This window comes from Macrobrachium nipponense, chromosome 46 (genome assembly GCF_015104395.2).
Source record: "Macrobrachium nipponense isolate FS-2020 chromosome 46, ASM1510439v2, whole genome shotgun sequence".
NCBI lineage: Eukaryota > Metazoa > Arthropoda > Malacostraca > Decapoda > Palaemonidae > Macrobrachium > Macrobrachium nipponense.
The window spans coordinates 41,372,543-41,444,631 of NC_061106.1; the positions used below are offsets into that span (position 1 = coordinate 41,372,543).

Consider the following 72,089-nt stretch of genomic DNA (forward strand, 5'->3'; position numbering starts at 1 on the left):
GGAAGATGGTGAAGATGATGATGGTCCTCCATACGATCCACCATAGTGGGAATCGTACGATCCACTTGCAGAAGCTCCTGATGATTTGCCATGAGATGACTCTGATACTGTCCTTAGGCTACTTCCAGACATCATGTCGTGTAGAGCATCATGATAGCCTGTTGATCCTCTTGATTCTTTCTCATCCAGTTCAGTCCTGTTTTCATAGACCAGAGAACCATCCTGAGTAGAATGAAAAAGAATATATGTAAGTGAACAGTTAATTCTTGAATGAACAATTCAGTTCTGCTTTTTGCACTTGATTGAGGAGCAATTTTCATCGCTCACCAGAATTAATAGTTCCTTTCCAAAGAAATTTAATTGCAAATGTATACATAAACCTTATTATATTGATTGTAAAATTCTTACTTGACTTCAGTATCTGTATCTTATATTACCAAGATCATCTGTTGAAGCAAATGTAAAGTTTTCTTTTAGAAAAGAAGCAACGACTGGCTGAAGTATTTGTTGTGCTTTCAAAAATACACATAATTTCTATACAAAATAAAAAAAAATTATTTTCACACACCTCACTATGACAAGAGGCAGCTGGTATGATGCTAAAGAAAGTTTTCAAAAGCTCTAATGAGGCGTTTCTGTTTATCATACCTGGTAACGGCGTTCATGATGAAGATCATAAACAGGTTGGCCATTGATGTATTCCTGTTGTCGTCGAGTTTCTTGGCGACGAGTCGTGTACACAGGTTTAGTGACAACTCTTGAAGTATCAGCCACCTAATTACAAAGACAGACAAAAAATGAGAAATTTAACATAACAAGGTCTGAGGAATATCTCTCTAAAGCAACTTTTGTTTTTCAAAGCTCATCAGTATAATGTAGTTGACATGAATAGCCTTGAATAATTATTGAGGAATGTTCACTGCTTTTTTCATCTACTTTTATAAGATTATAATAATGTTTCAGTATATATTCTTCAGTATGGTAGGAACAGTTGCAACAAGAATTAAAAAAATGGTCTGTTAGTAGTCTTTTGATGAACTTAAATACTCACACGTCGTGTTTCGGATGATTGCCCGACACTTCCTGGCCTGCTTTCTGAAGTGACATGTTGTTGCATATGCTGTGATTGCCTGACTTCATGTCGATTTGCAGTTTCTGAATAACCTCCGGCATACCCGACACCAAGCTGAGCCCCACCCTCAGCTGACACCCCAAGATCATCTTCATCTTTCTCAGTTCTGTTTTCATGGACAAGTTGGCCATCTTCAAATCGCCTTTCATGATGTAAATCATATATCTGCTGCCCATTCACAAACTTTTTCTCTTGTCTCACCTCATGGCGCTGTGAATAGCTTTCAGGTTCATAGCTGCCTTGTGCAAGGCTTAATTGGTGTATTCCATATTTCTGAAGTTCTGCTGGGGTTAGTTCATCGACACCTTGTTCTGTAACATTTTCATGAACTAGATTCCCATTTTCATAAATGCGCTCATAATGAGTAATGCCAACCAATTGGCCATTAATGTACCTTTTGCTGGTGCGGATTTCTGAGCGTCTGGATGAAGTCTGAGAGGAACCAGCAACACAACCACTAATTTGTGTGCAATCTGATGTCAGTGATGAGCCTGAAGTAACTGCAGGTTGTTGTCCACCAATTAACGTAGAATGTCTCCTGGTTTCATTGTATCGATAATGATGAGATCCTGAGGTTGCAGGATAGACTCTGCGTGAATCATCAACTGTGGAAGTACGGGAATAATCACGACGAGTGTGATCGATGGGAGACGCAGGCTGAGAAACAGGGGTTCCATAGATGGTGTGAGTTCTGTTGTAAAGATATGATGAATGGGAATACCCGGAAGCTCTATCTGAGCTCCTTGCAGCAGAGTCACCACTACCATCACCAGAGTAGGGGGAACCAGAATCTTTAGGTTCATCAAGATCTTGACCAACTGAGTCACCTGAATAATCTTCATGGAGGTCACTGCTATCAGTTCCATCATCAGCTGGTTGTGGTACAGGGTAAGAAGTTTCTATTTCATTTTCTACAAGAGGTATTTGAGGCGATTCATCATCTAAGGGGCTTATATCATAACGCTCTTTGTCATAATAATCTCCTTCTCCATGACTTGAGTATGGCCCACTGATAACTCCAGGAATGCCTACTGGTCTATGTCCAGTACTGGATGAAGTATCTCTGCTGGCATGTTGCGCTCTAGAGTGAGAAGAAACATGATCTTCATGTTGAGGTGCATATCCTCCTCGTCCATAAGCAGAAGAATGCTCCTCTGTACTGTGTACTCGAGAGTCTTGACTATAACGGGTATGTCCACCTGAGGGGGCGCCAGACTGGGGGGATGAAGAAAGATCTATTGTAACTGTTCGAGCTCCCCCCCCAGTTCTTGGTACTGATGAATCTCTATCAGCATGACTAGTATATTGGGTTTCAGAGTGACCTCTTTGACTGTATGAATGATCAGATGTTCCTGGTCTAGATGGTTGATCATAATCTCTAGAGGATTCTCTACCTATTGTGTTCGTGTCCACATGTCCAGTATACGTATCATCTCGTTCAGAAGATGAGTCAACAGCACTTTGCAACAGGTGTCTTTCTTCCAAATCCTCAGAAGAGGACTCACTTTGACCACCTGTATAAGATCTGCCAGCAGAATGTGAAGATGATGAGTGTCTCTCCTCCGAATAACCTCTTGATCCTGATGACCTGTCTTCATATGATGTGTAGGATGGATGAGAGGATGGATGGCTAGCAGGTGATGGTCTGTAGGATGGTGACCTGTAAGAATCTCCTGAGATTTGTGTTACTGATTCCCCTGCAGATGGCCTATGACCCTGATAGGAAGAGGAAGTATGATAGTTTGCCTCAGAATGTGTTCGGGTAGAACTACCACTCGCTGGTCTATGTGAAGGGTAGGATGATGATGCACTTTCATGAGTTTCCCCATCATAGGTACCATATGAGGTTCCATGACCTGGTGTATAAGGAGATGAGTAGGTAGGAGTTCTGCCCGATGAGTCTTGTACTCGGTGAGATGAGCCTGAAGTTGAAGTGCCAGCTGGATAAAAAGATGAAAAACCATCTGAATCCTGTCTATACTGTACAGAAGAGTCATGAGATGGTCGGTAAGGTGAAGATGCCCTACTTTCATGAGAGTCTTGTTTGGAGTAAGTAGAAGTGCTTGCATATGGTCTGTATGCAGGATAAGTAGAAGAATGATCTCTAGAATCAGGTGTAGCAGGTCTTTGGGGGAAAGATGCACCACTGTCCCTTGAGTAATGGGAGTCTGCTGAGTGTTCCTCGTGGTCTGTCCGGGCTGAACTTCCATAGCTTGGTCTGTAGCGAGAATGAGTTGATTCACTTGATGATCCATATTGTGTGTCAGATGAATCCCAGCTTGACCTCTGACCACTTCCATAATATGGAGATGAAGCAGGATACCAAGGGTTACCACCACTGTAGCTTTCTTGGTAATGATGCCTTCTCTCATGATATCCACCCACAGGCACTCCAGAGAGAGCACCCGTAGAGTCGTACTGATGCTGAAGATCTGAGGTACCAAGTTCATCAGCATCCTTTTCTTCTGTGCTGTTATGTACCAGTCTTCCATCTGCATACTTCCTTTCTTCCTTTTTTACATACACTGGTTTCCCATTAATATAACGAGTCTGTGTGTGAAATTCTGAGCGATGGCTGCTACCACTTGTAGGGAGAAGTGGTTGAGATCCATAAGTGCCCACTTGCCTGTGCAAATCCTCTCGCAGTCTAGCAACTTCAGCATCAAAACTACTAGAAAAGCCATCTGACCCAAGACTTCCAGTACTGTAACCACTTCCATAACCTTGGGACCCATAAGTACGGTTTTCTTGTCTAACTTCCTCAGCCCTCCTTGAAATACCTGGCTGAACACCCCAGTCATAAGTAATACCAGAGGCTTGTCCCCCAGAGATCATCCCAGGTGTCTGGACTACACCAAAATCATCTTCATCTTTTTCTCTTTTTTCCTCGTGGACGAGTTGGCCATCTTGAAATTTACGCTCATGGTGCAGTTCATAGATTGGTTGACCATTGACAAATTTCTGCTCGCTTCTAAATTCCTGGCGAGACGATGTTGAATGAGGAGCCCCATAGGTCGGGTATCCAACAGCTCCAGGCGCAAAAGAACCCCCACTGCTGTGGCTGCTGCTGCTGCTACCACTGCTGCTCCAGTCAGAGGAGCCATAGGTGCCAGTGCTACAGGAGAAGCAATCTCTCCCATATGCTGGGAAGTTAGCATTTCTTTTTCTTGACTCCCGGAAAGAAGTGGAAGCGCCCAATGGCTGGAAAGAAAATTCCGCTGTTGATTACTCTTCTTTTGTGTTACGATATTTATGTGATAGATTCAGTTGTTTATATTAGTACTGATGTGTATCAAAATTCTGTATGGGACTAGACGACGTCATAAGAAAGGCATGTAGGTCAATGATGTTTTTGTTAAAATGATAAATGACGTGTTCATATGAGCGCAATCTTTGATGAGCAAATGTGCTCTTGAGCACACACAGTTATGTATGTAAGTGCACATAATTCTTTTTACCTGACGTCGAAGAACTTCCATAGATGGTCCCAGAGGGTGCTTCACGACGAAAGGAGACTGAACTTGCATGACGTCGTGGTCCGCACCTGTTTGGGAATGTAAGTTTAGTGGCATGTCTTGATTGATTAGTAATCGTTAAAAGACTTTTAATCTCACTTAAACTATATACTTGTTTGGAAGCCTGTTTAATAAACAGGAAAAGCATATGAGTGAAAGACAAATCCATAAATTTTGAAGTCCATAAATTTTGAAGTGTATTCCATAAGGCCTGTCCACACTAGCGGGTATGCCTGTCGGGCACTTTCAGCTGTTTATATTTTTTCCGGTTTCTGAAGCAGTGTTACCAGACAGTCGCATCGTTCTGGCTCCATACTGTCGGTCAGTATGGTGGAAACGGGTTATGGGAACTGTTTGCCCGTCGGGCAGTGCCCGCTAGTGTGGGCAAGTCCTTAGAATGAAGAAAATTCGAGGTGTTAAGCTGAATAGAGCGACAATAACTTTATTTCGCTGTCATCTACGGCTAATACCAATTCACGTCAGATATTTTTTTTGTTTTGTTTTTAGTTGTTGCTTTCAGCATTGATGAAATCACGTGAGAAGGAAAGGCGAAGGATAGTTATAAAAGAACCAGGTACAATATATCAGATGAAAATGATTAGTGATTGCAAAACGAAATTGTTTATATTATGTAGTCGCAATGAAATCACGTACTATTTATGCGTTAGTTAAAGGGGGAGGGGATTGACTGAGCTGTAACAAAAGCCTGCCATAATTAGAAAAATGGAATAAAGAAAACAGCACCACTGCAGCAGAGCTGTGTTGACTATTAAAAAGCATTAGGGCAAGAATAATTAGGAATTAAGTCGGGTAAGCGAGACGAAAGTACAGGGTGTCCATAAAGTCGCAGTACCATTACAAGCAATAAGTACTTTTAATCGTACTGGGAGTTTATGAACACCCTGGTACAATTGCCCTGGAATAACCAAAGTGAGGGGGCCTACGCAGACGTATATAGATTTTATGTGAACACTGTACAATTGCCCTGGAATAACCAACGCAGACGTACATAGATTTTATGTTTCGATTCTGATATTTTGATGTCGGTGTATGTACAACAACTCCCTTGAAACTCTCGGTGTGAAATATGTATCTGAAACCAAGTTTGGGAATATTTAACAGCGATGTGACTTAAATAGTTAAACTGCCCACCAGAAAACACACAAAGGCGCCTCGTAAGAAAACAGACACACTCCTTGAGGGGGTGACACATGGGTCTGAACAAAGAGCGCCTGTTACTAAGTCGTACCTCCCCTTCCCCTCCAAACCGGTTCCCCTCCCTTCCCCATTTGCCCCAAACTCCTGCAAGACTTGCGCATGCTGTCTTGTGATATATTTAACTGCCCGTTTGCGTTTATTTTGTTAAATCTCTCTCTCTCTCTCTCTCCTCTCTTTCCCTCCTCCTCTCCTCTCTCTCTCTCTCTCTCTCTCTCTCTCTCCTGCTCCTAGAGATAAGTGAACACGATGTCTCCTCGGATGGGCTAACAAGTCTTTGCGACGTCCTAATCCTTGTAACTCTCTCTCTCTCTCTCTCTCTCTCTCTCTCTCTTTATCTCTCAAGTACCGTAGAGGGGTGTCTGCATAGTGACAAGCTTATAGCAATTGGTAATACAGAATTAGTGTTACTGCATAAGCTGTTTATGTAAAGTAAGGTTGTTGTTTCAACTAAAGAGCGGATAGATGAAACCATAATGTTGAATAAAGGAAAAATTTTAAATTAAATTTTTTATTATACAAAATAATTCTTTTATTGCAAAATATAAAAAGGACGGGATATAACTGCGAGGAAAATAACGGGATAACTTATTGAAAGTATAAGAGTAACTTATCTACAATTATCAACTCAAAAAATTGTCAGCTACCGATCCTCGAGATGTTAACCTCACAATTATTATATATATATATATATATATATATATATATATATATATAATATATATATATATATATATATATATATATACTGCGACCGATCCTCGAGATGTAACCGAACAATTATTATAGAATATAAAAAAAAAAACTGTCAGCGACCGATCCTCGAGATGTTAACCTCAAAAAGTCTGCTTCCAAAGAACAAATATTGCCAATAAATTGAATAAATTCACACCAAAGGAAGAGCATAGCAGATAGGTTGATTAAATTATTTATTTTTGTCAACTGCATCAGCAATGAGCATGGCCCTCAAAGCCGTTTGCAAGGAGAAATTAATGAAGTTTCTTTGGAAAATGAACAAATATTAGAAACAGTCGAAAGATCGTTAATGGGGATAAAAGTTTGTGAAATTAGGTACGAGTCAAACCAAGACATTGATTTGCCGCGTCTGAAGTAGCATTCTGATTGTTAAGTAGCACTTATGAAGCAGCTTGGCAAAACCAGTAATTTAAAAGTATTTCGATTAAGTAGCAACTGGATCTTATCGTAAAGTAGCGCTTTAAAGTTGCAGTGAAAAGTAGGATTTGAGGGTATCAGTTTAAAGGAACACATTGGAGTAGCGTTGTAAAGCCAGCAATTTAAAAGTATTACGACAAAGTAGCAACAGGACTGTATCGTAAAGTAAAGTTTTAAAGTAACAGCTAAAAGCAGAATTTCATAATAGCAATGCAAAGTTGCACTTTGAAGTAACGTTATAACAGCTAAAAGTAGAATTTCAGAATAGCAATGCAAAGTTGCACTTTGAAGTAGCGTTATAAACCAGCATTTAAAGTATTACGACAAAGTAGCAACAGGACTGTATCGTAAGTAAACGTTTTAAAGTAGCGGTTAAAAGCAAGATTTTACGGTGGCAATTTACAGATGCTTTAAGTAGCATAACAGTGTCTTTGAAATCCACGAGCCATGACGGTCCTAACACAGAAGCTTTTAGAGTTCGAGAATTCAGAACTCCTCCTCCTCCTCCTCCTCCTCCTCCTCCTCCTCCTACCGTTCATATGGAATATGGTTATGGAAAATCAAATATTATCAATCGTCCAAAATTATAGTAAATTGTTAAAATATTTGTTTATGGTCTTGGTTACTTTAATAATAATAATAATAATAATAATAATAATAATAGATATACGAAGAAAGAATAAGGGTAGTAAATACCACAAAACTAACACAAAAATCATATGAATACTAGTGATAAGAGACTGAAAGCTAATATTAATGGTAATGATAGTAATAACAGTGATACCAAGGGGACAAAGATCATTATGAAGACATAAATATGTTGCACAAAAAATATTGCATAGAATATAATTTTCGTAGTTTCGTTTGACAACAAAATACTTTTCCTTACCCAGACTCGATGTTGCCAGGAGAGCCATGAACAAAGTCCCCACGTAAGTCGTCCTCATCTTGGCACTTTTCTCTTGACACTGACAACTTAAAACAATTTATCTCTTCTTTTTAAAAAGTCTCTTTTCTCTCTCCCCCTCTCCCTCTCTCTCGGATGTTAGCAACACAGCTGTGGCGACAGCAACTCGTGAATCTCGGATTCGACGTCCCCTAGAGCATCGCCATGATAATTCGCCTGGCTAGCCAGAGCTTGCGATGGGGTGTGTGGCACTGTCAAAGGTCGAGCGAGAGTGCCTATATATGCCCGACGGCCAGTGCCCGGGCAGCGTAGGAGCTCGAGTAGGAGTAAAGGATAGAGGTCACCTTGTCTGGTATTTATATGTGTCCCTCGGGCTGCTTCGACGACTGTGCTGCGTAGGATAGTAAGCCTGAAAGGGTAGGAGGTCCCCGAGTTTCTGGATCAGCTTTTTAAACAGTAGAATATCGTACGTTCGGAATGTTTGTCCTCGGCATAACGCAACGAAGATCATTGAGAAATACGATGTAGAGAAGATAGAGGGCTGTTTTGATCTCTTCGGTAAATGGAAGACCAGCAAAGGAAAGTGAATTTGCACCCCGCCACTAAGGCAAAGCGTCGAACAGGCCAGTTACGAGGGCTCTAATGTTACGAGTTGTGTCATCCACTTTCTGAGAACACGCCCAGCTTTGTTGAATCGTCTCCCCGAATTCTTAGGATGGACCTGCCTGCTGCTGTGTTATCGCTTGCGTCACACAGGGCTGCCGAACTTTTTTTAAATTTTTTTTTCTTGATTTCCCCTCCCTTATGGATGTGTTTACAAGGCTGCTGCATCCTATCCGGTTTGTCAGAGAGAGCTGTGCAAATGAATTAATACAGAATGGAGATGACTCAGGCGTCCCTCTTGTGGGAAACTCGTCAGGGAATTTAACCTTATTTTTGTTAAATTGTTCTTTCGTTAAATCCAGTAAGTTAATGGTAGTATTGATTAGACCACTGGCGTTGATGAGTGTTCAACGCCACATGAGATTTGATATGTAATACTACCAGTAAACTGCACAATTCTCCAGCGACGAAAATACTGAAGGAAATTGGCACAAGGTTGACAACATACCACTCATTCGCTCGACACAATAAGCTTAAAGAAGTGTCCTAACCGAATCGTTACATAGTATGTTACCGAATCGTTACACAGTATGTTACTAGGGACAAGAGTAACGAATACGCAAAATGATGGCCACTTATCGTAAAACCAAAATGATTGTTGTTGACATCGGGCAAAGAATAGTTGAATTACCATCACCTCCGAAAGCAACAGGAGGGTATTTTACAAGCATCTGGGCGCAGGGTATCATTATTCATGTCGTGAATTGCTAGAGTGTTTGGCGACACTCCTTGTGTCCTTGGTGTGTTTGTGAATTTATTCACAATTTCCCTAAAATGTCATCAGATTCGTACAGCATCTACAGCGATTCTCCTGACCCCTATTTTGAGCTATTACCAACGTCCACGTTTCCTTACTTGCACAGTTTTCAACAAGAGCATGTAAGGCTTCATCTTTGCATGGTTGCATTAAGTGATCTAAGATATTGCAAAATTTTAGCTTCATGTATCCACGCCTTCGTTTTACTGAACTTGTGGCGTTGTTGTGTTTATGTGCGTCAGTGTCTGTTTGATGGTTCGTATTTAGCTTTATTCCTTTATTTTTCTCTCGTTTCATCTTTTTAACATGTATCCGTCTCATTTTGTAAAAGCTTGCTCGGCAAGTCAGTGGCCATTTAGACTTGATCTGAATGATTTGTCAATCATTTTGAATTATTATTATTGCGATTATTATTATTGGTGTTTATTGTTATATTTTGCATATACAATGTTTCTCTCTCTCTCTCTCTCTCTCTCTCTCTCTCTCTCTCTCTCTTCACGACGTTTCGTCCAGATCCACAGGACATTTTCCAGCGATGACTGCTGAGGGACTGAATTCCATTGCTGAGTCCTTGTTATTATTATTATTATTATTATTATTATTATTATTATTATTATTATTATTATTATGAGTAGTAGTAGTTGTAAACCTGAATGGTATGTTTCTCAGCCAAAAAATAAGCAAATTGAGTCTCAGTAGAAGCACAACCAACTTACCTCAACAAATATAACAGCCTATGTTGGCGTCTTTAGAGCAGAAACCCACACATACTTTAAACCGATTCCGAGGATGGCGTAATTGTCTCTTGCAAATAGGGATGCATTTCTTCAGTGCCTTTATGTCTCTCGGCTATTTTCCAGTTTAAAGAAAGTGATATAAAAGGAATTGATGGCTTTGAAAAGTCTATTTTTTTTTTTTTTTTGCTCTATAATAACGCACGATATCTATTAATGGACTGTTCTAGGAGCAAGAGCCCGTACTAGCGCCTCAGTAGCGTGTTTGGTTTGGTCTTGGCCTGCCACCTCGGTGGCCGCGAATTCGATTCTCGGGGGCATTCCACTGAGGGTTGAGAGATGTGTATTTTCTGGTGATATAAGTTCTCTCTCGACGTGGTTCGGAAGTCAAGTAAAGCCGTTGGTCCCGTTGCTGAATAACCTCTGGTTCCATGCAACGTAAAAAAACCATGTAAACAAACAAAACCTACAGCATTGTATGCTGTAGGGAAAGCTCGATTGATTTTTTACTTGTTATAATAGTATATATGTCTTTGTCCCGATAGTAAGCTCCAATTATCCGCTTATACAACAGTGGATATGGTTCAACGGAGTCATTTCAATGTCAAGCCATATGGCCCGTCTAGATAAAAAAAAAAAAAAAAAAAAAAAAAAAAAACTTCAATGGTTTGTCGGTCTCAAGGATGAGCCTTCCTCAGAAGAGGAGCTTTCACAGTGAAACTCCCCAAGGAGATCTCACGGGTCTTGCTAAACACACAAGGTTGACGCCAGCTGTTTTTAACTGAATTTGCATAAGTAGTGATTCGGAATTCTGTGAAGCAAAATGATGAGGGTATGGCTTTAATTAACTAAATGATTGTGTCGTGACCTTATTAAGGTTAATGATATATTACGACCTCAGTTATTATTATTATTATTATTATTATTATTATTATTATTATTATTATTATTATTATTATTATTATTATTATTAATTATTATTATTATTATTATAATAATAATAATAATAATAATAATAATAATAATAATAATATTAATTTATTATTATTATTACTTTATTATTATTATTATTATTGAAAATTAATATGGACATTTCAGCCGCGTTTATTTTGTATAGAAGTTTCTCTGTTCTTAAAACTGACTTTTCTTTTGTGCTCAAAGAAAAGTTAATAATAAGAATAGAGGAACTCCTATACAAAATAAACGCGGCTGAAATAACCATTATTTTCCTTAAACCTTAAATAAGGAAGGTCTTCTTCCAGCATATTATTATTATTATTATTATTATTATTATTATTATTATTATTATTATTATTATTATAAATGTGCAAATGTTTAAATGGATCAGGACATTCTCTTAGAAATAAAAGTAACAGATTACGAAAGGTCCCAATTTTAGAACGGCGAAAAAGTGAGAAAAAACGGTGAAAAATAGAGCGAATTTTGAAACGGTGAAAACAGTGAAAAGGTAAAAAAAAAAGTGAAAAATAGAGTGAATTTTGAAACGGTGAAAACAGTGAAAATGTAAAAAAAAAAAAAACGGTGAAAAATACAGTGAATTTTGAACCAGTGAAAAGGTAAAAAAACGGTGAAAAAATAGAGCAGTGAAAGAGTAAAAAAAACGGTGAAATTAAAGCGAATTTTGAAACAGTGAAAACAGTGGAAAGGTAAAAAAAAAAATGTGAAAAACAGCTAATTTTGAAGGAGTGAGAAAGTAAAAAAACGGTGAAAAACAGAGCGAATTTTAAAAGTGAAAACAGTGAAAAAACTGTGAAAAATAGAGCAGATTTTAAAACAGTGAAAAAGTAAAAAAAAAAACGAAAATTAGATCGAAAAGCATCGAAAATTTAGACCCAGTCAAAAATTTCATGCCCCTTTTTCAGCATTTTTCAATTTGAGGGTCTTCATTTGTCATGTTATTTGGGTCTTGTCTCCGGGACGATATGTGGCCAAATCGTAGAATGTGCATAAAGTAAATAATGGCGAGGCCGAAGAAATTACTGAAATGTATCGAAGAAAATTAATGTTCGAAAAGGATTTGCAGAGAAGGGGAAAACGCAACGTCATAGAGACTTTTGTAAGAAGAAGAAGAAGAAGAAGAAGAAAGACTAATATACGAATGACAGAGATGAGTGCGACAGAAGTGGAAGGTGGATTTAAGAGAACAATTTTTTTTTTATGAACAATTTACATTCACTCGTTGTAAACGCTCCGTCTACTGAAATCGACAAAGTTTACATTTTATATATATATATATATATATATATATATATTATATATATATATATATATATATATATATATATATATATATATATACAAATGGTAAAGACCTGACTGCAGAAACCATAAGAGAAAGTGAATATCTTTAAAATTAAACATAAAAAAAAGATATCTTGAAAAGTAGACGATCAGGAGGGACAATTAAAGTAAATGAAGGGAGAGAGAGAGAGAGAGAGAGAGAGAGAGAGAGAGAGAGAGATTGATCTGCTGATTTATCAATGGAAGAAGATGACACCGATGACGAATGCAGTTGGAGTTCTCGGAATCAGCACCACCCGGTTGGCGTATTGTCTTCGCGTTATCGAGGACCAATTACCCCCAGGACAAAACGAGGACCTTATCGGAATTATTGTTCCCTCTGCAGTGGGTCCTTCGAGTATCCCCCTAAGATAAGGCGCTCCTCCAATGGGTCGTCGGTCTGAAACAGAAAACTCACGTTGGAGACGAAGTTAAAAGGGGGATAGATGTTCATCTCGGGAATAACGAAAAGAACACTCTCTCTCTCTCTCTCTCTCTCTCTCTCTCTCTCTCTCTCTCTCTCCTTCATTTGCTTTAATTGTCCTCCTGATCGTCTTTCTCTTCCATTTCCAAATCGTGAGCTTAATACTGTGGGGTAAGGTATTGGAAAGCCTCTCTCTCTCTCTCTCTCTCTCTCTCTCTCTCTCTCTCTCTCTCTCTCTCTCTCTCTCTCTCTCTCTCTCTCTCCCCTTCCAAATCCAAATCAAGAGCGTAATCCTGTGGGCTCAAGTTAATGAAAAGCAAGTCTCTCTCTCTCTCTCTCTCTCTCTCTCTCTCTCTCTCTCTCTCTCTCTTCGCTTAATGATGATATACGAAAGAGAACGAACTAATGGACAGAGTTTGAAGTTTGTACACAGAGTCCTTGTTCAGACAATGAACAAAAGACATCTAATGCCACAGTTCCTATGCGTAATGGAAGAGGGAAATATGGGCATTTTATTACGGACTCTCTTCGACGAGAGGGCCATCTGTTTCTGCCATCAGATGACCCAAAGTGAAATGGGGTAGGGGGATGTGTGTGCCTGTGTCGCGGATACCGCTTCCGAGAAATAAAAGAATACTTAAAATTTTATCGGTCGGTTTTTACAGCGGGTAATGTGATACCGTATCTCTCTCTCTCTCTCTCTCTCTCTCTCTCTCTCTCTCTCTCTCTCTCTCGTTTGCATTAATTGTCCCTCCTGATCGTTTACTTTTCAAGATATCTTTTTTTATGTTTAACGTTAAAGATACTCGGTTTCTTTTATCGTTTCTGCAGTCACCGCTCTCTCTCTCTCTCTCTCTCTCTCTCTCTCTCTCTCTCTCTCTCTCTCTCTCTCTCTCTCCTCTTATTTGATTTGGACCTGTTATTACTCTTTAGTAATATCGTCTTCATTTGTCAGTTTTATTGATGAAGGTTCCAAAAAGAGCATAGGGACGATATTATTACATCAATGTTCTCATATTACTACAATACACAAGAGTATTATCCATTTTAGATTGATTTGTGCATGTGTAGGTATTCTGGGAATTTTTATTGGGTGATATCCACAAGGCTGAATTATAAATAAAAAAAAATGATAGTGCCAAGTGACATCTGTCACTCTGATAGAGGTTATCGAGTGAAAGCTGAGTGCCAAAGTGGATTAAAGACCAAATGGGTTCTGTCACCAGGTAGTTTTACTTCACGAGTTCTTTAAATATATTTTATGCCCATGTATGTCTTGCATTCGTCCCACCAATATATATATATATATATATTATATATATATATATATATATATATATATATATGTAATAATGTATAAGAGCACTCAGTGGCTATTACTTGTGTATATATTACCATACATATATAGTATGTGTTGTGTATATTGTCAAGGTAAAGCTCTAGTATATATCTTTGCCAAGCTCCCATGTGCACGGGGCAGACATGAACGGACCTAGTGTGTGTGTGTGTGTTTTTTGTTTTTTTTGTTGGAGTCAGTCTTTCAAGTCCAAAGAAATATGGGGGATATAGTTCTTATTTATCCAGCCGCCTTTTCTCTCTCCTTGTGAAATCTCCAATTACCAGGATGGTAAATACATCTGCTCTCTGAAGGGGGAAGGGGGGGGGGTGGGGGGGGGGCGTTGTGAGGAAGTAGGGAAAGGGGGTGGGGGTGTTGGGGGGAGTTGAAGGGAAGCCGTGAAGTGGGTCTCCTCAAGAAGGAAAGTTATTCTCTTGTTTATATTGTTTGTTTTGTATGGTGTTTTTACGTTGCATGGAACCAGTGGTTATTCAGCAACGACACCAACGGCTTTACGTGACTTCCGCACCACGTCGAGAGAGTGAACTTCTATCACCAGAAATACACATCTCTCACTCCTCAATGGAATGGCCGAGAATCGAACCCGCGACCACAGAGGTGAGAAGCAAACACCAAACCAACCACGCCACTGAGGCGCTTCTCTTGTTTATATTGCTCAATGGAAAATATTTGCGATGCTTTTCAGAAGTCTTTTTTGAGCATGGCTGATGCAGACACAGCCTGTGTTTTAGAAAGGGTCAGATGGGAGCTAAAGAAGAATTTTTGAAAAATCATTATCAGACTGACTTAATATCAACAGCTTTGATTCTACAAATTACGTATTTGCCTTTGGAATTATATTTTATCTTAAATACTTAGCTATATTTGTATAGAATAAGAACTCTTAATGGTTTTCAAGACAATAAAAAAGAAGACGACATTGGACGAAAAATATTAGCAGATCTGATTTACCGCCACTCCTTGTTTATTTATGATCATCAAATCCTGCAAATGACGATGTCTTAGCGCCCCAGTGGAGTGGTTGGTATGGTCTTGACCTGCCACCTCGGTGGCTGCGAGTTCGATTCTCGGACATTCCATTGAGGGGTCAGAGGTGTGTATTTCTGATGATAGAAGTTCACTCTCGACGTGGTTCGGAAGTCACGTAAAGCCGTTGGTCCCGTTGCTGAATAACCACTGGTTCCATGCAACGTAAAAACACCATACAAACAATGACGATGTCTTAATAGGAATGACTCTTTCAGTCAACGAAATATTTAAGTTCAAATTGTGTCTGGGAGTCTTCTGACAGAAGAACAAGACTCCACCATATAAAAGGAATAATCAGAACTTATGGACCCTAAGTAAAGCAATGGGCAGATAGCTAGTTATGCACAGTACAAATATAAAATTGCTATTCAAGAATGTGAATGCCAGACTCGTGATAAATGGGTCAGTTTAGATACGAGTTTTTTCAGGTTAAGGGATGAGGTTTGGATATAAGCCTAAAAAGATATAAAAGGAATCATCAGATGCTTATGACCTTGATGATGGCCAGATAACTAGTATTGCACAGAAAAAATATAAAACTGCTTTTCAAGAATATGAATCCTAGACTCGTGATAACTGGGTCAGTTTAGATACGAGTTCTTTCAGGTTAAGGGATGATGTTTGGATAAGTGCCTAAAAAAGATATAATTGTTGGTTAATTGAAGCCCGAGGCTACCGAATCGTATGTGTATACCTTTCGACAGTCACGAAACTGAAGAAGAGTATTGAATTATATTTTATTTAATTTTCAAGAAGTTTGGCAGTCCGACGCAAGGCAGTCGAAGCTGGAAGTTAGGCGAAACTTCGAAATACATTTTGCCTAGAAAACTCTGCTCATGAAGGTAAGTGACAGATTTTGAAATAGTGGTTGTAAGATATGAATACTTTCTTCTTCTCATTCATCGGATAAGTTATAATCAAATCTCTCCAGATTTTATTATAACAAATTGATGCTCTATGTTTATCATTATTTAAATCCTCAGAAAATAGCGAATTAATTTTATGAATATTGTGATGATTATTACTGCAAACAAGAGCTGTAATCCAAAATGCTTTAGCAACTGAAACTAATTCCCATTCACTAGTGTGATAACTCGCTTTGAAGATCTCTCCCCTGTCAAATCTGGGCTTATCAGCTATATATATGACCGACGTCTGAATTGTCTCTTGAGAGGTCATGATTTAGAGGGTAAGGGGTAATGAGGTCAGGGTGAGGTTGGCGCCAAGAGCTGTTTCTAGCTGTATCTAGGTCGGGGGGGGGGGGGGGGGGGGGGCGGGGGGGGGGGGGGGGGGGCGACAATGGTGTCCTTGTCAAGGCTGGAGTGGCACTCGATTAAATCCCGTCTCTTTTAGCTTCACTGTAAATGTGGCTGTTTTATCTCTCTCTCTCTCTCTCTCTCTCTCTCTCTCTCTCTCTCTCTGTTTACGCATATGTGTGTGTAAAGAGGGCGAACGTAGGGTTTTTCGTTAGTGGGAGACTGGGCCAAATTACTGAAATATAGACAAAGTCAAAATGATCTCGTGCGAGGACATTCAAGCGCGCGGGCGCGTACACATAATACATACACACACACACACACACACATATATATGTAAATTACATAAATACTCACACTTTCAAGTCAGAAATGTGTTAAAGCCAATGCTATAATCGCCCACGTGAAAATAACGTATAATAATCCATTCGCTATGAATAATTTACTAATCATTTTAAACTTTTGTCAACTTTTTTTTACATCATTTTTCGAACAGGAGAATGGTTTCATTATTGTAATTGATTTAGCCTTTAGTTGTATTAGTAAAGTAATGGTATTATGGTGGTGGTGGTGGCCGTGTTTATAGTGACGTTAGTTGATGTACATCAGATACATCAAAGTAAAGTGTGGCATTTCATCTTGCATCATGCAAGCTTTGCTTTCCCAAGGCACGCACGTGCCTGTTAAAGATGAGCTGCAAATGCTTGCTTCGTTCCGCTCGTTTCTGTTTATTTCTGAAGTGAATGAGGGCAATTCTCGCCATTATGAATTTTACACATAAATTATAATTTTCTTTTGGTTAAGATTTTTTGTCAATCTTCATCAATCTCACTAAGATTCGTTTCTATAACATCCCGCCCAGCGACGCGTAACCTTAGAAACAAGAAGGGAGAAAGGGTACGATTTAGGAACCTCACTTGTCATCATCCCCGGCAAAAAACGACCCACATCTCCAGGGACACTTGCTTTTGTTGTTTGTTTTGGCTCGGGAACTAATAATAACAACCTCCTCCTGTTGTGGCCACAGTCTAGTAGGTTGTGGCTGTATTTGGTTCATCATCTCGAGTTCCCAATCGGAACGCGTGGCAACAAGTTTCATCAAAATGCTTCGAGATTAATTCAATATTCTGTCTGGATCTCTGTGTTGCGTCACTTCGCCCCTTGAGATGGTCACTTCGTCCCTTAAGATGGCCACGTTTGCCCCTCGTCTGTGTTTCTTTACGTCGTCAGTGGAGCCAGAACATGCATTTGGTGTTATGTCACTGATTATTTTTTCGTTATTGTGCCACTTTCGAGTTTTTCCTTCTATTTCACTCCTTCCGTTGGAAAAATTGTTTTTGTTCTGTCACATCTGTATCTCTGCTACCTAACATCTTTTACCTCACTGAAATGTTACTGATACTTACGTTAGTAGCTGTTGTTGAATCGATACCTTCTATTCACCCAGTGTATAGAATTTGATCATTCAAGGTTAAATAAGGTCACTAAGTTCCCTCAGCTTATAGAATTTGATCATTCAAGGTTGAATAAGGTCACTAAGTGGTCTCAACTTAAAGAAACTGATAATTCAAGATTAAAGGTCAGTAAGTGGTATCAGTTTGCCCGCCCTTATTGATCATTCAAGGTTAAATAAGGTCACTAAGTTCCCTCAGCTTATAGAATTTGATCATTCAAGGTTGAATAAGGTCACTAAGTGGTTTCAATTTAAAGAAACTGATAATTCAAGATTAAAGGTCAGTAAGTGGTATCACTTTACAGAATTTGATCATTCAAGGTTGAATAAGGTCACTAAGTTCCCTCAGCTTATAGAATTTGATCATTCAAGGTTAAATAAGGTCACTAAGTGGTCTCAACTTAAAGAAACTGATAATTCAAGATTAAAGGTCAGTAAGTGGTATCAGTTTGCAGAATTTGATCATTCAAGGTTAAATAAGGTCACTAAGTTCCCTCAGCTTATAGAATTTGATCATTCAAGGTTGAATAAGGTCACTAAGTGGTTTCAATTTAAAGAAACTGATAATTCAAGATTAAAGGTCAGTAAGTGGTATCACTTTACAGAATTTGATCATTCAAGGTTGAATAAGGTCACTAAGTTCCCTCAGCTTATAGAATTTGATCATTCAAGGTTAAATAAGGTCACTAAGTGGTCTCAACTTAAAGAAACTGATATTCAATATTAAGGTCAGTAAGTTGTATCAGTTTGCAGAATTTGATCAATTCAAGGTTAAATAAAGGTCACTAAGTTCCCTCAGCTTATAGAATTTGAATCATTCAAGGTTGCATAAGGTCCCACTAAGTTGGTTTTCAATTTAAAGAACTTGATAATTTCCAGATTAAAGGTCAGTAAGTGGTATCACTTTACAGAATTTGATCATTCAAGGTTGAATAAGGTCACTAAGTTCCCTCAGCTTATAGAATTTGATCATTCAAGGTTAAATAAGGTCACTAAGTGGTCTCAACTTAAAGAAACTGATAATTCAAGATTAAAGGTCAGTAAGTGGTATCAGTTTTTGCAGAATTTGATCATTCAAGGTTAAATAATGGGAAGGTCACTAACGTTCCCTCAGCTTCTAGAATTTGCTCATTCAAAGGTTGAATAAGGTCACTAAGTGGTTTCAATTGAATTTAAGAAATTGATAATTTCCAAGATTAAAGGTCAGTAAGTGGTATCACTTTACCAGAATTTGATCATTCAATGGTTTGAATAAGGTCACTAAGTTCCCTCATCTTTATTAGAATTTTGATCATTCAAGGTTTAAATAACGGTCACTAAGTGGTTCTCAACTTAAAAAAGAAACTGGATAATTTCAAGATTAAAGGTCCAGTTAAGTTGGTATCCAGTTTTGCCAGAATTTGGATCATTGTCAAGGTTAACATTAAGGTCACTAAGTTCCCTCAGCTTGTAGAAACTGATAATTCAAGATTAAAGGTCAGTAAGCGGTATCAGTTTACAGAAATTGATCATTCAAGGTTAAATAAGGTCACTAAGTTCCCTCAGCTTATAGAAATTGATCATTCAAGGTTAAATAAGGTCACTGAGTGGTCTCAGTTCACAGAAACTGAGCGTGCAAGACTAAATAAAGTCATTAAGTTGCCTCTCCCGTCAAGGTTTGCATTAAACATTCTTCTTAGTCTCAAAGATTAGGTTTCGCGGTATCTATGTTTAGAAATGCATTTTTTTTGTGTGTGTTACAAAAGGCAGAGCGGATGACATTCTACTACATCACTGCTATATAACGAGACGATTCATAGTCAGATAAACAAGATGAGCAATAGTTTCCTCAGGATGTTTACTTACAAAAAGCTTCCTCTCATTACGTTTTACTTTCTTTAAGTGCTTATTGTTGTATTTTTACGTGTTATATTTATTTAATTTCGTCTTTGTGTCTCATAAATCTCGCGTTATATATATATATATATATATATATATATATATATATATATATAGATATATATATATATATATATATGTAATACAATCCAAACAAATTCTAGTGCAAGAGAGACATATATTGTTGAATGTGTAAAAATAGTTATGCAGACCAACTGAGAAAGACATAAGACTTTTTAAAGGTATTTCGATTTTTTTATTTATTATTATTATTTTTTTTAGAATCATCTCAATAACCAAAATCATTTCTCGGCGCTCCGCATAAAACTAGAGCCCCCTATGACGGCAACAGCGGATATGAATAACTGCGGTCATAATTATGCCAGTAAAAATTTATCTGAACATCCAGTTGAATATTTTACCGACATAACTGTTTCATTCTGCTTCTACAGCCAATTTTTAAGAAGAATAAACTTCATTTTATTTTTGTAAGTTATTTCAAAACTGAAAAAAAAATTGCAAGAAGAGATCTGGTCTCAAAACCGCCTTGATTATTTGATTGTGAATTAGTCGTCGCACTAGAGCATTTGATTGATAAAACCTCATTTTATTTTCATTGGACCGATAATTGTAGAAGTCACTCAACACTTGAGAAACACCATTCTATAATCATTACTTACGAGGGAATAGAGAAGTGTCTTTAGAGTGTATGAATCTCTAAATTACTAATTATATGCTGCATAAATTTAGTAAGAGCTCTGTGGTGCAATAGGATGTTTGTAGGCGTCCCCGTCATCAATTGCATCACTAATCCATGGTCTGGAGACCACGTATTCGGCGTTTGTATTTAGGTTCGTTTAACTCGTAATATTACCCGCCAACTGGATGCTATTTTTAATATTTCAGTGTTTGTGTACCCACTCATGCACGTGTCAGAATAAACTGAACCACAGGGGTCTGGTCTTATACCTACATTTACTTTCACGTTCTTGATTCTTATCAGATAATTGCAGACGTTAGCGTTGTCAATCAAGAACTGCGTTGCTGGACGATTAATTCTAATCGTGATATTGAGAGCAGACGCTCTCAATGCAGGTCTGCAGATCGGTAAAGCTATCAGCAATTGAAATTAAAAGATATCATAACTCGTCTTGTCTTCAAAGAAGCATATATGGCGACAGATCGAGAATGCTGCAATGAATGAATGATGCCCCTGTTCCCTGAACTACTTATTAGACAAGGGACTGTAACCGTCTGCAAACACAGACGATCAGAAGAGAAAACTTTGCCAGAAGTGGAGAAAGAGTTGCTATACATGCTAGAACATTTGGTCCAAATAGAAACAAGGTCATGCTTAAAAATCTTATAGATTGGCTCACCAAGTTAGCCGAGAAGGTTGTCGCCAGACTATCATCAGAGAAAACTTTACCAGAAATGGAGAAAGAGTTGCTACATGATTGAATATTTGGCCCAAATAGAAACAAGTTCATGCTTAAAAATCTTATAGATTGGCTCACCAAGTTAGCCGAGAAGGTTATCACCAGACGATCAGCAGAGAAAACCTTGCCAGAAATGGAGAGTTGCTATACATGCTTAAACATTTGGCCCAAAAACTAGAACAATTTCATCCTTAAAAATCTTATAGATTGGCTAACCAAGTTAGCCGGGAAGGTTGTCCCAGAAGACACCCTTCAGAAGAAACTAATCAAGAGCAAGGAGAAATGACAAGGATTGGTTAGCAGCCTTAGTCCCAGCAGGATACACAAAATTATGTAAGAGTAGATGAAATGATTGTATGGTAATGTGCATATCCTGCGTAAAGAATAGCTGGAGGTGACTTGATCCTTGGTCAGGATATGTGAATCATTCCAGGTGTTGAAGTTATTTCGTTTCGTTTGAATCTGAAAAGTTGAGACATTTCATCACATTTGAAACCGTAGTGGCACAGCAAAATTTTTCATTGGGTTAATTTGAATTTGATGGGATTTTTCTGTTCTTAACATAACTTGCTGTTAGAGTTTTGATTACATTGAAGTTAAATGGGAATGACATCAAACCGTCAATAGCTTTTTATATGACATTAAACCCTCATGAGGTCTTACTTGCGAACTATCAGAAATTTCACAGTTTCAAACGGACGTTGTGAAACTTCCAAATGTAAAATATACATAGTAATTTTGAAAATGCTGTCATAGATATCTAGATACAGTGACAAGAATTAGTGATGCACATTAAGCATGATCTCATATGCTGTTTAAATACCAAAACATTTTGTCAAGAGTGATATCATTTCCGTCAAACTATAATATCCGTCCCACCAAACCCGCACCTCTCTCTCTCCTCTCTCCCCCCCCCCACTCTCTCGTCTCCCTTTTTTCCTCCTCCCCCCCCCCCCCCTTCTTCTCTCTCTCTCTCTCTCTCTATCTATCTTTCTCTCTCTCTCTTATTACACATAAAGCAACCCCCATTTCAGCTTGTTGTTGTGTGTCGTTCGATGTTTTTAATTGCAGTTTTAATTGGTCATTAGTGTGAGAGATTTTAATTGATTCACGTATTCATTCATTTTATTCATTTCATTCAATCATATAATGCTGCAGCGCTGAATGACCTTTGCAGGTCCCGGCGCTTGGGCTATGCCCTAAATTTCATGATCAATCAATCAATCAGCTTGCATTTAAAGCGCACTCGTTATAGAATAACTGTGAATGTGATTACACTCGTATAGTTGTAAATGAGTTTTATGAATGAGTGACGAATTACAAGTATACAATTGCTATTCGGAACTTGCTTAACAGTCTCGCAATCCATTGGCAGCTCTGATATATATAGCTCAAAGGGAATACCAATGAATCTCTGTAAGCGCCTCAGTGGCGTGATCGGTATGGTCTTGGTCTGCCACCGCGGTGGTCGCGAGTTCGATTCTCGAGCATTCCACCGAGGGGTTAGAGATGTGTATTTCTGGTGATAGAAGTTCACTCTCGACGTGGTTCAGAGGTCACGTAAAACCGTTGGTCCCGTTGCTGAATAACCACTGGTTCCATGCAACGTCAAAACACCATACAAACAAACAAACAGACAACGAATCTCTGTGATGTGAAGTATTCAAACGTTCAATTAAAGATTGAAATGGGAAAAGTGTGGCAAGATTTAGATACTGGAATACTCTTTTACACGACCTGAAAAAGAGCACCTCCTCGATATCCTACAACCAAGTTTTAGCATGAAAAATATTAATGAAAAGGGCTTACAAGTACCGTATTTTTCCGTATTCTGAAGATTTTGCGGCTGTGTGTGTGTATATATATATATATATATATATATATATATATATATATATATATATATCAGGCAGTCCTGAATCATCATAATTATAATGGGAATAAATAGCAACAACGCCCTAAGTCCGGGTTACAACGCCGTAAAGCAGGTTACAGCGCCATGAGGCAAGCGCCTTAAGTCCAGAATGATTTAACCCGAATATATACACACACATATATATATATATACGCTTAAAAAATCACAGTAGATGCACGTGACTTCATAAATAAGCGAATCCCACAGGAAAATGATAGTCAGAAATCCAAGCGCTTTCGTCTTTACTAAGACATTGTCAAGGAGCTAAAGACGAAAGCGCTTGGATTTCTGACTATCATTTTCCTGTGGGATTCGCTTATGTATGTATATACGTATGTATCAGTTTGACAAATGTTATCAAAACAACTACGACAAAATTATCAAAATTCTTTATTCATTGTAAGTTCATTCTTGATGGGGTTTTTCTTTAAATACAATTTTGTGTGGTATTATTCGTGTTATGTATTATACATTCATACACTACTTTAGATTAGTAGTTATGTTTTGTCAAACAGGTATTCTCCTTACACTATTCCCTTAACAATGCATATTATTTTCTTAAAGAACTAGAAATGAGGGGTTCCTTCTTTTTAATTAATGATTAGTCCGCACGCAGAACCTTTCCAGTTATGTTCGCACAAGTGTGGTTATTTGTCTCGTTTACTCCCTGTTCAGTAATGACAAAATGAATATTACGAGATAACTTTGGCAGTGACAAATCCGCGCCCATCCAGGCAAGTCTAGTGTGGCAGCTTGACATATCGCAACAATAAACAACTATGGCACTTTCCACTCGACCAATTCGACATCATCAGCAACCTTGCATAGACCAATCGTCTCCTGTCTTTAGAGTCTCTAGTTAATATTACGGCTACGTTTAAAGGCAACGAGTATTATTTCTACGCTCTCTCTAACTTCTCTCATAGCTCTTGCAGCTCGTCTTGAATGCAACGATTCGTCTGGGCGTCGAAACGATACGCTTTGTTTTTGCACACAAGGTCAAGGCGGTTCAGACTGAAGGAGGTCAGGTCGATGGCTGCTCCCAAGACCTCCATGGCGCGCGTCGTCCTCTCCGATGCTATTAGGCGCTCTGCGGAGATCTGTCAGACGGGAAAGACATTACAGTATCAATACAGACAGGCCAGAATTTCTCTTGATTGTCTATTTTAGGCATTGCAATATCAAAGCTTAATCGAGCTAGAAATGGGGACTGATCAAATTCAGTAGAATAGTCAGAATCATAAGGAGACAAAGATATTTCTAAGAAGAAAGTTTTAAATTCAATTCTAATACTAAAAAGAAAAAGTGATATAGAGAGTAGCTAAAAACCATATCAAATACAGAATTGGAAAATAATGAATCACACTGAAAAACTTATGATAAAAATAATTTCTTTCTAAACATGAAGAAAAACTCTTGTAATTCTAGGCAAAAAGCAATCAGAATAAAATTAACTAGTTTAAGGTTAGGTGCATGGTCACTTCCCAAATCTGGAATTTTCGCAAATTTAACGTAAAAGAAAGTTTAACTTTCTAAAAACAAATATCTTTCAAGTTCCTCGATGGACTAGTGGTTAACATTCTCGCCTACCGGTTCGATAGTCCCGAGTTTGATTCCCCACTCTGCCAACGTCGAGTCAGAGGAATTTGTTTCTGGTGATTAGAAATATTAATTTCTCGATATAATGTGGTTCGGATCCTACAATAAGCTGCAGATCCCGTTGCTAGGTAACCAGTTGGTTCCTAGCCACATAAAAATATCTAATAAAATCCTTTGGGCCAGCCCTAGGAGAGCTGTTAATCAGCTCAGTGGTCTGGTCAATCTAAGATATACTTACGACATGGTGGCGTGATCTCTTAGGGTGAGTTTACACTAGGCTTCACCGCCCGCTGCATACGTAAGACTCATCACCAACTCTTCCCAAATTCTTGTTAGCCCCACCGACTGGACTGCTCATTAGGGTGAGTTGCTGGTGTGGCGTGAGTCTTGATGAGAACTCCAGTAGGCAGGGCTAACAAGAATTTGGGAGGAGTTGGTGATGAGTCTTACGTATGCACTGTGCGGTGAAGCCTTGAGTAAACTCACCTTTACAAGTAAAACATCTAGCAATGACTGGGGTTGAGAACACGAAATTGTCTTATATTTTCTGAGTTCTCTAATGAATAACCAAAAGATTTAGTTTTGGGTTTTTTAAAGGATATTCACCATAAGAGAATCTATGTCCGTTTCGACAACCGGCACTTGAACGTCGTCGTAATAGTAGTCCTCCAGTGGTTCAAATAGCCCACCAACTATCCAGGTCACTTTCACCACACTCTCCTCTTGACCTGGTCTGGAAAGTAAGTTTAGAAATTAGAGGTCAGATGATACTGGACAAGTTCTTGAGTCACTTTATTGGCTAAGATTTCAAGTAAATAAATTTACCATCAACTGATGTATTCTATTTATTAATGTATTGATGTGTTTTCTATCAGAAAGGGACCCAGTCAGAAATTACAGATGGATAATACTTTTTTCCATCTTGAAAATAGTAATAGCCTCGGCTACGGGTTAGGTTTTCCACGTACCTTTGTCGACATTTTGTCTTGGGAGTATGACAAGCAAGTTTCTTGCAGCTCTCAAGCATCAGCAGTAGCTCATACAGAGCTTTCTTGACTTGATCGGCATTCCTACAATCATCAACTAGAATGTTCAGCTCTATCGCAGCTTCCATGACAGCCGTCTCTGTCTCGTCAGCTTTCTCTCTTCTGGTTACATCGAAAGGGTGCTCACCCTCCGCTCTTTCCCGGCCTCTTTTCGGTTTGGATACCTGTGGAATCACCTCTCGTTCACCGGTGATTTTAGAAGACTCTCCACTCATCCCTGGAACAGAATTAGCTTTGGGCACGAGGGCTGCATGGGAATGGAATCTTCTTTTACTGCCTTCCCCTAGAGTTACAGAGGCTCGAGATACCACGGGTGACATACTAGTTGCCAGTCCCCCTTCTTCGCGTATTTGTTCCTCGGCGATACCCTGTGGTACCCTCTCTGTTGGATGCAGAACTGACTCTGGTCTAATCTCATGGGAGGCACGATCGTCACCTGACCTGTCTCCAGGCTTAGTATAATCTGCATCACCTTGACCGAAAACGTCATAATGGTAAGTTAAATCTTCTTCGCTCAAGTCTCCTTTTTGATGTTGAGGAACAAAAGAAATCTTATCTGGTTTGCGTTTCCGGTCGCCGTTAGTTTTGTGCTTCTTTCCTTTGGTTCTGAAGACGTCAGCCACTGTTTCATACTCTGTATTCTTAGGGTTCTTTGCTGATCCGCCTGCAGCGCCTTCGTCAGGTTTTTCGCTCGGAATCTCCACTGCAATTGTTGAAAAGAAAATCGTCAATTACCCATCCAGTCTTCTAGATAAAAAATAGTATAGGCAATAAAAAAAATATTGCCCATTATAACAACAACTGTCTTCAGAAGGTACATCTCAGTATTCAAGAAATATTTGGATTTTTTTGTGTAACCTGAAAAAGTTTCATTAAAACTCGTTTCCATTTGCCCAAAAATCTAGAATTTAGTAAGTGATTTGAAGAGTGTTATTAGAAATTATTTTCCATTATTTTCCTTTGCAGATGTAATGAATGAAATTCCCATCTCTCAGAGTTCACAAAATATTCTCATAATACCAATCATTATTTTCAATACAGCAAGCATGTTAAGTATTTTCACAGCAACTGTGAAAGACACTGATTGTTGTTGTGCATAATATCTTAAGAGACCGAATTTACAGTTGTGATAAGAGCTTAAGCCCGTGTCTGCCCACTCGAGACCTGTGAAAGCAAGGCGCTTGCAAATGGTGACACCGTAGGTACACCTATGCACAGGCCTCGTTTCCCCAAAATCCTTATCCATAGGCTCACAGGAGATTACAGTAAGGTCGTTTGCCACACACTTAATGAGGTTCTTGAGCAGGAATTAGACTCAGGCTCTGATACCACTGCACAACGTTTGATTCTAGAAGATTATGGCATCATTGTAACAATCGAATTCTTAAACTAAAATATTCTATTCTTGGAAATGTATCTATCAGTGGAAAGTTTTTGTTCTACCTTACCTGTTGGCCTGACTGTGATCACATATTGGCAGGTGGCTGAAGTCTGCAGATCCTGGTCAGTGGCTTTGCATTTCCTGACGAAATGCTGACCTCTCTTGATCTCTTGCATGTCGCACGTGACCTCAGCTCGATCTCCATTGACGTTGAAGAAGACTGGTAGAGGAAGGGAACTTATCTGGTCTAAGGATAAGGTCACATCATCGCAGTCGTTATCTCGAGGTACTGGGGGCTCCTGTAAGAAATAGCACAGCATTAGAGCTGCCAAGATTTTGGATAATTGAGTAAATATGCTTTATCAGATGACTTGTGTCACACGGACAAATGTCTTTTGAGGAGGTTGTGTTAAGTGCTAGCAGTAACAGGAATTTTCTTCTTTAAAAATCATCTCCTCCTCATCTGTGTAAACTTGAGATGTAAATTGAGTTATTCGTTTTTTTAACTAAAGCTCTTAAATATTAAACTTCTAACGATGAAAGACCCCTTGAAAAAGGTCTCGGTATATATTTAAAACGAAATAATTAAGGTAGAGCATTACTTTATGCCACCAACGTTACCTCAGAACCAGCCATATCGTGTTACATCTAGCAATTTGCATTTAGGTAACCAAAGACTCGAGTATTATCTCTGGTGAGCCGACATTATTCAGCGAGGGAAATATCTTAGGAACTTCTTGGTTAATAGAAGATTCGTATCCTACAAATATCTTAGGAACTTCTTGGTTAATAGAAGATTTGTATCCTACAAATATCTTAGGAACTTCTTGGTTAATGGAAGATGCGTATCCTACAACAGTCAGTAAGTCCATTTGCCAAGTGGTTCATTGTTTTAGTAGCACATCACGTCGTGGTGCCCCAGAAAATGAGTTATCCCCTTGGCAAACTAACTGTTTAGTTCAAGAGATCATAAAACGACACCTTTCCAAACCCCAGGCACCCAGAAAGCACCCAGACTTACAGTGGAATAACACCCGGAAGGACTTTTGTTCCAGGTAAGGGCTGGAGAGCAGGTGAGGAAGACCCGGTCCATCTCGGATTGCCTCAGCACCAGGCCCGGGTCACATTCCACCTTGCAGGATGTCCCCACCGGATAGAGTTCCAGCGACGAGGAGACACTGCGGGGTCGGATGACACCGTCTAAGGGTGCGTCGTCCTCGGCGACGGAAGGAGCAGGCTCGTCCTTCGGGATGAGGTCCCTACGAGGTAGGATTTCAATCGACGGGGGTTCACAGATCAGGCGTCCTCCGGGGACGTCCGGAGGCTGTGGGCAGCTACCTATGGGAGGTGACGGAGGGCGAGCTGGGTGAAGAGGTGTCGAAGGAGGTGGTGGTATCTCGGGTTTCTCTGACGTAGGCTCTGTGGAGGACGGTGACCTTAGAATTCACACATGTACAAGAAGAAGAAGAAGAAGAAGAGAGCACTGGTCAGCTGCTCTTTCTCAGGGTGTAGGGTGCGAATGTAAGTCTCTGTTTTATCCAAACAGACAGGATTTTTGGAAAACTATTATGGGTAGTTGTTTTTGATTGAGCTGGCCTTTTGCCATCACGGGCTCTTGCTCGTAGAGCAGCCCGAAAAAAATGATGGGGTTTATGAATTGTGAGCAGTTTTATCTAATCATATTAATGTACAGATGGGAAAAGTAAATTTGGATATAATTAAGTAAACCATAAAAAAAATTGACATTATTTTACAATGCTATATTAAAAGAGGGTAAATGGGACGTACAGCAAACCTAACGGTCTGATGCAATGGGCTAAAAGAAGTCCCTGAAGCAACTGAACACAACTGCTGAGTGCATTCCTCTATATCATACCATTACAACGTGGAGGCTGGTGAGTCCAACGAGGCCTGCTGTGACCTGTGCAGGTCGTGACTGAGCTGCCCTGAAGAAGGCGCCCTCCTCTGCATACCCAAGAGCATTTGGAACCCCAGGCACGCCCTGCAGTGCAAGTGACCTCGCCTCCTTCTACCTCGGGTAACGACGGGCACTTTCGAACTGTGGTGGAAGAAAGGAGAAAGTTCGCAGCCCCTAGATTAATATTCCAGGAATCAGTGCTTATTCAGAATGTTCCATTCCAGTTATTTTCGATATGAGGTCACCCTTCCCCGTGAAGAGAGAAAATATATTACAGGACTAATCGTTCAGACAGTCAATTTACCTTCGACGTCGTAACTGACGTTGCACGTGGTGACGGGCGTGGACGTACTGGAATCGGATGTCCAGACGGCGATGATCATCCTGTACCGGCCCTCTGGAAGGAGGCTTCCAGGAGCGGGTCCTTCCGTGACGACTGTCCGCAACTCGGGTATAAATCTTGAAGAGACGAAGTGTTTCGCGTAACTGATCTGACTTGAATCATGGAGTTATACTTTCAACTAGTTAACACATAACCTCTGCGCGAGACAGGTAACTTTTTCTTTGACACATGGAAGTCCCTTCACCAACTGTCAATACTTGAGTCCAGACATGCGTTCATGTCATATTTACTTAATATTTTATCTATTTAACCGATTAGATCGGCTTAGACACAAAGAAAACAAATCTGTGAAAAGGACACAAGAGTCGTTTCCAAACCAGAAAAAAAGTTTTATGTGAAGTTACTAACTGCCTCCATGGCCTTTTGAAATGTATAAGTAGCTCCATGTATACATGATATATGTATAGAATTCTCCACCTTCTTGTATACATAACCACCTTCTTGTATACATAAATGCAAACAAGAAGGCAGAGAATCGTATGAAAAGACAATCGAACCTGGTCATCACAAAGGTCAATTGTAATTGCTCCCCCATCTCGCTTTATAAAATAAAGCGAAGTGTTACTTTGTTAGAGAACTCGATAAAAGACAGAGAGAGAGAGAGAGAGAGAGAGAGAGAGAGAGAGAGAGAGAGAGAGAGAGAGAGAGAGGATTCATCATCGAAAGGAAACGTACCTTGGTGTACAAGACAGAGGCGACGGAGGGTACGCGATGACGCAATCGGACCCCCTGGGTGCTTCCACGCGAGTGTCTGGAGGGCATTTGATGCACGGAAGTTCCTCTCCTCTTCTGTCGCCTGCAAGAAAGCGTAGGATTAAACTCTCGTTAAGTCCATTGTCCCCACAGCCGACCAGCAGAAAGATCCACGAAAGTATACAGACACATCAAAGATCCAAATGCAGTTGCGCAAAATAATTTTAAATAACTTACACCACATACCATTAATATTATTAATAAAGTCCAGTTTTGACAAATTTAACCCCGCACTTCGCTATATTTTCTCTTTTAGTTTCAGCTGCTTTTCGAAAGGAAATTTCAGTTCAATGTCTATTCTATAAGTAACATTTAACAATTCAAGACATTCAATGAATGGGGTTTTAATTCACATGCATTCGTCATGAATGTTTGAAGACTAAAGTTCCTGAAATATCAGAGGTTTGATTAAACTTCCTTCCAACATTTTTTTTTAATTTTACGGGAAAGTGGAATTTCGCTTTCGCATAGTTACTGTTACTCTAACCTAGTCACAAGAACGTTGAAAAATGTGTGAAAGTCAACCTTTGATCGCACCTAAGCTTCAAGTAACATCAATTTTATTTAGCATTTTTATGATTATTATTGTTATTATTATTCAAAACACTCAGAATTGAATATCTGATCTTAGCTGGTATTGCATATCCCACAACAAATGTACAGAGAGAGAGAGAGAGAGAGAGAGAGAGAGAGAGAGAGAGAGACTGCTCCCTTTGTGTGTGTCCTTATTTAAAGAGATACGATTGACTCGACAATTATTTTGGGACATCATGATTTTAGCCCACGGACACATGGCGGTGCCCCATTTACATAATATACTCAGCTGCTTCATATGTCGCAGGCATTTCCTGTTGAATCTCAACAACGCGGATTCATGCACCCACACACATGATTGATATAGATTTACAACTTACTGTCAGTCTTTTGAATGATGACTGCGTGTCCTGAAGAGTACAGATCTACTTAGAATGATTACGATAACTTTATATGAAAATTGACATGTCAAGTCTAACCTTGAAGTCCTCTAGACGTCTGTGCATTATGAAGTTTGCAGAGGAGTTACGAAATGAAGCAATGATATACTTTCTCCTTTTAAACCCTCGCGTATTAAAACCCGTGGTATTTTTTTGGCAGTCAGTCAGGGTAAATTTTCAAATTTTGAGATTTTGTTTGTGATATTATGGATGTTTGGTTCCAAATGAAGGTCGTTTACCTTGCAGAATACAAATACCGTCACCTTGCATCTCAATTAACAAGAAACTTGAATATTATGTAGAAACGAAGCTTCCTTTCACAACAGTTGTTAAATTTCATTGCTTATCCAGTAATCAGGATGTCATGTTTGAGTTCAACGTCTGTCTATTGAATTGAGTAGAGAATTTAGGCCAAGCACTGGGGCTTATGAGGTCGTTAAACGTTGAAACGGAAGTTCACAGTAAAGGGTTTGAAAGGTGTAACAGGAAGAAAACCTTGCAGTTGCACTATAAGGCAATTGTTAGGAGAGGGTGGAAGGAAGGGAATACGAAAGGAGGTACAGTGAAAGGACGAGAGGGTCAGCAGCTACGGGCCGAATGGACGCTGCAAAGAACCTTAAATAATGCTCACAGTGCACCCTGGGAACGTTTGCATATACGTCTGGCTATATGCACGAGAGAGTGTCCTTTTAGCTGGCTAACCATTCAAATAAGAAGTTGAAATGCTCAGCTCTACCACTGACTTACAGAAGGCAAATGACCCTTTCGAATCTGATTCATAAAAGACAAATTAAATCTTCTTCGCCACTTGTCATAACATTCTCGACGATCGTAAGAGATATAATGACGACGTCTGCTGCCTCCTAACAACCCCACTAATTAGTCAATTCAACAAGAACTTAACAAGGGCAGTCTAATTGCGTGGGCGTGGGTATCAGAATTGTCAGGAGATAAATTAGCAGGATGTTGCGCCTGAAATATTTCCAGGCAGCTGTCCCGTCCCTCTTCTGAGCTGTGGTTCTTTCGTCATTCGTTTCGTTGACGTCAGAAAGTTGCTTGGATTGATAATGATAAACGTCACCTTAGCGAATGTGAAAAAGAAAAAAAAAATTGTGAATATGATTAGACTTATTTCGAAAATGCATTCTTAGTGAGTTGTTCAATATCTATCAGATCGGAGACAATCGAATAACTGCCATTTGGAATCGCCTAGATGAAGGGAAAATTACAGAGCGATTGATTTTATGAATTTCTGTAGTTCCTGATTCAATGCAGTACACGCTTAAACGATTCTCCAAAGAGTCTGCATACTTACATAAGGTTTAGTGGTCTTTGTTTGAACGTAAAACACGTTCTCAACAATGATTAAGCAGACGAGAGAATCTCTTCAGATGCTTACAATTTCCTTAAATGTCAACTCCTAGTTAGCCAAATTACAAACCGAACAGTGGTAAATCAAACTCTACGGACAGCGCCTACCATCTTTCACACACAAATGATTTCTTCATCCTCTTTTTGAATTGATCTTATTCCACTGTTTTGGTGGCTGTTAAATTTAGCGAGGCTTTCTTGTGGTACGATAAACATTCTTTGGCAGTTAGTTTTGATAAGTAATAGTCTGTATTCTGTAGAAGTATAGCTGGATCGATAACTGGTATCTTTGATATCTTCATTAGTTGTCTAGTATAGTGACAAGCTGAGCGATCTTGTTTGGCATGTTTTATGACCATCGACTGGCCTACTGAGGGCCTATTGATTTTAGTCTAGTTAGCAGCTATTTGGGTTTACTCAAATGTTTATTAAAAACAACAAAAGGGGTTTGGGGGGATGGCGATAATTCAAACCCCTAAGAGTCCCTCGGAAGGGATTTAAGGTTTGGAATGGGGTAAGAAGGCTGGTGAAAGAAAGGTATAAGGCAGAGGACTAAAGAAAGGGACAGACCCTTATGTCTTTTAGTGAACAGTTTAGTGCTTGTTGTTTCTTTCTTTTGTTTTGTTGTGTTTATCTTATCATAAGTCATTATAGTCGCTAGTTTTTTAAATAATGGATTTTAGGCTTTTCATTGTCAGTTTAGCTAACCGTATATTTCACTGGGTGTATAATCGAGTTGGTAATTTGCAAAATTTTTTTTAGCACATTTTGAGTAAAAAATCTTTATTAGATAACTTACCTTTGGTAGAGGGAAGCTTATTCAAATGCTCTTCGATACTTGGCTTCTGAGATCTCCCCGTAGACCCAATGGATACTCTGACCGACCCCAGGTGATTCTTGACAGCCGGGATAATAGCACCCGAGGGAAGCATGGAGGAGTCGTGAATCCTGGTTACTGGGTGAGAGAAGACGTTAGAATAAGCAGGAAAACCGGCTCCCAAAACCTCCCCCACAGAAAGGGGACCTTTCTCCTCACTGCCGTGGTATTTTCCGCCGCTGAAGACAGTGTGGCTACTGATGACTGAGTGGACAGGGCTGAAATTGTTCCGACTGTGAGAAATACTCGTAGATTTTATCTCCGTGTGATGGAATGGTTCTCGATCCGTCTTGGTACAATTTTTAGGGTCGGTGCCTGGGACGCTCGTGGTCCAGACACTTGGGGTAAACGAAGGACGAGTTGGTCTGACGTGAGTTCTGACCACTGTCGGTCTTCCAAACACCTCAACATCCTCAGGGACGTCCTTCACTGGGACGACGTTATTCCTGACTATCTTGTACTGGCGTTTCCCGCCGTTGTGACCCGTCACTTCCTGATGACTACGATGGTAAGGATGTCGACGATGACCTCTAGTATGATGTGAGGAGGAACGCGAAGGCTGCGCGTGACGGGAACCGTGTTGGTAATAGTTCATTCTCCCTCTCAAGTGCCCCACCCTATTGACCAGCTGCGACCTGAGCTTCTCCATCAGGTTGACCTGGTCCCTGTAGTATTTGTGGAAGGAGCTGATAGCCGGACTTCGGTAGGGGTCGAAGAACAAATTAGTACCCCCTTTTGAGGACTGGTGGAGAGCGTGGCGGAGGAGACTCTCCCATAAGGGATTGGCGTAACTATTCCGGCTTCGCCTGGGTGAAGTTTTCTTGTGATGGATCGCGCTAGACCGCCTTCCTTTCCGAGCGGCGCGGCCTCGATGATGGGACGATAATGCGCTCCGCCGGTGATGGAGGCGCTGGGAGGACCTGTCCAGGTGCGAAGCCGACGCCATTGGGGTGTCTCTGATGGGGGAAGGAGAAGGGGGAAGGATTGGAATGAGGAAAACGGATGGTGAGAGGGAGAGAGAAGAAGGGGCACTGCGACACGAATGGACACTCGTGATGATGATTTAAAACGTGTTTCTCAGCAATTATGCCTGAATGCTTTCACGAGAAACAATATTTAGAAACTCATTAACAAACCTACTGCAATTAGCCACCATCTTAAAAACAATACCCTATAACCATATATAAATTTTTTTTACATTAATATTCGATATTTAGCAACATTAACGGTACATCTTAGATTAAGGTATTTTTAAAAACGAAGTTTATTTTGACTTGTGAAGCTAGGACTAACAACTGTCTAGGATCAGTGTTAGGGAAAATACCAAGTTAGAATACGCCATCAAGGGAAAATAGAAACCATCATAGAAAAAAATTGCAAATAAAAAATCAAGATTTCATATTCCTAATCCACTGTACATTTGTTATAAAATGTATAACATTCTTGGCAAGCTTATCACAGAAGAGGCAATCAATATGTCATATGAAAAAGCAAATCATCATAGTAAAAAAATGGCAAATAAAAAAATCAAGATTTCATATTCCTAGTCCACTGTATATTTGGTTAAAAACATATAATTTTCTTAGCTAGCTTATCACAGAAGAGACACACGACGCTTTTTATACATTCAATATACAAATAAGCAAATGTAAAAATGTAAAATAAATCACTACCTACTTTTCTCTGTCACTTTTATCATGGTGTCCGTCCGCTCTCACTGCCTCCGCGTGTGCTGTGGACAAGGAGACGTGATTATTGAGACTGAAAATATTATGAAGAAATTAAGCCTTAGAATAGCCAATGCTTCCATACCTGTCTCCTTTGATTTTTTTTTTTTTTATAAATCCCCCTTTCTAGACGGTGTTGGGGTTAACGAACGGGATCAGTCACCAAAAAAAAAAAACGCTTCAGAAAAGAGAGAGAGAGAGAGAGAGAGAGAGAGAGAGAGAGAGAGAGAGAGATAAAAACACACTTTCAGATGAGGGAGAGAGAGAGAGAGAGAGAGAGAGAGAGAGAGAGAGAGAGAGAGAGAGAGAGTGTTAGTACAAGGAAAGGAGGAGTTACGTAAACAAACGGCTGGATTTGCTCACCAACCCCTCCCCTTGTGGGGGGAGCCCAACAAACCCACGCGTGTGCCACGGCGACAGAATAAGGGCATGGGGGACCCCGCTACGATAACATCGACTATACCATGTCACTGACAGACGGGCATCAGCTCCGGTGGGAGATGACGGCCCGCGATGGTGATTGCTGTGATAGTGACGAATATGGCGGCAGCGATGGTCAGATTTCTGCTATAAGAGCTGTAGTGGCGATGATTGTGACGAGCGGCCGTTACGCTGATTCCAGAGATGATGGATGAAAAAGGAAGCTACACTCATATCGGGCCATATGGGATGTGATGCTGTATATATATATATTGGGGAATCATAAAAAGGATCTTGGAAAGCCAGAAGAGGTTATATGGAGGTCTGGAGACGGGTCGACTATGGTGAAAGATAGATAGATAGATAGACAGAATTTTATTCAACTCTCTGGGGAGCAAGCGAGAGTAACGAAGACAGGACCAGGAACTCAAAATCTTTTGAGAGAGAGAGAGGAGAGAGAGAGAGAGAGAGAGAGAGAGAGAGAGAGAGAGAAGAGAGAGAGGACGAGGTCTGCTGTAGAATCTGGCACGCTTTAAAATGATGGAAGAGATCCACTTGATTACGACGAAGCTATGAAATTCTCTCCCTCTCCCTTTTTTTTTTTTTAAAGAATTCTCACCAAATCAGGATTTAATGTCATGTTGATTTTTTCTTGTTTTCTCGGGTATGTCTAATTAAGAGCGTTTTTAGCTTCTTGTCCCATTCCCCCCACATCCTTTTTTTCCAAATTTTGTTTAAAGATGGAGAGGCCATTGGAACGAGTAAATGGTGCCCTCAGCTTGCCCAGTTGCGGTGTGGGTGGGGGGTTGGGGGTCGATGGGGTGGGAAGAGTAGTATAATCTTCAAAGACGAGATAGATCTGTACCTTGTAAGGGACAATTTTTTTCACCCTGATAACATCAAAATGACTAATGAGTAAGATGCCTCAAAAAACAAAGAGACCAACATTTTTCCATATAAGTAGAGATAGTTTATTATACAAGATGTCTACTGGCATAACAAGGTTAAAAAAAATGACAGAGGGGGGGTTGGGGGGAGGTGGGAGGGTCTTGTGAAAAGTGACAGGAAAAAGTGGCCGTTTATGGATCGCTGGTCTTGTGGAAGCCGTGATTATTCTTTTATTTTCACTGTGGCATTGACAATTTACGTCAGAATCTGTACAGTTGGTTGTAAAAATTCCAGTCAATGTTAATATTAGCGACGCTGATTATCACTTCCCAGTAGATGTTAATATTAACAATAAAAAATACACTGATCACAGTAATAACTGCGCCGTAGAACTATGAGAATGACGGTGACAAACATATCAGAATCAGCTGTTCTGATTCGTCTGTCGAATCTCATTATTTTGATTGAATTCATTTTATTTAATTCGTACGAAAGTCATCGTCCCTACAACGTCCTCTTTTGCCCTAGATGAAACAAATGTCATGATGCCCGACACAAAACATCTTGGGAAGTAGGCCAAGTAGGCCTATGGAACTGAATTCTCTTCATTGTTCTGTTAAAAATCCTTATCATAAACTCGTCGTCCTTCATAACACTTTTGATGCTATTTTGTCTCTTCTTCTTCTTCTTATAAAAAAATAAAGAATAATAATCATGAATTTGAAGACAAAAGCCATTACTCAAGCTATGTTGAAATTAGTCAACGTAATATCCATATGAACTTCGCAAGATTTGTCCATTCAATTGAAGGAGTTGCAAACACAATCGCCCATGATGATATAGTTTTTGATGCTGAATTGATAACTGAAATGTTACAATTAAAAATGTTTATGCTGGAAGAAGACCTTCATTAATACAGGTATTATCGAAAATGACGGCTATTTCAGTCGCGTTTATTTTGTGTAGAAAAATAAGAGAAACTTCTATACAAAATAAACGCTGCTGGAAGAAGAAGAAGACCTTCATTAATACATGTTTTATTGTTAATGATGGCTATTTCAGGTGCGTTTAGTTTGTATAGAAGAATAGAGAAACTTCTATACAAGGTATACGTGGCTGAAATAGCCATTATTTTCAATAAAACCTGTTTTGATCATGTTGTTATAGTAGATTCATATCACCCGTGCATCTGATGCCTAGGCCAATTCCTTAGGACGCTCCTGATTGGCTGTTGATAAGCCACTCACGGGGTTGGAAACTCTCAGTCTCTCTCTCTCTCTCTCTCTCTAGAGTTCACATAGGCAGGATCACCTCTCCCGAGGGATACTTTTAAAAGACGTATCCCTAATGAGAGGTGGAACATACATCCTGCTTATGTGAACTCTCTCGAGATAGACTGAGGAGAGTTTCCAGCCTTGTGATTGGCTTATCAACAGCCAATCAGGAGAGTCTCATAAGGGACTGGCCTAGGCATCGGATGCACAGGTGACGTGAACCTACTATAAGTTTACACTGAACGTCTTGTTAATCATAGTTCCTGCCAACATTGCTACTTTATAATATTAACTGCTTTGGCTATCCAAACATTGCTACGGCTATACGAGTTACAAAAACTATAAAGTTTTGTAGTGTAATGCCTGCCAGAGTCTCTCTCGCTGTTCTTGTCATTAATACTTCACTCGCGTCTTTTTTTTTTTTTTTCAAGCTCTTTCACAGCTCGCTACCACAATACTAGTACGAGAGACAACACCAATAATTTATGGGATGGGTGTTGCCTTAGGACTGGAAAGGGGCGTTCTCTCCAAGAACAAGATCTTTGTTATCTTTCACCGGCTTTTGTTTGTGTTTTATCTCTTTTTTTTTCGTTTTCAGAATCTTTTTGCAAATTCTCTGTGAAGTATAATTAGCATTCCGGGGCAGATCTGGCGACGTTTGATAGCTGAGGAGAAGGTGAAGTTTTGTATATATATATATTATATATATATATAATATATATATATATATATATATATATATATATATATATATATATATATATATCTGCCTCTCTTTTTCCTATCTCTCTGTCTGTTTCTTTCTCATCTTTATTCCTCTCTCTGTCTGTCTTTTGACATATCTCGCTCTCTCTCTCTCTCTCTCGCTCTCTTCTTTTCCTATTCTCATCTCTCTCTCTCCTATCCTTTCTCTTTTTCTCTCTCGTCTTATGCCTCTTCACTATTTTTTTTTTACCACTCTGTCCCAGCGTTTTTTTACCCCTTCTCTCTCTCTCTCCTTTTTCCAATCTCTTTCTCTAGCTCTCATCTTGTCCTATCTCTTTCTCTTTTTCTGTCTCATCTTTATACCTATTCATTCATATTCTTTTGACCAGTCTGTCCCAGCGTTTTCCAATCACTTTTCTCTTTACCATCGTTATCCTCTCTCTCTCTCTCTCTCTCTCTCTCTCTCTTTTCTCTCTCTCTTTCTTCTTCTCTGCTTCTTCTTCTCTCTCTCTCTCTCAGTGCGCTACACGTGTAGTACCTGGCAGACATCGCGATGATTAACTTCGGATTTAATGATCTCCGCGAGGCTTTGGAGATTCTGTCTTGGCAAAACAACTGCTGTATGGCAAGGATTTATACGGTACTACTACACCTCACGAAGACACCCGCCCACACTTTCAGGAGAGAGAGAGAGAGAGAGAGAGAGAGAGAGAGAGAGAGAGAGAGAGAGAGAGAGATTATTATTATAAAGGTAAGATTTACCAGCCCAATGAGTCTAACTAGACTCTTACGGTGCTGACTCGAAAACATTTGGGAGGAAATTATTAAAAAATACGCACATAAAATGCGTGTCTACAAAGTGGAATGGGATGTAATGGTAGTTAATGATAAATGAGGATGATTGTTAAGCGATAGATGAGGTTGAAGTTAAAAATATGAATAGAGCTTATAAAAGATTTAAATATATAAAAATGACAAGAGAGAGAGAGAGAGAGAGAGAGAGAGAGAGAGAGAGAGAGAGAGAGAGAGGATTTTACAAGGTAAATAATCAGGGGCCACTTGGACGAAAAAAACAAAAAAAAACAAGAGAACTTAGTTTAAAATGCTGGTTTGTTGTAATCGGCGCTGCGATAATATTGTTTCTCTCTTAAACTCATCCGATTTAATCTTTCGCCGTTCATTTGCCCAAATCACAGAGACGTTTAAGAGTGGCCCTGTGATGTTTATAGAAGCGGGTGCGAGAGTTTTAAATTTCCCCTTATCAGACGAATTAAGCAGAAAGCCGAGAGTATTCGGGCGGGCGTATCTGTGGATCTATACCTCCCGTGATATTTATGCGTAACGCGATAACACGACAGCAAATAAAGTAAATAAAGTACGCCCAGAGGGTTTCCGTAAGGATTACATCTCATTTTTTATTGCTGTTATGAATGGCTGTTATCATTGTGGTTGCTTTTAAATGATACTGTTGATGCGACCGTCACTATCACAATGAACACGGTCGTAAATCCGCTCTGACTCGGGCGAATGTTGACGGAATGAGAGAATTTGCAATTCATCGCAGGACAAGTTATAGACACTCAAGATTCGCCAAGACAGCTGATAAGAGGGAGGGAAAAGATTTAGGTGGATAAAACAGCAGTTTCTAATGAGGCAAACTAAGCAGGATTAATGTCTTAGAGTCTCTTTTGAATTACGTTATGTTTACGTTCTTCCGACGGACACGGAAAGATAACAATCCACACCTTCTCCTGACCCTCCCACGAGATCCTAGCTAGCCTATATACCTAACCGTGTCTCATCTACTTACTTTAGCGATTACGTTACCCCAACGTTTACCTAATACTTATAAGGAAGGTGCCAGGGAATTGCTTCTCTGAATGGAGTGTCATGATTTGAGGTGCGTTTGACCTTTCGTAACTTCATACTTTACGTCAGAATGGGTGACGTTTGACGAAAAATAGAGAAATGAAATCCTCATCATTAGATTTAGTGAGCCATAAAATCGCAATGTCTTTAATTATGCAGTAATATATGTAAATAAATTCTTCTGTCAAAACAGGATACGTCTCGAGTATAAAAGGCCCATTAAAACACTCTGGTTTAAAGCTAAGGACTATATATCGGTGGACTAACTTCCACCCTTAGCGAGTACTTGATAAGGGTGGAAGTTAGTCCACCGAATATTATATAGTCCTTAGCTTTAAACCAGAGCGTTTTAATGGACCTTATATATATAATATATACTATATATATAATATATATAGTATTATATCTATATATATATATTTATATTATATATATATATAGATATATATATATATATATATATATATAATATATATATATATAATATATATATGTGTGTGTGTGTGTGTGTGTGTGTGTGTGTGTGTGTGTGTGTATACAGGGTGATTTAAAAAGAATGACCCTATTTCATGATTAAATATTTTATGAAGGAAAAACAGCAAAATATAAAACTTATAATACAAGTATTCTACTAACAGTCAAGTTTTATTTTCACATGTTACAAGTGCTCAATATGGCCACCCCTTGCAGCACGAACAACATCAGTACGATATGAGAATTCTTCCAAACACGTTGAAGCACATCAGGATCAATTGAATTGATCGCTGTTGTTATTCGATGTTTTAAGTTTTCCAGGTCAGTTGGGAATGGTGGAACAAAGACTTTATCTTTTACAAACCCCCAGAGAAAAAAAATCACAAACTGTGAGGTCAGGAGATCTAAGAGCCAAGCACAAAGAGCACTGTCTTGGGCCCCTATCCGAACAATCCATCGCTGAGGCAGTTTTTCATTTAAAAACTCTAACTTATAGGAAACTGGGAAATCTGATCTTTGAAACACCCACTCCCTCATTCTGATTCATACATTTACTTACGAAATATTTGATCATGAAATAGGGTCATTCTTTTTTAATCACCCTGCATATATATATATATATTATATATATATATATACTATATATATATATATATATATATATATAGATGTGTGTGTGTGTGTGTACATACACATATGGATTTTTATCTTCACCTACTAGTTATTTTAGGCTTAAAAAATCGAAAATAATAATAATAATAATAATAATAATAATAATAATAATAATAATAATAATAATAATAATAATAATAATAATAATAATAATTTAAGACCAAACGATAGTTGTGATTTTACAAAACGCAGGGCCACTCTTAAACGTCCTCGTGATTTGGGTAAATTAGGATGACTTTTAAGCAAGAAACAATATTATCGGACCGTCAGTTACAAGTGGTCCCATGATCATTTTGCGTGTAAGATTCTCTCCAGTTTGTGTCAGGTGAAAGTCAAGTGAGTGAGTGACCAGGGTAGTAGTAAAAGTACGAGAGGAGGAGTTTCGTCATCTTAGGAGATGACTCGTTATATCGAAGTTGACCCCGAAAAAGGAAAACGGGAGTTCGTTGGCCCCAAGAATCCATATGTGTGGTATTGTGGTTCATCAGTGATCTGAGGATCTCTCTCCACTGGGGATCACCGCAGGCCGAGATGAAGGATCCCTTTATTCATAGAGAGAGAGAGAGAGAGTTACTAGGAGTAACAAGGATTAGGATGTCTCAAAGACTTATTAGGCCATCCGAGGATACATCGTGTGCTCAATAATAGCAAACATAAAGGATCATTTTTCTTTAAAACATGACTGAGAAAAGGATCGTTTTACTGTGTAAAAGAGAGAGAGAGAGAGAGAGAGAGAGAGATGTGAATAACGATTAATTTTCCTTGTATGTGTACGTATATATGTGCGTGTGTGTGTATATATATGAGGGAAGGAGGTAAACAAAGAGGGAATCTGAATATAGGTGAATTTTCGTATAAGTATGTATGTATACATGTATATAGATATATAATACGTATAATATAAATATGTGTATATGACTGGTGAAAATGTTCTGTTATTAGATGTGTATATATATGTATGTAGTATATAGCATAATATGTCTGATAACGGATACTTATGTTAGGAGAGAGAGAGAGAGATAGTACATTCTTTGTTGGTAAACTGTACCATAGACGTGACGAACAGCAACTGTTTTGATATTAGTTTCTTTCATTCTCAAAAAAGGCTCCATACTGCCACTCCCAATTCCTCACCTTCTCTCTCTCTCTCTCTCTCTCTCTCTCTCTCTCTCTCTCTCTCTCTCTCTCTCCGCGCGCGCCGCGCTACCTGGGAGTGTTCTGAGTCTAGCTATTTAAAACTGATGTCTAAGTGAAAATTACTCAGCATTTTTTCTTTTTTTGCTCAAGAACAATGTAAACTTAGGGATTGTTATACTTTAGTTATTTATTGTTTTTTCAGTGTAATGTTTTCAGCTGTAACGAACGTACTCAATGGTTCAAAAAGAAAGCTGAACTTGAATATGCTGATTTTTCGTTAATCATCTAACCTCATGTTTCCACTGTTTCAGATAACTTACTTTTGACATCATACAATTCAAGAGCTTTCTTTTGGATGACCGAACATTCCTCAGGTGAAAAAAAAAGTTAAACTTGGATACATACGTACATACTTTTCCTTGTGAATTTATATAAATATTCCAGTCGTGCACACGTATACAATACAGAGGAAATGATAAGATTTTCAAGTACTTACATACATACACACATATTTATTATAACTTTATTACTATTCCTGACATACATATATTGTACAAAGGGAATTATAAAATCTTTCATGCATGCATACATACATACATTCATACATATTTTTTATGACTTAATAACTAATCCTGACATATATATATGTTGTTGATACATATGTTGTAAAAAGGAGCTATAAAATCTTTCATGCATACATACATACATACATACATACATACAGAGATGGAGAGAACCTATCCTCCACGAAAGGGAAATACACCTCTTCAAAATAAATGTAACGAAAATGTATCGACTGGGGAAAAGCAAAATGGATAAAAAAAAAAAATCAGAAAAAATTGAGATTAAATTATATACGGTGCGTGTGAGTGATAACTCCCGCCCAATGCAAAGGTCACGACTCGTGGATTACTCATGTGTGACTCATACTCACCAATAATGATGACGGCGATGAAGAAGGAGACGAAGAAGACGAAGGAGAAGCGAAGTGACGACAGACGCTGCTGCAGATTTGCCATTGTCCTCCTCTTCCGGAGGCCTCCCTTCCTTTCTCCTTATCTCTCTCTCTCAGCTTCGTTCCTCTCTCTCTCTCTCTCTCTCTCGCGTTTCCTGTCCTCTTCTTTCTTCCCTCGACGTCTTTTCCTTACCTGTTTTAGCGTCTTTTATTTCCTCGCCTTCCCCTCACAGTTATTTTTATATTCTTTCCTCCCTCACCTTGCAGATTTTTTTCCCGCGCGCGCGAAAATTCTTGTGTTGCCTCTCAGTCTCACCCAACCAGCCCTCTTGTAAACTTGTCCGAGAAAGAGTGGAAGAAGAAGAGGAATCTGGAGGAAGAGAAAAAGAGAGAGAGGGAAAGAGAGGAGAGGAGAGAGCAGCTGGAGGGAGAGAGGAAGAAGGCGTATATGTGTGCTTTTACGGTCCCCCTGCTACGAGGCTGCTTCTGCTTCTGCTTCTGCGGTAGTAGGTGACGGGTCTTCCGTAGCGGGGAATCTCTGCGGAGACATTTAAAAGGAGAAACATTACTCCCTCGGGATCCTGGACTGATGACGCAATAGTGGGGCTGTGCTTATTGTGTGTTCCTGGTTACGTCATTTTGCCCTCGGTAATAATAATAATAATAATAATAATAATAATAATAATAATAATAGTAGTAGTAGTAGTAGTATAAGGCTTGAAGTTGAGAAACAAATCAGCAGTATGTATGGGTACATATATTTATATACCCATACATAAATGTGGATTTACTTCTCCAGTAATAATAATAATAATAATAATAATAATAATAATAATAATAATAATAATAATAATAATAATAATAATAATATGGTACCATGAACAGCGAAATGTAGAATTACATGCACAATAATTTTGTCTTAATATTTGGGAAAATTGAAACATTCTGATATATTGGTTTTCATACTCTGCTGTGTGATAGGGAACTGAGAAAAAAAAAAACTTCCGAGAATCACGTTACTTACGGGCATTCTGAACTCTTTTGATGGGTATAATATTTCTGATGCCTCTCTTGATACAAGTGAGTGCAGATAAAGTTTATATTGTATATGCTGTTCATAGGTATACGTGTATAGCATATGTAACATAAATACAGATGAACACTCACCACACGTGTAATATATATACATATATATATATATATATATATATATATATATATATATATATATATAATATATATATATATATATGTGTGTGTGTGTGTGTGTGTGTATGTGTGTGTATGTGTGTGTTTGATTTTAAATAACGAAAACTGATAAACGTGATGAGTATACGAACAAAGTTACAGCCACGAAGGAGAATTGAAACGCTGGAGATGCCTAGTGACAATGTCATGGTGATAAGACGAAATTACATAGCATATCCAGTGCTTCGATATTTCACGTAATAGCAAACGAAAACAATGATTTCTTATAAGTATACAATGTGAATGGGAACGGGGTCACTTCATTCATGGGTACTCTCCGTTGGTATAGAATACAAATCTCCTGCAAAATCTACTGAATCTGACCTCTGTGACCCGGAATTTGACTTAATTTTAATAGTTGTCCTACTTGAAGCAGCGACAGGCACCTGACTTTTCATTCATCAGGGGCTTTGTATTATTTATATAAGTATATATATATATATATATATATTATATTATTTGTATTATTTATTATAAAGTATATATATATATATATATTATATATATATATTACATTTATCTCAATAAATCTTCTGGGTGAGTCTGCAAGCCCCATGCCCCTCCATCTTGGCCTAGTAACGCTGATGATGTAGCCAATTATATAGGTGGGTTGGACCAAGAGGGGTCAGCCACGGCGCCCAAACACGCACACGCACTACATATATATATATATATATATATATATATATATATATATATATATATATATATTATATAAAATCTTATGTATAAAGCTGATGGTCGGACTGTGTATGTATATGTGTATGTTCGCTATAGACGGCAAAACCACTGGACCAGTTTAAACCAAAGTCGGACTATAAATGTAGATATCATAGGGGATAGGCTTTTGACTGGGTGCCGTTTTGATTCGGATATCCGATCGTATCCGGCCATGCCAACTTCTTTATTATCAATCGTAAAGAAAAATAAAGCTCAATATTATATTAGACCTTTTCACGAAGATTCCCAATATATACCTTTTTTTATGATGAAAAACAATGCCGGACGCTTTTATATTATTTGTGTGTGTTTTAATCGGCCTTTCACGTCCACATCCTCCATATCTATCTCTTTCTTTGTGTATCTATTTGTATTTATTTCCTTTGCCACTCTCTTCACAGCTAACGACTAAATCTACCGTACCATTTCCTTCGAAGCAGCTCACCTCGCCTAATTTGACGCGACACGACCCAGAATTGGGCCGCCTCCCTCAGAAAATACCTACGCGCCATAAAGAAATGTATAAATCATCCGTCATATACACCAAGTATATAGAATGGTCAGGTAGAGTCATTTGTGGGGGGTTGCGGCTTATCCCCCCAAGAGCCGCATCACCTGGAGGCCAGGTCAGGGCGAGAAGTCACTCAGCTACCGTTTCATTCAAATGTATATCACAGGTCACTTCAGTCATCTCTGTATTGATTTAGTTTTACATTCTTCGAATACAACCATAGTTTTTTTGATTTTTTATAAAATCTAAATTATTATTTAAATAATGCCAACAACTGCGCCGTGTTTGGTTGTTATTCAAATAGTAGGAAAAAAAAGAGGAGGTATCCTTTTTCCGATTCCCTCGTGATGAGGAATCAAGACGGAAATGCTTTAACCCTACTGCTCATCGCATATGCAGTAAACATTTTGAAGAAAATGCATATAAAAGAGACCTGCAGCAGGAACTTCTTGGATCGCGAGCCCCAGCAATGAAATTCAGACGTATGAATGTGAGGAAAGCAGTGCAGCTTCTTTCGGAAACACTCTAAAGCTTAGATTTTTATGGAAGTCAGGGACTTTTGACGAGCATGTCCTGGGAAAGTACAAGGGACTTTATAAAGCTTGCCGACTCCTGGTTTGATGTGTTCAATTCAAGGGTACCTTATGACAGAAAAAAATCTATAAATACTTATGGGATGCAACTGACGGAACAGAATAAAATCCTTGACAATATGAAGTGTACTGCTGAAACAATACGAGTTTGCAAAAGTAATAAGATCTATCAGTTCAAAGGGACTTATTGTGTCATGCAAATCCTTGCCAAGGTTGCATATGTATAAAAGTAAATATGATGTATCATACATAATTACCTCCAGACTTAACCAAGATGGACTGGAAAACATGTTTGGCTGTCTTAGACAAATGGGTGCAACTTATGATCATCTTACGCCAGATGAAGTCAAACACAGAATAAGGTCATATTTACTTGGCAAAATAAACTCTATAACTGGAAAAAATTGTAACTCGATGAAGGAGTGCGATTCTTCAAATATGTCGGAAGGAAAGCTCAGTCAAGAGAAAAGTTGTGAAAATAATGATTCAAATGAAACCGATCTTGAAAGAGAGCTTATGATTTCTGCAATGGTGTTTGCCTCTACTGAAGATGAGAAGATCCCAGAAGAAGATTCAGAAAACTTTGAAAATGAATTTCATGAAATAACTTTAGAGAATGTTGCAGACGAAGAGGGCCTTCGATATGTTGGAGGTTATGTGGCATCTAAATTTCCAGATTATCAGTTCTTAGGATGTAACTTAAAATAGTGAAAGGTACCTGGATTAGTGCCGTAGAGCGACATGATGATAAATTAACGGAACCAAGTGCTGAGTTTTCTGAAAAATTAAAGGTAACGGAAAAAATGTTTCAAACATACTATGGAGAAAATCCACTGAGACCAGGCAATGGAGTATTATGCGACTTGGCACGCCATATTGAAAATTGTTTATCCTTGCCTTTTAAAGTAATATTGTTTTTAGTCAGATGTCGGATGTTTTTTAGGATGAGAGCTCTGAATGCCCAAATTTTATCAAGTAGGCAAAAAAAGAAAAAGATGCATAAATTAACTAAATAATGCCATGAAAATTTTAAAATTGTAGTTTTTTCACTTTTACTAAGTATTTTTCATTTCCATTATAAAGCCAGATACTGTTATGTGTTATCTATGTTAGTTTATTAAATAATGTATTGTAAAATTATACATAAGCCTTTGTAAATAAATGCCAGGTCAAATGCTAATTGAATATTTTTTTAAGTCCTGTCAAGCATATTAATTTAAGGTTTCTATTATATATTATATATGTGTAGTACAGTGACCTACATGAATTCAAAAGAACACCAAACGTATACAAGATAACAGAGTGAAAAGGACATCTTACAGGCCTAATCTCTTCGATCCAAGGTACTTAAGTTTCCCAAGGTAGTACTTGCCTTGACCGCTCCCACCCTGGCCTCCAGGCCTGTCACGGAAATACCCCACAACTACCCCAACTACCCCCGCGACCAAAGTGACTGTACCTCTCTCCCTTATTCTATATACCTTGATATACACTATCGAGAGGGAAATCAAATGAGTTTCCCCCCAACACGCCGCCGTTATCGACGTAGCCAAGAACGAAGAGGCCATCGCCGGACTCCGAGACTACAAATGAATGGAAGTGCCTCATGATGACCCACCTATGCCATATATCAACCCAGGGAGGCTTCAGTGCTTCACGCCCTCGGAATAATAAACAGCAGCGGCTTCTGCAAATCCCTAGTCATTCATGGAGATTCTCTCTCTCTCTCTCTAGAACACTGTGAATGAACAGTGGTACCTGCTCCAAGAGATGAGTGAGCACACTATGTCTACTCGGATGGACTAATAAGTCTTTGAGACATCCTAATCCTTGTAACTCCTTGTAACTCTTTCTCTCGTTCAGCAGCAGCGTGGGAGCGGCTCATCGGCATTCATAACTATAACCCAATTCTCAGACCGTGATGGCAATATAAACAGCGATAAGTGCGCTTGAGTTTCCTCTGATAACAGTGATTTTAGCGCGCGCGCGATTTCGTATCAAAGTTGGACGTCCATGTTTTCGTTCTCTTTTTATTTTATTATGCCGCCCCCCCAAGTCTACTCGTCCTCCATCAGGACCTTATATTTTCGTTCCTCCAGGAGTCTTAAGTCGACGGCCCACGTTTGCTTGTTCTGCGTTTTAAGTATTATTCCCAACCACACACGTAGACACCTCGCTACCCAGTGGCCATGCCCCGGGAGACCACACAAGTCCACCAGCAAACCCAAACCCCTTCTTCGGGGATACACTATAAGCCAGCGCAAATCACCTAACTACTTGGCAACGCTGCTCTTCATTATAATTCACCTCCCAAATAAGAGGCGACCCAGCTATTCCCAGGACCTGTTTTACATATCGATCTTATCGTCACGAGGCCCAGCTATTCTCAGGTTAACAAAGTTTCATTGACTCGAAAGTCCGGCATGAATATGGAGAGTGGTGTTAATGAGGACTTTTAGGAAGGGCTGTGGGAAGATGGGGGGAGAGGGACCGGACGAGAACGCGAGGGAGGTCCTCCTCTTGGCGTCCGAATGAAGACGTCCGCCCGCCGAAGGAAAATTCAGCCATGAAATTGAAATCAGCCGAGGTTGATAGGACTAGGCCATATTCGGCCAAACAAATGAAGGGTTACGGGAAGAAATGAGACCAACCAACGCTTCGCGCGTCACTTTTTTTTTTATTTTTATTTTTTTTACGCTCGGAGACGTCAAGAGCGGGAAAAAGATCTTTGGGAGTCATTGTCAAGGACATATCTCGCGGCGACAAGGTGTTATCCTCAGGAATGACCGAAGCTTCATCTTCAGAGAGCAAGGAGGAGTTAATTTAAGAGATGACAGGTGTTATCTTTCGTCGTGACAAAGGTGTTATCGTCCCAAATGCCAAACGCTTTTATCCTCAGAGACCACATATAGGCGTCAGTTTCCAATGAGAAAGGAGTTATCCTTCGACGTGACAAAAATGCTGTCCTCAAGAAGAACAAAAGTGCTATCCTTTGAAATGAAAAAAGGTGTTATCCTTCGATATGACATGGGTGCTATCCTCAGTAAAAACAAAGGTCATTCCTCAATAAGAACAAAGAACAAAGGTGCTATCCTCAGAAAGAACAAAGGTGCTATCTTCAATAACAAAAAGAGCAAAGGTGCTATCCTCAGTAATAACAAAGGTGCTATCCTTAGTAAGAACAAAGGTGCTATCTTCAATAACAAAAAGGAACAAAGGTGCTATCCTCAGTAAGAACAAAGGTGCTATCCTTAGTAAGAACAAAGGTGCTATCCTTAGTAAGAACGAAGGTGCTATCCTTAGTACGAACAAAGGTGCTATCCTCAACAAGAACAAAAGTGCTATCTTCAGAAAGAAGAAAGTTGCTATCCTCAGAATGAACAAAGGTGCTATCTTCAGAAAGAACAAAGGTGCTTTCCTTAGTAAGAAGAAAGTTGCTATCCTTAGTAAGAACAAAGGTGCCATCCTCAGAATGAACAAAGGTCATCCCCAGAATGAACAAAGTGCTATCTTCAGAAAGAACAAAGGTGCTATCCTTAGTAAGAAGAAAGTTGCTATCCTTAGTAAGAACAAAGGTGCCATCCTCAGAAAAAACAAAGGTGCTATCTTCAGAAAGAAGAAAGTTGCTATCCTCAGAATGAACAAAGGTGCTATCCTAAAATAAAACAAAGGTGCTATCCTCCTAAATGACAAAGGTTTCGTCTCCCAGAATGACAGAGGTGCTATCTAAGAACCTTGGTGCTATCCACATTCACGAAGAAGGTGCTATCCTTCGAAATCAATTCGTGGTGATTGGAGCGTTGGGCAACATATAACGGTATGGCTCAGATGATGATCAAGAATGAATAATGAATAAAAAAAATGTCAATTAATACAAGCAAATAGGAACCTGATCCTTGTTTTCCTTTTGAGAGATAAATATGCAAGCCGAATATTGCAAAAGAACTGAACTTGGGTGTAAATATAATTATATTGATAAAGAAGTTTTAAACTAACAAGGGAAATCGTTATACGAAGTCATTGAGAAGTGGCAGTTGCCATTGAGAAAATAGGAAACATTTAATTAAGGTAATCCTCGAAGCAATATTTACCCTAATAGTAAACTAGACGATTGGGTACTTGAGAATCAGAAGTCTTTTTAAAACTGAGAGAGAGAGAGAGGTATAAAAACTAAAGAAGAGGTAGAGAGACAGAGAGAGAAAACAATGACTGAGAGAGAGAGGAAGAGAGAGAAAAAAAAAGATGAACAGAGCAACCCCGAGATAGAGTTGGAGAGAAATAAAAGATAAACAAAAAGATGATCAAAGAATAAGAGAGAGAGAGAGAGAGAGAGACGAGAGAGAGAGAGAGAGAGAGAGGGTTGAAGGGGGTTAGGGGCTAGACCCAGTGGCAAATTGTGGGGAGGGGGGGGGGGAGGGGAGGGGGTGTTGGTCTGTCAGTCGGTGTGGTGTGGTCCAAATGATCAAAACCAGCAAGGTCGAGCAGAACAGGGACACGGGACCCCACAGCCATTAGTATTAGACGGCAATATGTCGTGGTGGGGCTTTGCTGTGGCTCCTTAACATTCATTTTTCATCTCCATAACATCTACATACATTCAACTTGGCCCATTAATGCGGCCGACGGTCGACTTTCTTTGTGGACGTCGCAGATTCAAGGTGTGACAATGAGTCGTCTGGGACAAGCGTGGGGTTAGGACTCGCTAATATATAACTTTTTTTTCTTTCTTTTTTAGAATTTTTTTATTCCTGGAACCACGTGCATACCTACATGCTACGCACGGTACATACATACTTGCATTTATTCACACTGTACAACACACACACCCATATATATATATATATATATATATATATATATATATATATATATATATATATATATATATATATATATATATATGTATATCTATTCGACGAAGAGCATTTCTGAGTACAGTGTAATCGTAGGACTCAAAAATGAAATTATTTATGGGCTAACACACACACACTCACACACACACGTGTAAGTGTGTTTGTCTGTGTCTGTTCCTGTCCTTTCCTCCCGAGGTCAAACCCTTGTTCTAATCATGACCTGTTTCATATCAAAGAAAATCATTCCTGTCACAGGCCAAAAGTGATTGCTCATCCAGTTATAATCGATGTTTAGATTCAGTACCGAGATCTAAATTGATTATGTGAGTCGAGAGCAAACACAGAGTACTCAAAAACAAGGACCCAGATCATCCTCTTTGTTTAAGAAGCGAAGTTTCTTTGTAAGGAAAATGAGAGCAGTGTCCCTGGAGTAGCGTTTGCGAATTTTTGTATGTCTTCGAAACCTGAGAATTTCCAGTGAAGTAAACAGTGTCACAGCATGCTAAATTATTTATCAAGCACACTCACAACTGCCTCAGCTTTTAATTGAAAGATAAGGATAATTATTTTTGACATTTCAGCTTGTCCGCCTCAAAAAAATAAACAAATCAGAGATAAGAACCTCAAAGTAATCATTGCACCTTCGCATACCAAACAGGCAAATGCGTAAAAAACTACGTGCGCTAAACGTTGCATTTCTGCCCCCAAACGGGCTCGCGCGTTCGCATACACACACACACACACACACACGCTCGCTAGCCTGCGAAAGCTTACTCACTCTCCTGCACGCATATGCACAAACACACACACACTGACACCCACACGCATATCTCGGGAACAAGGAACATTACAGAGCGGTTGACGCCGAGGTCCAGAAAGGTGGGTATTACTAGGTGGAGTTGATCGCTCATGCCCTGAAACACACACACACACACACAAGCTTACATGAGAATACGTATACCTCGCCTACACATCGACACACACTCACCACAGATTCCGTTGAAAAACAAGGGCATTATGGTTATAAAACAAGGGCATTATGGGTATCGATCACGCAGGCGCGTGAAGCCAAAGGTTAGGGTTACCAATGCCAAGCGCGCCCACGTCTCCGTTTCACGCACACATAAACATACGTACAATTATACAACCGCCCGATCCTTTGGCACACACTCGCTTAAGAAAAGGGGGAATGTATGAACGAAATACGCCCACCTACACAATGCCGTTGCTGTTGTTGTTGTGTATTCAGCACGGGCTCTTGCTCATACAGCGGCCCGTAGGGCACAATCACGCGCGGGAAGTTAAAGTAATGACCATAAATCCTGATCCACGATCGATCACTCCCTGTATCACCTCGTGACTGACGACTAAGAGGAGAGAGATCTGGGGTCTTCGACACATCCTTCTTCCCAAATTCCTTCCCCGAAGGGAGGGAGGTCCCTCGGAAATTTTCTTCTTCGAACCATCGCCTTCTCTTCAACTCTCTTCTCTTCTTCTTCTCCTTCTTCTTCTTCTTCGGTGGTCAGTCAATCAAGACCCTGTTGCGAGGCAATCCGATCCAACACTTTGCAACGAGGTGGTAGAAATTTCCTAGAGGTCTTCCAAATCCGTTAATGATACATTCGAGGCTTATGTTTTAAATTTCATTAGTAAGAAATTGAGGCCGTGACTTGCACAAGCTAGTATATGTATATATATATATATATATATATATATATATATATATATATATATATATATATATATATATAATATATATATATATATATATATATATATATATATATATATTGTAGATGTATGTATGTATATATCCTTAAATCCACAGTAGAAAGGTAAGTGGAACAGGGACTTGGAACAAGTACTTTCGTGGTATATTCTACATTTTTCAAGTTAATGTAGTATACACTACGAAAGTACCTGTTTGTTGCAAGTCCCCGTTTCACTTAACTTTCCACCGTGTTACATTGCTATATATATATATATATATATATATATATATATATATATATATATATATATATATATATATATATATATATATATATGTATGAAGAGCACACATGATTGTCAGCGAGCTTAAACGTTACTTAATATTATTGCGGCTCGTAAGACAGGGATGAGGTGTCAAGATTGTTGGAGGTTATTTCAAAGCTGGAAGATCAGTCGATCTGCGTTAATGAACCCGCTGAAAGGTCCATTTCTGAATCCTCGCACAGTGGAAAGTTTTTTTTTTTTTTTCTTTTAGGGGGAAAGAAAAGTATTATGTTTAAAGGTCATATCTCTGGGAAATGTAGTGACATTACTAAAAAGAGAATATTTTTTGTATACTACATAATAAAAGACGAATTTTCATAACGTTCGCGCGCAACTAATGGCTGCCCTCCTGAATAATTTATATATATATATATATATATATATATATATATATATATATATATATATATATATATATATATATATATGAAATGAATTTTATCAAAACACCTCGATTCATATACAAGCATTAAGCTACGAATGTCCTTTAACATCCAATTCGCTCTACCTCGGAATTGATATATTTTCATCTATGTTAACCGAAGGGGAATTTCGTGTTTTCATATCAAATTTTGTCTGAAACCTTATCATTGACGTCAAAAATTTTGTACATTGTCTTTTTAAAAATCATTAACGTAAACTAGCAAATAAAAAACGTATATCTGTAACGTTCTGAATCGTCTCGATTACTGTATTCCTGAGATACCACATTATACGAGCAGGAGCGTTATCTCCCCCCCCCCCCCCCCCCCCCCCCCCCCCGCATCTAGGGAGAAGGGACACTTTCACTCCCCGATATGAAGAGACGCGTTCGCAAAGCGGCATGAATAAAAAAAAACCAGAATCACAAATGCCTATAGATGTTCGAAATGTTCTTATACCAAAATTTAAGGCAGCCTTGCTAGAGCACCACCTCTCGTCTCTCCCTTAAACACAATTTAAATCGTTCAAACCTTCTTCCCCATCCCCTATAAGATCCCGTGACGCCGCGCAGGGAAATTCCCTACCTCAGGTGCAGGGAATTTCCCTATCTCAGGTCTCCCACTGTGACTTGAAGATTCTTTCACGGGAGCTTATAATCTCGTATAAGCGTCGGAATCCCGCGGCATGGCATCATACCTCAAAGGTCCTTTCCTTATACGTCCCCGCGAAATCTCCGAGGCTGATCTTTTATTTATAAGGGGGCAGACGAGGTATGCGGGGAGGCGAAACTGACTTAGACTTCAGCTTTGGCGAGGGAGCTCCCTTGGTGGTTCCGACAGTCACATATCTATATGGAATGCGCGCGCCTCCGTGTTCTTAAGTGAGAGAGAGAGAGAGAGAGAATTACATTTTCATATGGAATGTGCGCACCTCTGTGTTCGCGTGTGTGTGTGTGTGTGTATGTGTGTGAGAGAGAGAGAGAGAGTTACATTTTCATAAACGCGACGTCGCCACGTCGTTTAATGAAAATTGACATCAGCACGCTTAAACACATTCTTTCTATAATATTCACCAAAAAGGCAAGAAGCATTTGAATATATAAATGTAAAAATGTTCGTGTTTGTTTACTTGAATATGTAAAGCAAGTAGCTGCGACACAAATTGTTGACACAAAGTGCAAATGCAGCGATTGTTCATCGGTAGCGAACATACCAAAATATCATTAAAATGTAAAAGAGTTAAAGTTAAAGATTCATATGAAATCTGGGCGGACTACGAATGAAAAAGGCTGCCAGTCTCTCCAATATATGGAATGAATGAACCGGTGGTAAAATAGGCTATTAAATAATCTATCAACAAAGACGTGTAACCTACACATATACCCCTATGTATGTATGTCTATAGCTTTCTCTCTCTCTATAAATATATATCTATATATATATATTATATATATATATATATATATATATATATATATATATATATATATATATATATATATATATATATATATATAAAATGTGTGTGTGTGCATAAAAGGTTCAGTTTCCAAATGTTACACCCTCATACTTAACATTGTGTCCGGAAGGGGGCTGGGGTGGGTTGGGGGGGGGTTAGAAGAATGGTTTACTGGAGACGCCACCGCATCAAACGATAAACATATTAGAGAAGAGAGACATTATGGGGATAATTCATGCGAAAATCCGGCACGGTATAGAGGTCGCTGGCAAGCAAGGGCGTACCCAAGCGCAATAACACGCACGTATGCTTGCTCGCTCGCGCGCAGGTGAAGGCGAACTCAAAGAAGGTTCCGACAACAAATTATTCAACGAGAGGCAGAACTCATTTTTTTTTTTTTTTTGTCGTTGCACGTTTCGCAAATAAACAAAGACAGGTTCGGAAAGGAGTATTTATGCCAGACCATTTTTGGCTGCTGGTGTTTTATCAGGTAATAATATTACTTCGTTTCTTTCGAGAAAACGAATTTACTTTTATCTTTTATCTTCAATAGGGTTTTACAAACAAACTCTTCCAGTAACACTATTGTGCAACGGTAGTAAATGTTGCTCAGTAATAATACTAGGAATAATAATAATAATTATCATATTTATTTTCATCCGTAACACAGCCCATCAGCAAAAAGATACACGTCAAAAAAAAGAAGAAAAAATAGGAATAATTGACTCGTAATGAAGAAAGGAATATAAGTTTACCAAAACTATACTTTCGCTGTTAACCTTCCTTACGAATAACCTTTTTGTCTTTCGATGTGTGGTGGACCTCTGGAAAGCCAAACAAAAGAAACAGAAACAAAAATCAAAATTGAAAAAAATAATTAACGACGAAACATCAAAACAGCAAAACGAGAAAAACCGCTAACGAACGAAGAGAGGACAAACGCCCAGAAAAATTAAACAAAACAAACAATTCCACGTTTTATCGCAGGGGCTCGGAGCAACGAGCGCTTCTAACACAAATTAGGAAGCGAGAAGAGAGAGAAGGAACAATTAAAAATACTGGTTTTGCTCTTGACGAAGCAGCGCGATCGACAGATAGTGATTGAAAGCATGTTCGCTGAATCCTGACAAGACGCGCCAAGTAGTAGTAGTACACTCAAAAAAAATTTTCGTATCTTGGACCACGAGACAAAAAAAGGGGAAAAAATTTTAAAAATCGTATTGATTGTGAGTCCTCGTATGTTGAGCGTCAGTGATATAGCATTCAACAACTTAAATGAACGATACAAATGAGGAAAATCGTGCACGAACTTAAATGCAATGAATGAATAAGGAAATTAATTTGTCACCACTCAAGAAGCGTTTCGTTTTCACTTACGAAGACGGACATCACAGAAAGTTTTTGCTTTATTTCTTGTTTTACAGATACTACGGCGGACATTACAAAAGTGCCTTTTTTGTGTAACATTCTCGAAAAGCCTGCCTGCTTTCCACTTTCACTTTTTGGCAGAGGAAGAAACAAAGAGAAACGGCGGGTATTGAATGGCGCGGCAACAGAGCACAATAACATCTTACCTTGAGATGACTGAAGCTGGTGACCGTCTGGCACCTGTCTGCTGGGCAAAGCCGCTTCTTCCATTCCCCCCCCCCCCTCCCCTCAAAACCTAACCCACCCACGGGCAGGGGCGGGACTATGGGTACGGAGATTGAGTGAGGAGGCGGACGAATGGGCAAGATAGCGTACCCCAGCGGAGCTTAGGTGAGGAACAAAAACCTCTCCGTTTTGCCATGGGCATCTCTGTTATTGTCGCAAATGCAGGACGCAGAAGAAGGGCAGTCATTTGTTAACGTAGGGTACAGATGATCTAGTCTGTAAAAGGCTTCCTTTGACTCGGCTATAGTCCCGCTAAGACATGAGTTATGACGCTTGTTTTTTTTTTTTTCTTTTCTTCAGTTGCAGGAACTCAGAAATCCCAAAACAAAAACAGCAAAGGGCCCTTATGGACGCCAGTGCAGACAAGTGATGCAGTGACCAAGATAAACAGCAGAAAAGGACAGAAATAAGGATAAGGAAAGATTCCTATCTCTAGTTTGCAGGAAACTCAGAATTCCCGAAAACCAAAACAGCAAAGGTGACCGAATTTGAGCAAGTGCAGACAAGTGATGCACTGACCAAGATAAACAGCAGAAAAGGAGAGAGATAAGGATAAGGAAAGCTTCCTATCTCTAGTTGCAGGAACTTAGAATTCCCGAAACAAAAACAGCAAGGTGACCGAATTTGAGCAAGTGCAGACAAGTGATGCACTGACTAAGATAAACAGCAGAAAAGGAGAGAGATAAGGATAAGGAAAGCTTCCTATCTCTAGTTGCAGGAACTCAGAATTCCCGAAACCAAAACAGCAAGGTGACCGAATTTGAGCAAGTGCAGACAAGTGATGCAGTGACCAAGATAAACAGCAGAAAAGGACAAGAGATAAGGATAAGGAAAGCGAGTGAAGGCAGTCGGCCAGGGAATGCGAAAGGGAACAGGAGGAGGACCCGAAAAGCGACGGACGTATAGAGAGAGAGAGAGAGACAGACGAAAGGCACGAAGAGGGCGAATCCCCATTACTATACAGACGAAAGGACCCAGCGTGATGAAGCACATTCACGAGGAAAGATATAGGGGGGGATTGGTCGGTAACAGCGATGTGGACTGGGTGCTATAATATTTCACAATGGCAAACAAGACGGCCGCCTATTTTGGTGTGACAAAGACGTGGCTTGCTTTTTCTTCTTGGGTGCTCGCATATCTGAAGGGTACATGAGAGAGAGAGAGAGAGAGAGAGAGAGAGAGAGAGAGAGAGAGAGAGAATTAGTGCCCGGGACAAAGAGGACTAAAAATTAACTGGACAGAGAGATAATCCCGAATCATCTCCCCTCAGGAGAGAGAAACTGCAGGCTTCGCTGTATAGTACAGTCACCCCTGCAAGGTTCCTCGTCGTTTCTAATATTTGCATGCTACATGCATCATTATCACTGTCTAATGTCTCACGATGATTCTGGAAGGAGAGAGAGAGAGAGAGAGAGAGAGAGAGAGAGAGAGAGAGAGAATCATTTTCATCAAGAGCTGCAAAGTCAAAAGTGTACAGCGTTTGCAGTAGACTACAGGCTATCGTTTTCTATATCTCCTCAATGACTGTCGACAATTAGTAGATACACGATTCCAAAACACTTCGAACTCTCTCGTTTGAGGACATGATAGAATAATGTCTCTCACTTAATCACCGAATCGATCTAATGAAGCCGAAGATGAAACCGGCGTAATGTTTCTCACTTCCTGTTCGGCAAACGAGGTTAAATGTCTTATCTGACGTATATTCGCCACTCTCTCTCTCCAGTATTAACACAACCAGATAGACTCTTCCCCTTCCACCTCTATGAGTTGTACTGTAACGTGAGCTCGTGTCGCATTGAATGCACCTCGTCCCAAATAAGCTCCTTACAAAAGGAAGACATTCTGTAAGATTAGTGGAACTACTTCCCGACAATGAAAGACGGTCGGGAGGATTTTGCTGTGCGTCATCGTCGCTGGAAACATAATACTTATAGACACTCCTCCGTGCAGTTAATGCAGCCCGATGTCAAGAGACAAGAAAGTAAAATAGTTAGGGCACCACGAAGTTGTAAACAGGGGAAAATAGGTGAGCTTCACGAAATAGTTGAAAAGGGTGAAAAAATTAAGACGCCACGAAATACAAAACAGCAATAGAGGTCGCAAGTTAAGCATTATTTTATTGGGATGAGGTTGCTAGTCCTATGCCCATAATTAGCGGAGATTGTGTGATAGAAGGAGAGGAGGAATGGATGAATTTATTGATAAACTGAATGACAGAGAGAGAGAGAGAGATAGAAGGAGAGGAGGAATGGATGAATTTATTGATAAACTGAATGACAGAGAGAGAGAGAGAGAGAGAGAGAGAGAGAGAGAGAGAAGAGTAGTGACAATGAGGAGATTTAGAAAGAGATATAGAACTAAAACTAAGGTGAAGTTTAATAAACATGAATATAAAAGAAAGAGATATAGAACTAAAACTAAGGTGAAGTTTAATAAACATGAATATAAAAGAAATATGAAACAAAACAATTGAAAGAAGAAAACAAATTTTGAAAAAAGTAAAATAAAATAAAGCAAAAAGTGGCGAAAGTAAAGGTGAAGGAAAGAAAGTCGTGGTATAGAAAGCGAGGCCAGAAGAAGAAAGTGACGCCAGAAAAAGAGAAAGTTATAAGAAATCCATGATGTGAGAAACAAGTATGAGATAACTAATGTCGAAGGATATAAATAGATAATGCTGTAGAAGAGAAAAAAAACAAAGAAAAAGAAAATAACGAAACGAAAAGTACTGAAAAGAAAGCGAAGCAGAAGAGGTGCCAGTCTCTCCTAATTAGACCCAGGCACTGCGAGAGCAATCCCCCCCCCTCCCCCGCCCCCGCGCTTCTCCCCACGTTGAGGTTGACCTCGAAGTCCTCGTGAGTTAACCTTTGATTACTGCCCCTTCGTGCGAACCATTAATTCGGCGTGAGTTTGCTGTTAGTTGTTCGCTTCTCGTGATGAGTTATCAGCGTGTTTATGCATCGTTGCCTTTCTCTCTCTCTCGGTTCATTTTGTTATTGTGAACAACCGTAAGTAAATACCACACACACAAAATTTGCATATCCATGCACTTATATATGTATATTATATTCGCTATATATATATATATATATATATATATATATATATTATATAATATATAGTAGTATATACATGCAAATATATATGTATGTATATTGTGTATTTTTAAAATTTATTTATATGTGAGCGTGTGTATGTGTGTGTGTGTAGAGAGAGAGAGAGAGAGAGAGAGAGTGCACGTGTGTGGTATGCTGCGTTTGCGTAGTGTATATATACGAGTGTATATATGTTTTGAATTCAGACGTCTCATAACATGAACGTAAACTCTAGTATACTGCCCTCTCCAAATGCACTGACAACTTACTGTTTACCCTTCTTAGAAAACATTTGTTAGGCTCGTATCTTGCGTACACGATCTATACACTACACGCACTCCCATGTCCAGCTTTTTATATACAACAGGCAGCACTCTGCGAGTAATAATTTTTTTTTTGCATCTACTTGAACGACCCACGTTTGGAGTGTTCTGTAACATTCTGTACACTTCACACCTTGGTGCTTATTCTATATTCTTCCTCTTACTGCCTTACTTTTTCTTCTCTGCGACTTCTTTCTGTTCGTTAGAATTTACGCGCACTCCTCTACTTATCTTTTGATACCCCTCGTTTGTACCTGTGATTTATCTGGCGTCCCTAAATATTTCCGTGTACTTAAGCGGATGTCTTTTAATCTCCTACGTTCACTTCTGTGACCTTTCGAAGCCTTGTAATATTTCCTTTCTTCTCTGTTAAGAATTTGATCATGCTTCGTTACTATTTTGTAGGGCAATAATATTTCTCCTCTTACCTTTATCTACAACACATTATTCTCTGTTTTTTTTTCTTATCTCGGCGAATTACTTGTCACTGGTTTTCTAAACGCTTCTAGAAGGGGTACACAACATAAAAGTGTTAGCAAGTGTGTCTCTGAATATATAACTATTTTATTTGTTTCGACGTCTTAATTATCAGTTTTGGATGTTTTATATCCGGGTCTCTCGTTAATGATAGATAAATTTAGTAGTCTTCGGGCAAATAGAAGTTGTTATTCGTTTGAAAGTTTTCACGCATCTGTTGATGCATCGTACTTTCTTTTACTCACCTCATAATTTTTGATGATTTTAAGAAAGTGAGTGATTTGCTTATAATTAATTGTTATACGAAGGGAGTTCATATGCATAGATATGTATGTCTCATTATTTTAAAATCGTTCTTAATTTTTTTCCTAAAAAATATACGAGAATCATGAATGTGGTAATGACAGTCTCTACAGAACTAACAGGCCAAAGATTTGGTAACAAAACGAATTTAAAAGGGTACAAATAACTAACGAAATTTCACATGAACTCAAAAGAAAGAGAGAGAGAAAGAGAGAGAGAGAGAGAGAGAGAATAATAATGATAATTCCAAACTGTCATGAACTCCTTCACTTTTATCCCTTCCCCTCCTTTCCCTTTTTTGCCATCATCATGATTTATCTCGCGTTTAAACGCAGATGATAGTAAAGAGCGAGAATTTGCATATCTCGTATCTTTCCGACCCGTTCATTGTGGCCCTGTTCACGTATGGAAAATATGTCCGTAGTTCTATCTCTTGAATGAACGAACGCCTTTCACGCCTCTCGAGCGAGCATAAAAAGGGCATTTGATTAACGTTAAATTTATTTTATATCTTCAGTATATGGTAAGGTGAGCTTGTCACTGTCGACTCTGACAGGGCGGGGCTGTGCTCGCTGCACAAATAATGTTCTGTTTATCTAATACGCAGAGATACGTAGAAGCTGAATAGTAAAGACTGCATCTCAAAAGAATGAAAATACTCTCTCTCACTCTGTCGGTTTTCGTTTTTTTTTTTTTTTTTTTTTTTTTAAGGGGGCCGTTAACCCCACCTTCAATATTCAATCTTCATCCAATGCGTAATTAGAGCAGCAAGTGGGAATGGCACAAACAAGCACAGAGGACTCGTTTCGGAGAAGCCGCTGTGGGGCATCAGATCGGCTACATCCCCCAACGCTAATTTGTCCAACCGAATTGGCGACCTTCATCAGTCGTCCTTTGACACTGAATGATGGGCTTTTGCCCCTTTCAAACGCCCGTGACTCACTTCCCTGAAACCCTTCCCTTTTTTGTGTGTGTGTGACTGAACCTCGATCACTTCTGTGTCTTTTCCCGGTAATATGAATGAAGACCGTTCTCGGCAACAGCTTGGGCAGACCGGTGGTGAGATCCCATGTGAAACGCGATACTGTCTAAGTCGATTCCCACCGAAATGATGCTTTCGACTTTTTACTTCTTCACGGTTCGTTGGCTGCGGAAAAAGGCAAAGATTATGTGTGGCTCTCGGAGTACTTGGAAGGAAGGATAACGGCAGGTAGCCAGAGGTTAAAACCGAATCGCGTGGAGCGATTAAGTCACTCAAGATGGATCACTCTTGGGAATACAAGGTTCGTAGTCATATGAGGAGCCAACATGTACCTGTAATACTTGGTAAGGGATGAGTGAGATAAACTCTTTTTTTGTGCGTTTTTGAACGCGTAAAGGAGAGAGAGAGAGAGAAGAGGGTGGGGGGCGGTGGTTGGTGGCCATAAAAATCAAGTTTTAACCGATTAAAAATGTCAGTATCTTATAGGTAAGGAGCAAATGACCTCAGAATCAGTCGAAAAATAGTTAAACATCTAACACCTCGGGATTTACGGTCCCTAACGCGTCCCCTTGGAAGGCAGCCTGACGATAATTTCCCGATGAATATTTTGCTGCAAGGCGATCTCTGACAATTTGACAAAGACGGCTTCGTCTCCACGAGTGAAAGATGCCCCTTGTGGTGGGTGGAGTAACCAGAAAAGAGACGGAATGACCGGGAGAAGTAGATGCTTCTTGTTTCTTGGAATGAATCGGTGTCCTTGAGAGGAAGGAGGAGTGCCTGATAATTCAGGTGATAGCAAGACGGACACAGGGAAGGAAGGAAGGCCCTCTCGGCTTTATCTGATCTCATTTATTTGAAAAATGGCAAAGTTGGCGGTTGCTATGAATGATTTTGTCCAACAGGAGAAAGAATATTTAACAGCGAAGTAGCAAACATGAATGAAATGCTATTAAATATTTGAGTTTGGGATGTCTGATCGGGACGAACCAGGAGAAGGAACCACAAGAAGAGAAGAGGCAGAAAAAGCGTAAAAGAGGCAGCACAGGAAGTCGAGAAAAAAGGAGAAAGAGCGACTGATTGTGCGAGCCAATAATTTAGGTTGCTTCTGAAGACAAGAAGAGATTTATGCAGTTCGGCCAACCCGTCAAGCGGCCCATTATGCAAATTAAGAACTTCCTTGCTATTGCAAATTGCAGTCTGAATCTGACTGCTCAGTCTTTACAAAACTCTTTTTTCAACCTAACTTAAGCTTGTCAAGTGCCACTGATATGGATCAAGAGTACCATCTCAACATGAAACAAGTGGAACTTTTGAATTTTTAAAATTATTTTTCTATATTGGTTTCAAAAGGCAAAGCACATTAGTCATATTGAAATATTTGGAGGGTCAGTTCCAAAAAATTATTATTATGGGTTTGGAGGATCAGTTCCAAAAAATTATTACTGTGGAAATGGCCTCATTTGGCTAAAAAAAAAAAAAAAAAAAAAAAAAAAATTCTATCTAACATAAACGCCACTTTGGGTTGCTTGCAGTAAACCCTCAGCTGTCCCAACTTTACCCCAATTATCATAAATAAACATATTCTAACCTTAAAAACGCCATAGCAAGAACTAAGGAAGGCACATCAACCGCAAATGCTTTATTGTTGGGTTCCCGTAAACGTCACTTGCAGCTCATCCCCCACAACGATTTAATGACCTCTTTAATTCGTATACTTATTGAGGTACAATAGCTTCTCCTTGTGGTGGAATGTGCAGCTAGTTACTGTCCGCTTGATGACTCGTTGAGTTACAGAACTTACAACTTTTTCCCACTGATGCCCCTTAGCACTCCAAGGACCAGTATATACTCTTTGATCAGCGTCCGTTCAACCTCTTGTGGCTTATCAGCTGCTCTATGACAAATAATCCAGCCAAGCACGCTCTCTCACTCCTCCGAACCGGTCATCTCGGTAAGATAAGCTCGTCAGCTTTTTAGCATTCACTACTTTTACTTCGTTATGACTTTGCCGGTTGAGTAGACCAGTAGGGCGCCTTATTCAACTCGCGAAGCTTTAAGTTAAACCATCAAAGGGTTAACAACTTAACATCATTTAAATGTGAATTTATGATATTTTAAAAGTAACTCTTATATGGGATGAAATTTTAAGAAGTAATAAGGTTTTATCTGACGAAATAGTTTCGGATTTCTGTAGCATTACTATCTCCTCCAGTAGATCGACATACTTTATGTAGAGCAGCTCAAGCAATTAAGTGCAATACTCGACTCTCGAATTTAATTTGGTTGAAAGAAAATGTAACCTACGTAAGGACGACCGCGTCGCAACCGTCTTTGGACAACCATGTCCCCCCACACCCCCATAAAATTCAAATTGTTTCTATAATTAGACTGTCATATGGTAGTTATGTAACTTAAATTTTCTGGTTGTCAGGTAGCAAAAGTATTTAGCTGATTTACAAACATAAAGGCAGTCATTTAAAAAGATCGACAAATAAAACAAAATATTTAAATCACCGAAGAAACATATCTCAACCCGAATACTTATGACATCAAAATTTCTATCGTATGAGAACGTTGTTTTATTCATGGTTTCGTCTGTTATTCCGTTTTCAGTGAAAAGACACTATAGGTATTCATAATGAGACGCAAGAGCATTCACAAGTTATTTCACGATCCATCAATACGCAGCTTATTAATCTGAGAATCACCACTTGTAAACGTTATTACCTAATATGCATTTTTGAGCTAACGCTTGATAGATAAGATGCACAACCACCTTTCGGTTCGACTTCGGCCAGTGGCTGCATCGTCGTCGCCTTGTTCCCTGCAAGATCCTGACACATCCTGGTGGTACAGTTGACGCGATGGATCCAAGAGAAGCGGCCGCTTTTATCGCAGACAATGCCAAAGATGTCACGATAGTCGACGAGGGCGTGAAAAAGATCGCCAAGGTCATCGCCGAAGCCGTCAAAGAAGAAAAACTGTCCCTGGAATCATTCAAACAGGTGGGTGATGGTGATGATCGGGTGTGATTATAGCCTAGGCTGCCGAGCGAATATTGATGCCGTACGGTAACAAATCCGATGTGATTTGTCGTAATATTATGGAATATGCATTGCAGGAGGTATGCACATTGTGTATGCCCAGGTACGGAAAAATCTGTAGTGTATGTGGGGAATGGCATACACAAAAATAGTCCGCATTTGTCAAACTTACGTTTCGTCTCGTGTTTGCAGACCATGAAAGAAAACGTGTACGATGTTATCCGATAGAGAACAACGCCATGCGTGAAACGTTTTTTGGGGAACTAAGGTATATTTAACGCCGCCCCAGGTGATCCACGTTTATTTTAAGTATTTATTTCACATTTCATAAAGTCATGACAGTATTTTGCGATATTTTTAAAGAACTACAATAGAGTACAGGTTCAAGAGTAAGTCTGTTTCTGAGAACAAACGTAAACCAATGAAAAAGTAAGGGATCTACCTATAGTATGAATCAGAGGAAGCATACGAACACATGTATTAGATACCTGATCTAACTTATTAAGACCTTATCTAACCATTCCAGTATCCTTAGGGATTCAGACCTCTCACTTAAGTTTATATTTATGTATTCACCACAGGCTGACTAATAATGGGGTTTAATATGTATTCACCAGTGGCTGACTAATAATTCATTGCTCATGCCATTTCAAAATCACGTAGACTAACCAATGGCAGTAGAAATTAGATATCGGTGGAATAAACTCATTTGACATTAATTGATTGTGTTCCTTTTATTTTGTGTACTCGTAGCACTGCATAAGGTACACAAGTAGTAAACTATTTCCTAGTGGAAATTGCAACGCACAAAGTTAGCCGGGCACATTGTTAGATATTCATGGACTTTCAAATATCCTGTTTTCATGGCAATAAGATTTCCTAGGAAATCAATATGGCCACGGCTACTGAGAAGTCAATAATGGTCAAAATATTTTCTGTGATTTTCTCTCGCTATTGATAATTTGATTGAAAGCAATTGTTTCGTTACTTCATTATACAGCTCCCATTCTAGTGTTTACAACGTTTTTTGGGGGCTGCATTTCACATAGTATTTGTAATATGTATGTGTCCGTGTGAGGTGTGATGATATGTTCATTTCTGATGCTTCTGCTTCAGTCTATATATATATATATATATATATATATATATATATATATATATGTATATATATATATATATATATATATATATATATATGTATATATATATATATATATATATATACGTATGTATATATAATAACGTTTGAACTATAAAGAGACATAGGCCTCATTTTTTTTCATACTGCAGAACTTACTATATAAATGTTTTAATCTGGCGAAGATGCCCTTAAAATGTGAGTCGTAGTTTGGGTTGAATGTGATATGTCCGAATAACATCGTTTATTTCATATAAGTATTCGGTTATCTGGATGAAATATATATTAACCTTGATAACAATTCTATCGAGTTGAGAGACAGGAAAAAAAAAAAAGTCCTTAAGTCCCAGAGTAAACAGTATTGTTGCCGAAGTCAGCGTTGTGTAATGTGTTTAAACAGTATTGTTGCCGAAGTCAGCGTTGTATATGTTTCGGACACAGGTTTTCATGCAACACTTGTAATGTGGTTGCTATATATATTGGCGCGAAGTGGAACAAATGGCACGAAGTATTAGAAGAATCGTGTAATTATCAGCAGTTCCTAAAGGCTTATCCCTACTCAGAATGGGAATTGATGAAAATTACACAACGAAATCTTCTGGGTATCAGACATTACAGATATCTGAGGGAGAAATTTAGGATTATTATAAACTTAAATCCGAATCACAGAGTTCTTATTGTTGTGAATAGAACGATTTAATTCGGAACTAGTTACATTTAACCAATCGCCGTCAACTACTGCCCACCGTTAAGGGCTTCTTCTTCTTCTTCTTCCCAGCTTTTTCCCATTTTTATATGGGGTCGCCGTTTCGGATGAGCCGTTTCCATCTATTTCTATCTTGCGCTTCTGCCTCATCAATTCCCTTCTCATGTAAATCTCCTCTCACACAGTCCTTCCATCTCTTTCTTGGTCTCCCTCTCTTTCTTCTTCCTTGCACCTCCACTCCCATAGTATGTCTCCCAGCGTGGTCCTCATCTCTCCTCAACAGGTGTCCATACCATCTCAGCCTCCCCTCCTGCACTTTCTTTGATACTTCCACCACCTTAGTTGACCCCCTTATGTAGTCATTTCTGATCCTATCCACTCTTGTTACCCCAGACATCCACCTAAGCATTCTCATTTCTGCCACATCCATCTTCTTCTGCTCTGCTTTTCTCATGCTTGCTGTTTCCGTACCATACAGCATTGCTGTTCTTACCACCGTCTTGTGAAATTTTCCTTTTAACCTAAGCGGCACTCTTTTGTCACAAAGAACTCCGAGGCCGCTCTCCAGTTGTTCCAGCCTGCCTGTACCGATGTTTTACTTCTTCTTCCATACTTCCTCCAGCGTTAACAAAAGATCCCAAATACTTAAACTTATCAGCTCTCCTTATTTGCTCTCCACCAAGCTGAATACTTTCTCTATCATCCCCCTCAGTGGTGGTACACATATATTCTGTCTTGGATCTACTTATTCTCATTCCTCTGTCCTCCAGTACTTGTCTCCATCTTTCCAATTTCACTTCCAGATCTTCCCTGCTCTCTGCACACAGAACAATATCATCCGCATACAATATGTTCCATGGTACTGTCTCCCTTACTTCCTCTATTATAACATCCAATCACTATGTTAAAGATAAATGGGCTCAGAGCCGACCCCTGGTGCAATCCTACTCTCACCTCAAAACCTTCTGTCTCCCCAACACTGCTCCTCACTCTGGTAAATACATTCCGGTACATCTCTTGTATCAATCGCACATACTTCTCTGGCACCATCTTCTCCCTCAGGCTCCTCCATACCTCTTGTCTCGGGACTCTGTCATAAGCCTTTTCAAGGTCAATGAATACCATATGTAGGTCCCTTTGTCTTTCCCGAATTTCTCCATTATTTGCCTCAGACAAAATATACCATCTGTTGTTCCCCTTCCCTTCATAAATCCCATCTGCTCTTTACCTATTTGTACTTCTTCTCTCAGTCTAGCATCTATCATCCTTTCCAGTATCTTCAAAGTGTGGGACATCAATTTAATGCCCCTATAATTACCACACTCTTGGACATCGCCTTTCCCTTTAAAAATTGGGATCAATATACTCCCACGCCACTCATTTGGTATCTTTTCCTGTTCAAGGATCTTTATCATAAGATCGTACAGTATATCCACTCCTTCATCTCCTAATGCTTTCCATGCCTCCACCGGGATCATGTCTGGTCCGGTTGCCTTCCCATTCTTCATCTTCTTCAGTGCATTTAGTACCTCTTGCCTAGAAAACCTCATTACCATGCCAATGTTCACTTGCCCATCCTCTCTTATTAGTCTATTATTTTCTTCATTTAACAACTGTTCGAAATATTCTTTCCATCTCTTCACAATGTCTTCCTCCTTTCTAAGCACTACACCCTCTTGATTCTTTATTTGTTTGATGTGTGTTTATATCTTTGGTGCTCTTATTTCTAGCCTTTGATAGCTTCATCATCTTCTTTAATCCTTCCTTTGTCCCCAGCTCATTATACACATCATCATACGACTTTGCTTTAGCTTGGGCTACCACCTTTTTCACCACCTTGTTTTTCTCTCTGTACCTATTTCTGTCTTCCACGACTGTGACTCTTCCCATCTTTTCTTTGCCTCCTTCTTATCTTTTACTACTTTCTCAATGTCTTCATCCCACCACCAACTATCCTTTTCTTCCCATATGATACCAGATGTCTCTCCTAGCAGCTCCTTTCCATGCCTTCTTATTACTGCTGCATTTCGTGCCCACCATTCTTGAACATCTTCAATCCCTATATCAATATCCTCCAAAGCCCACCGTTAAGGGCTAAATACTTCTTTAGCTAAACTTGTGATTAAGGATCCACTGTTTATAGCCTTAGTTTCGATAGTTTTCATGTAGATTATTACTTATTATTGCTGATATTGTCAAAGAACGTGAGTGGTTTTTTCGGTCACCACATATTGAGTTACCAACTTGGTCCGTACCTTGTTTTAGTGCACTCACACGAAGCCCGAGTGTACTACCATCCTTCTGCGCATGCCTGGACGATTATGTCTCCACCCCTCATCCTTTTTACCTAAAATCTAGACCCTAGACAACTTTGCATTATGGCCAGAAATATTGAGTTACTGTTCACGTTCAGTTTGCTATGGTTCATTCTCTGGATCCTAGGTTGATCATGAGAGCATTGCTGTTAGAGTAGAACATAATATTTGCCTTCTGGTTACGTTAAAATTTGAATATTGATTTTAATGTAGTCTTCGCTCTGAAAGTTTTGTTCCTTCACTTTGGGGACTTCTTTAGTCATCGCAGAATTTCGTCGTCCTTGCTGCAAGGCATAAGGACCGGTACCTGATACTTTTCAGACATCCTCCCATATTTGTCTTATTCCACAATGGCCTTTCTCCCCCCGCCCTCCCTCACCACCGTACTATTAAATTCTCTTCCTTTGTCTGTTACTGTGTCATTTTGATTTGTGGGGGAATGGCAATCGTTTAATTATTTGTTAAATTACGTAACCAGCTCTTTGCTTTACGATGTGGTTAATAATTTAAGGGCAAAATTTGTGTTTTCCTCACCTTTTTTTATTGAAGGATATACGTTTATTTTATGTAGTTCAAATTATGGCTGATAATAACCAAGGTTTACCTTGCAGCATCAGTAACATGCAGCCGTTGTAATTATGTAGCTCTTTCTACTATAGTCTACATAATGAGTTTTGTATCTATGAGTTTACAGATATTTTAGTTATCTTTTATTGGTAGTTATTCAGAAAAATATGCTCTCTCTCTCTCTCTCTCTCTCTCTCTCTCTCTCTCTCTCTCTCTCTCTCTCTCTCTCTCTCTCTCTCTCTCTCTCTCCCCTCATTTTGCGCCTCTGTCCGACAAAAGTGGAAGCTCGTGTTTTCTTATCATTAGTATTAAATTTATTGTCTTCAGATGCGTCTCGTTTTGACGTATTTGCATTGTTACGATGCGTTTTAAAATGTATCTTCAGGTAAATCGTATATTTTGTTCGTGAATTACGTACGCACAAAATAACTGTATGCATTGGAAGTTTTATTTTCTTGGATTTTCTACATTACAATCTGTTTTTGTATTTTGTTTTAGTCTGTTATTTTTATGATGTAATTTGTAATAAGGTTTGTCAGCGGCAAATAGAAATTAAAATCATAAATTGGTAAGGAAACTTTGTGAAAGAATTATCGTTATGTTAATGAAACCCCACCCCCCACCTATATATATATATATATATATATATATATATATATATATATATATATATATATATATATATATATATAAGCAAGATAGCTTTTGCACAAGTACCCATTCTTGATTGCATTTTTATTCGTGTTGAGAACTTGATTAGCCAGAGTTGGTATAAAGTAAGTTTTATTTTTTACATTTGCTTTATTTCTTATTTTTAGAATGAAGTTTTGCCGCTTGATAAAGGTTTGACAACAGAAGAACTTGCCAACTGGGTGTTCATCGTTGACGCAATCAACTTCAGCTTTTGGACACCAGATGGTGTTCCTAAATATTCCATTAAATATAATGGAAAAGTAAGTGACATCTTTCTCTTTTGTAATTATTTTATGTAATCAAGGTTCCCTTGTAATTTTGCCTTAGTGTTATTGATTTAATTGATCATCTTCAACCATGTTTTGCTCATTGCTTCATCTACCAAGTTCGTTTTTTTCCATAAGATGCGCTTTATAAATGCACGAATTAAAAATTGTGGAAGAATTCAGCATGGATACGGGTAAGAAAATGTAAACAGTCGTTAACAAATTTCTACTCTACTAATTTAATTGTGATAGTTCGTAGTTGATAGATGAATACCTTTTTTTTCATAAAACTTGAAATTCTAAATTAATGTGTTCCGATTTGTCTGAATCCTTCCTCATTTTGAACGTGTAACTTTTTTATTTGTATTTTTCTCTTTGTGAAACCACATACTTCCTCATGAATGGGTCTGTTATCAGAATTGCAGGCGAATGCAAAAGTTTCAGCATTGCTTTCATGTAAGAACTGAATAATGTATATAATTTCAGACTAGGACTGGCTACTTGGCTATGGTTTCAGCGGTCAACAGAGCCATCGACGAAGGCAAGAAAATATACGACCCGAAGTACTACAGTAAACTGACTGTAGAGGATCTGGAGAAGATCTTCCGCTCAGACACCGAATCTGCGATGCCACTCTTCGAAGAGAGGGTCAAGGTCATGCACGAAGTGGGGAGCAAACTCGTCGAAAAGTTCGATGGTTCTTTTGCCAATGTCCTGAAGAAGGCGGGAGGGAGCGCGCTGAAGTTGATAGATCTCGTGACGAGCGAGTTTCCCTGCTTTCGTGATACGGCTGTTTATGATGGAAAAGAGGTGAAGATATACAAGAGAGTTCAGATACTGGCAGCTGATATCTGGATGCTCTACCGGGCGGACGGTCCAGGCGCCTTTGTAGACATAGACAAACTGACGATATTTGCGGATTACCGAGTACCACAGGCTATGGTGTACTTTGGTGCTCTGAAATATTCTGATAACTTGATGGACAAGCTGAAGAAAGAGGTGCTTTTCCAGAATGGAGATAGAGAAGAGGTAAGGATTCTTTTTAAAGTGTTTTTTGTTTTGTTTTTGCCAGTAATGATAAAAGATGGAAAAA

The 72,089-nt window shown here is 39.1% G+C and overlaps 3 protein-coding genes across 3 annotated transcripts in view; 1 reads left to right on the forward strand and 2 right to left on the reverse strand.

The window, feature by feature from the left end:
- LOC135214957 (hornerin-like) overlaps window positions 1–8,280 on the reverse strand; it is a 10,216-nt gene extending 1,936 nt beyond the window's left edge. The window contains exons 1-5 of the mRNA XM_064249448.1: window positions 7,925–8,280; window positions 4,591–4,676; window positions 1,052–4,333; window positions 649–774; window positions 1–222 (exon numbers count right to left, since the gene is read on the reverse strand). The exon at window positions 1–222 is cut by the window's left edge and continues 819 nt beyond it. Coding sequence (XP_064105518.1) covers window positions 1–222; window positions 649–774; window positions 1,052–4,333; window positions 4,591–4,676; window positions 7,925–7,982 — 3,774 coding nt within the window. The 5' untranslated portion in view covers window positions 7,983–8,280. The remainder of the gene's footprint in view (window positions 223–648; window positions 775–1,051; window positions 4,334–4,590; window positions 4,677–7,924) is intronic.
- A 15,241-nt stretch (window positions 8,281–23,521) lies between these two features.
- On the reverse strand, window positions 23,522–57,069 carry LOC135214958 (uncharacterized). The gene is made up of 12 exons (XM_064249449.1): window positions 57,009–57,069; window positions 43,571–44,129; window positions 35,148–35,202; window positions 33,393–34,426; window positions 30,171–30,291; window positions 29,397–29,551; window positions 29,051–29,233; window positions 28,196–28,593; window positions 27,242–27,473; window positions 25,716–26,496; window positions 25,354–25,480; window positions 23,522–24,248 (listed from the first exon to the last, which is right to left on the reverse strand). The coding sequence occupies exons 2-12, from the start codon at window positions 43,653–43,655 to the stop codon at window positions 24,069–24,071; spliced, it is 3,351 nt and encodes a 1,116-aa protein (XP_064105519.1). The 5' UTR covers window positions 43,656–44,129; window positions 57,009–57,069; the 3' UTR covers window positions 23,522–24,068.
- Window positions 57,070–65,032: 7,963 nt separating this feature from the next.
- LOC135214960 (queuosine 5'-phosphate N-glycosylase/hydrolase-like) overlaps window positions 65,033–72,089 on the forward strand; it is a 10,130-nt gene continuing 3,073 nt past the window's right edge. Inside the window, exons 1-3 of the mRNA XM_064249455.1 lie at window positions 65,033–65,272; window positions 70,856–70,990; window positions 71,483–72,025. Coding sequence (XP_064105525.1) covers window positions 65,132–65,272; window positions 70,856–70,990; window positions 71,483–72,025 — 819 coding nt within the window. The 5' untranslated portion in view covers window positions 65,033–65,131. The remainder of the gene's footprint in view (window positions 65,273–70,855; window positions 70,991–71,482; window positions 72,026–72,089) is intronic.

Coding starts and splice junctions, on each gene's coding strand:
- LOC135214958 (XM_064249449.1), bottom strand. CDS start 43,655: ATGGCAAATCTGCAGCAGCGTCTGTCGTCACTTCGCTTCTCCTTCGTC. Junction 30,292..33,392: donor TAAGCTTCCCTCTACCAAAG/GTAAGTTATCTA, acceptor GCTTTCTTGCAG/GCGACAGAAGAGGAGAGGAA. Junction 25,481..25,715: donor AAGACAAAATGTCGACAAAG/GTACGTGGAAAA, acceptor CTTACTTTCCAG/ACCAGGTCAAGAGGAGAGTG.